This window comes from Zingiber officinale, chromosome 2A, assembly GCF_018446385.1.
Source record: "Zingiber officinale cultivar Zhangliang chromosome 2A, Zo_v1.1, whole genome shotgun sequence".
Taxonomy (NCBI): Eukaryota; Viridiplantae; Streptophyta; class Magnoliopsida; order Zingiberales; family Zingiberaceae; genus Zingiber; species Zingiber officinale.
The window spans coordinates 115,424,303-115,496,391 of NC_055988.1; the positions used below are offsets into that span (position 1 = coordinate 115,424,303).

At 37.0% G+C, this 72,089-nt stretch overlaps 3 protein-coding genes across 4 annotated transcripts in view; all 3 read right to left on the reverse strand.

Moving 5' to 3' along the window:
• LOC122041993 (F-box protein PP2-A15-like) overlaps window positions 1-2,071 on the reverse strand; it is a 10,717-nt gene extending 8,646 nt beyond the window's left edge. Inside the window, exons 1-2 of the mRNA XM_042601899.1 lie at window positions 1,422-2,071; window positions 1,225-1,343 (exon numbers count right to left, since the gene is read on the reverse strand). Coding sequence (XP_042457833.1) covers window positions 1,225-1,343; window positions 1,422-1,733 — 431 coding nt within the window. The 5' untranslated portion in view covers window positions 1,734-2,071. The remainder of the gene's footprint in view (window positions 1-1,224; window positions 1,344-1,421) is intronic.
• A 22,994-nt stretch (window positions 2,072-25,065) lies between these two features.
• Window positions 25,066-39,899, reverse strand: LOC122041995 (mitoferrin-like). Of its 2 annotated transcripts, XR_006129131.1 has the most exons (3): window positions 39,035-39,899; window positions 25,676-25,828; window positions 25,343-25,478 (listed from the first exon to the last, which is right to left on the reverse strand). XR_006129131.1 is itself a non-coding variant. In XM_042601900.1 (2 exons), the coding sequence occupies exons 1-2, from the start codon at window positions 39,788-39,790 to the stop codon at window positions 25,281-25,283; spliced, it is 954 nt and encodes a 317-aa protein (XP_042457834.1). In that variant the 5' UTR covers window positions 39,791-39,898; the 3' UTR covers window positions 25,066-25,280. The 2 variants fall into 2 exon arrangements, 1 of the variants encoding a protein (XP_042457834.1); XM_042601900.1 differs by lacking the exon at window positions 25,676-25,828 and having other exon boundaries at window positions 25,066-25,478; window positions 39,035-39,898.
• Window positions 39,900-66,091: 26,192 nt separating this feature from the next.
• LOC122041996 lies at window positions 66,092-69,545 on the reverse strand. The gene is made up of 2 exons (XM_042601901.1): window positions 69,392-69,545; window positions 66,092-66,847 (listed from the first exon to the last, which is right to left on the reverse strand). Exons 1-2 carry the CDS (start codon window positions 69,434-69,436, stop codon window positions 66,203-66,205), a joined length of 690 nt encoding a protein of 229 aa, XP_042457835.1. The 5' UTR covers window positions 69,437-69,545; the 3' UTR covers window positions 66,092-66,202.
• Between the last annotated feature and the right edge of the window lie 2,544 nt (window positions 69,546-72,089).

A 72,089-nucleotide genomic window follows, 5' to 3' on the forward strand; every position in this document is an offset into this window, starting at 1 on the left:
AAATTGGTTGACTTATTAATCAGGTATATGAAACTTTAGTTGGATGGTGGCTGAGGCAAAGTGGGAATGACATTGGATTACATGGTGCATTATCAAGCTTGCATATATTTCATTTCCATTGGGTTACTAACGAAGTTCATATCATAAGTCCGTGGGCATTGCATGAAAACACATACCATACAACACAAAATATCACCTTCTATTTATATTAGAAAAGATTGCTTCATTTTTGCATATAATGGGTGTTCTATAACATAATTATTAATAAATTTAGCAGGACAACCTGACAAATTACCTTTTGACCAAAAAAAAGAGGAATCAACCAAACCTAGGAAACAGAAACTTCAAGGTTCGAGATATGTAGACCATTCTAAAATTGGAAATATTTTAGCTTCCTTTAAAATTGACAGATAAAGGACCACTAGCTTTTCTGTCCTGCCACCAGTTACGATGTTGCGATTACAAATACATGGAAGCAACAAAACCAATATTCAATTTTAAATCTAAAATGGGTATACCTAGTTCAGTATGGCATTGCTGCAGTTAGCATGAAATGATACTATACTACTGAGAAGTTTAAATAGGAAATTTTCATTTTACTGAGACTAATTAGTCAAAAATGGTTTCACTTGATCACTTTCTAACCAAAGACCATATTTTGATTCAAATCCATGGTTTCTCTTTAGAAGCGAATGTTTCCTTCCTGATTCTAAATCTAATATGTTATTGCTACTGCTTTTCCTAGCTATATAGCAAGCAGAAGAATATTTTTTGATGTTGATGTTAGATTTTTTCTTTCTTCAACAAAAAATAGCAATTTGATAATAACACATTAGTTGAAGAACAAGTAGCATTTACGTAGCTTGGAATAATAATATAATATTGTTAGTTAAAGAAAGACAAATTACATCTTTTATCATTGATACAAGATAAACATTCTCGAGTCTACCTTAAAGTTCCCGCATAACAATAATCTTAAATGAATTCATCTTATCTATTTGAATTAAGAAAGGGAATTATTTCATTTAGGAGCTTTTAGTAATTAATCATGAAGGAGAACTGTAAAGTATACGTTTGTGTAATGCAATTCAAACAGGCTGGTAAATAATAATTCTCTAAAATAATTCAGTTTATAATTCATGAATTCAGAGAGATCAAACTTATAAGCATCAAATAAACTAAAATTTGCCTTCAATTATTGCAAAAATGTAGGTAAAATTGCACCTTGACTCCTGGGTTGGAATCCAACTCCAGTATCGTCGGTCCTCGATCCCAGTAATGGCCATAGCCTTTGCAGAAACAGACAGACACACCCCGCCAGTGACTGTGTCCAGCCAGAGAACCTACGGAGTTAGGGCAGGCCACCGTCACGGCGCAGGATATGCCATCACGAAGGTATGTGGCGGAAAATGACACCGTACCTTGTATAGGTCATCGAAGGGTACGGGACGCGAGAGGAAGGCGAATATGTCCTTCTTCTTCGACAGGAGGGAAGCACCGGGCGGAAGGAGAGACAACAGCTGGGAGTAGGTGGGGGGCAATTTGAGCTCCCACACGGAGTCGGAGGAGGCGGCACCGCGGAACGCACGGTTTAGGCGCGCCAGATTGCAGATCTCGGGCGGGGTGAGGTAAGTGAACACGCAAGCCACACAGCTCTCAGGGATGTCCCCGAGGCCTGGGCCGCCAGATCCATCGCCGACGTCCACCGATAAATTGGAGAGCGAAGCGCCCATATCCGCCACTAGCCTTTCCAGAAATAGCCACAAGGAACCGACCCGTCCTTCGCCGCACCCCTCCGCCCACCGCAAGGTGGGATGGAGTGAAGCGAGGAGACCGAGATAGAAAGAGGGTGCTTGGTTGGCGAGAGAGGATGAGATGGATTGGGTTTGGCCACTGGGAAGGAGGCAGAGGATGGAGAGACCTGTTGCGCAGGCCGAGCGAGTGTTTCTTCTGAAGAAGGGCGGCGACGTCCTCGTCCTCGTCCCCGTCCCTCCTTGCTCCTCTGACGACTGGCGAAGGAGGGAACGGTCGTTGGGATGCCACCGTAAAAAGAAGAATAATGTGGATGTGGATGGAACCGACGTGAACGCACGCAGCCGGTTCGGCCGGCTGGCGCCTAAATCTTACCGTTTGTTATCGAACCGTAGATAAGTTTCTAAACTACTTAACTAATGTATAATCCTCGTTCTCAGATTAATTCGACGGGTAAAAAAAATAATAGAATTGATATTTTTTTATTCAAAAATTCCATCAGCCAATTTTAATCGCAATCAACTAATAGATCTAGAGATCTCGAAATGATATAAAATTAATTTATATATATTCATCTAGTTCTCGCGATTATAAAAATAATATCAAATATTAATTTGATCAAATATATCAAAAGCAGTGATTTTTTAAATATAAATTAATTTTTTAAATATATTTATGTTAAAAAATTACTACTCTCAATATCTTAGATCAAATTTATGGATTTTTTGAATAGAAAGAAATCAATTTTTCGAATAGAAAAAAATCAATTCGATTGGAAAAAAAATAATCGATTGATTTGTTATAGTCGAATCAATTTCTTTCTATTCGAAAAATCCATCAACCGATTTCAATAAAAATCAACTGATAGACCTAGAGACCTCAAAATAACATGAAACTTATTTCTATATGTTCGTTTAGTTCTCATAATTGCAAAAATATTATCCAACATCAATTTTACCAAATATATTAAGAACAGTAATTTTTTAAACATGAATTAGTTTTTCAAACACATTCATATTTAAAAAATTATTGTCATCAATATCTTAGGTCAAATTGATATTTGATAGTAATTTTATAATTAGGAGAACTAGACGAATACATAAGAACTGGGTTCATGTCATTTGGAGGTCTCTAGGTCCATATGCAGTTTTTGTCCAAAACTAGCTGATGGACCTAGAGAACTCAGAATGACATGAAATCAATGTCTATGTATTCATCTAGTTCTCCTGATTATAAAAATACTATCAAACATCAATTTGACGTAATATATTGAGAATAGTAATTTTTTTAAAACTATGACCAAATGAATCTAAATATAATCAATTTAGGTTCATTCGGCCAAAATTAGTTGATAGACCTAAAGAGCTTGGAATGAAGTGAAACCAAATCCTATGAGTTCTTCTAGTTCTTACGATTATATTCATACCCTTAAACATCAATTCAACTCAATATATTGAGAGCAGTGATTTTTTAAACATGAATATATTCAAAAAATTAATTTGTGTTCAAAAAATCACTGCTCTCAATATATTATGTCAAATTAATGTTTGATGACATTTTTTACAATCAGGAGAACTAGACGAAGACATAGGAATTGATTTCATGTCATTTCAAGATCTTTAGGTCCATCAGCCGATTTCAACAAAAATCAACTGATGACCTAGAGACCTCGAAATGACATGAAACTATCTTCTATGTGTTTGTCTAATTCTCCTGCTAGTAAAAATGCTATAAACATCAATTTAATCTAATTTATTGAGTGCGGTGATTTTTTTAACCTTCTCTAACTAACTTTTGAAATATTGATGAAAATAATGATATTGTTATTGAATGAGATTCTAGTTTACGTAATTCGATATAGAGTTATTCACTTGAGAAAAAGAGATGAATTAAGCGTGCTTATTTGATTGTCAGTCATTATCAAGTAATCTCAGATAAGTCTCCTAAATATGTTGACAAAAATTAAAGAAAGTTTTTACCTATTTGATATAAGTTATTTCCTGATTAGTTAGAATATTCTCTGGCAAAAAATGTGGCTTATTGTCTTCCATCTTTTCTTTTTGTTAAGCCAAACACACATTTTAGGTCAAATGCATTTATTGTTGATGAATTTCAATCTAAGAAAAAAAGTAAATGATGGTAAAAATTATATATTCTTTATTCACGAAGGGATTGGTCCTAATGCTTCACACAAAAAGACTGTGAATTTAAAAAGTTCTCATGATTTGATGAACTCATTATAACATATTGATAATATTATGGACAAACAATCTTTGGAGTTAGTTGTAAAAAACCATTTATGACTTAAAGTTTCAATTGATGCTTCAAAGTTATGTGTATTCCAAAGTTTAGGTTTTAGAGCTTATGATGAATCTTAGGACTCACATAATCGTGATAATTTTATAGAAATTATAAACTACAGAGCTTATTATGACGATGATTTGAGATCTATTATTTTGGGAAATATACCTCAAAATGCTTCTTATACTTCTCAAATTCAAAAGGAGATTTTATCACTCTATACAAGTAGAATTCAAAGTTTCAACACAGAAGAAATTGGTAATGTCAAGTATCATCTTAATCTGGATGAATCTTGAAATGAGTCAAAATAGAGCAAATGACTATTGTTTTAAGATTTGTTCATAAAGAGAGCTTTATTATAGAAAGATTGTTTGATATTATCCATGTGAAAGAAACAAAATAATCTACTTTAAAAAGGGAATTTATAATTGTTATGATGTATACTAAAAGCTTAGTTTTTGGTATAAATATTTATCTAGAAATAAGAATCACATTGGTCAAATGTCTACATTTATGATAAATGTAGTTGTTCAATTAATTTATATTGTAGATAACATGGTGTGTGGTGTCACACACAGAGGATCATGTTATCAGTACCTTATAAATTATAAACAGTAGCTCACGGCCAAGATGGAAAGGAACAAACCATTAGAAGGTCGTAGTGTTTAGGTATTAGTTTATCTTAACTATATAATTACACTAGTACACTTAGAGTGTATTGAGTAGGACCATTAGAGGTCGTTTCTTTTTATACTGACTTTATAAAGGAACAAAGACCTCAGTTATTATGGAAGTGTGTGCTCTTAATCCTAATATAATAACAAGCACATATATTTGATATTTATTTCTTTAATTCATCAATGGGTGAGATTTAGTTCGATAAATCAATAAGCCCGATAAGTTGGGAAATGATATCACTTATAGTGTGTGTTGTTGATTATAGAAGGAAATTGTGTCCTAGTGATCTAGGTTGATAATGTCCCCAAGAGGAGCTCATAAGGATTATCATGTTAAACTCTGCAGGTGGACTTAGTCCGACATGAAGACAAGGTTGAGTGGTACTACTCTTGGAACTAGATATTAATTAAGTGAGTTGTCAGTAACTCGTTTAATTAATGGACATTTGATATCTTAAACACAGGGAGACTAACACACTCATAATAAGAAGGAGCCCAAAATGTAATTTGGGATTGGTGCGGTAGTTCAATAATAGTTCTTTAGTGGAATGAATTATTATTGATGAAATTAAGTTATGTGTTCGAGGCGAACACGGGATGCTTAATTCATCGAGAGACCAAAACCAATTCCTCCTCTCGGTCCCTATCGTAGCCTCTTAATTATAGAGTACTATACCCACCTATACCCACCTTCTTACCCATCCTATAGGGGTCGGCCAAGCTAGCTTGGAGTCCAAGCTAGGGTCGGCCAAAGACATGGTTCATGGGTTCATGAGGTGGCCGGCCCTAGCTTGAACCCAAGCTTATGTGGTCGACCCTATTAAAATAAAAGTACTTTTATTTTTAAAATTTTTTTTATGTGGATTCCATGGTTTTAAAAGAGAGTTTAAAATTTAAATCTTTTCTTCTATAGCTTTCTACAAAAGATTAAGAAAAGATTTAAAATCTTTCCTTATTTTTAGATTGAAAGGTAGATTTTAATTTTGAGAAAACTTTCCTTTTTTAACCATGATCATGATTTAAAAGAGAGTTTAAAAATTAAATATTCTCTTTTATTAGTTTCTACAAAAGATTAAGAAAAGATTTGATATCTTTCCTTATTTGTAGATTAAAAGGAGATTTTAATTTTTAGAGATAACTTTCCTTTTTGGAAATCATTCACATGTTTAAAAGAAAGATTTTAATTTATAAAATTTTCTTTTATAATCCACCATGAAGGGAAAAATTATTGGAGAAATTTTTTATAAATTTCCGGAGACAAATTAGGAAGTTTTAATTCTTATAATTAAAACTCTCCTTGTTTATAGCTTATAGATATGGCCGACCATGTAATGTGAGAAGAGGAAATTATTTTTAATTAAATAAATTTTCCTTTTCATGGCAAAAGAATTAAGGAAGTTTTTATTTAAATTTCCTTATTTGCCAAGACCAAGGAATATAAAAGAGGGGATAGAGGTGTCTTCATGGGGGATAACCTCTATTCTATTTTTCTCCTCTCTTTTTCTTCTTGGGTGTGGTCGGCCCCTCCTCTTTCTCTCTTCCCTTTCTTGTGGCCGAAACCTCTTCATTGGTGGAGTTGCTTTGGTGGTCGGATCAAGCAAGGAGAAGAAGGAGAGAAAGGAATTCTAGTCTCTAGCATCCCTTGGAGCATTGGTGGTGGTCGAACCTCTCCATCAAGAAGGACTCTTGGTGGTCAAAACCTAGAAGGAAGAAGGTGTTTGGTGGTTCTCATCTCAGAAGATAGTTGTCCACACAACGTCCGAGGTTAGAAGAGGAATAGTGTAGAAGATCAAGGGGTCATTAAAGTTTACAAAAAAGGTATTACTAGTATTTATTTTCCGCATCATGCTAGTTTATTTTTTTGTAAGAATTCCAAACACAAGAGGCATTAGATCTAGTTTTTCGAATTAGTTTTTCGAGTTTGTGTTTTCTTCTTTTTCGAATTTGTGATTCGATTGTTCTTTTTTGGTTAACCTAGAGTTATTTAAGGAAATTAAATATTAGCTTTCCTTAAAAGGCTTTGTCTAGGTGGTGGTGGTTGCTCCCATATCCAAGAAGGTCATGTGCCTCACCATGCAATCCTGGAAGCCAATTTTGGAAATTAATATTTAATGGAATTAATAACATAGGTAGATTTGAATCAATAGTGTTAAGTTCCACTTGCGATTCAAATCTAAACCATTAAGAACAGATAAGTTAAATTTGGAATCAATGATGTGAAGTTCCGTCTGTGATTCCTAATTTAACTTCTAAAGAACACAATAGGTTATTTAAGGAAAGGTTCAACACTTGTACAAAAATTTTTGTATAGTAGAACCGGTACGTTTTCCTAGGATTAACCAACAATAATATCCTATCTCACAATAATCTTCTCGTACAAAATATTCGAAGATAAGGCTGCGATGGCGCAAGTACTATGCAAGGAGAATGGAATGATTTGCAAGCTCTCTTTTGAATGAATGACCATATGCATATTATGTTTATTGCTTTGCACATCGTCTAACATTGACATTGGTAGGAACAGCCTGAAGTGTTTTTCTTATTAAACATTTCTTTGCACACTTGATTGTTATAGTGAATTTAATGGATTCTTCTTCCAAACGTCATGATCAATTGTGAATTGCTCATGTTACTCAAATTGTAGAATTGATCACTAATGAGCTTGAATCCGGAAGAGGAAAAAAAAAATCAAATATGGGTATTACAATGTTAAGGAGAAACACGATGGAGCTCTCACTTGAGGGCATTTTGTAGTTTACTTATTTTATTTGATCTCATTCTACTTGTTTTAAGTGATATTATCAATGATAAAAAGAGTTTATCTGGTAGAGCAACAATTGATGAAACTTATAATGTAATGTTATCATTTGAATTTATGTTTATATTGCATTTTGTTCTTGAGTTGTTAGAAATGACCAATGATCTTTTTCAAATTCTATAGTGAAAGATGTTGTAAAATCTTATGTCACATGTGTAGGACCGTTGCGGCCGGCTAGGAGAGGGTTGTTGGATAGTCCTGTAGAATAAAACAAAACAACCCTTCCTTGAACTCTTTAAGCTAACACTTGTATATAGAAAGTAAGCCGATAAATTAAAAGCATAAAGAAAAATCGAGGCACAAAGATTTACTTGGTTACAACCGATGTGGTTGTTAATCCAAGGAAGATTAAACTCACTAAAAACTCCTTCAGACGAAGAAGCCTCGTACAACGTTGAAGCGCAGAAAACAGAAGCTCAACTCTAGACTAAAGCTTACAAGCGTTGGAATCACAATTCAGAGTTCGTTATTAAAGCTTCTAGACCAAGGCTATATTTATAGCCTTGGTCGGGGCGCCTGGAAGGGTTCCGGGCGCCCTGGGGGGATAAAATTTATCCCCCAACGTTCAGATCGAGTCAAAACTCGATCTGGTCAATTTTACTGCTCAGGGTGCCCTGGAGGGTTCCAGGCGCCCCGGAGGGCTCCGGGCGCCCCGGACTGCTTTGGGCGCCCCGGAGCCCAAAGTCAACAGTTGTTGACTTTTTCGTCCAGGACTTCTTCTCTGGTTCAGTCCCGCCTCGGTCCGGTTCTTTCGCTCCGGATCTGCTTACTTGGGTGATCTCTGCCATCCGGAATAGGGCTCACCCGAACCCAACTTCCGGTCTTCTCGAGCGTGCTTCCCTCCGGCTTCTCGTCCCTCGGAATTGCCGCGTGCTTCCTTCTCGTTCGCCAGCGTACTCATCCGCAGTCTTCGTCCCTCGGTCATCGACCTTCTCGCTAGCTGCGTCTCTTGCTCCCTAAGCAATCTTCCGCTCTGGCTTTCGTCCCTTGGAACCATCGTGCGCTTCCTTCTCGTCCGCCGGTGTACTCTTCCGCAGCGTCTCGTCCCTCAGACGCACAGCGTGCCGTCCTTCTCGCTAGCTGCGTCTTCCGCTCGACTACCTGTACTCCTAAGCTCCTGCACACTTAGACACAAGGTTAGAAACAACGCAGGACCTAACTTAACTTGTTGATCACACCAAAACAACCTTGGGGTTCCAACAATCTCCCCCTTTTTGGTGTGATCAACCCAAGTTAAGCTAGGGTTACAAATAGACATAGAATAAAAACAATTTATTGCAATAACATGCAACATGATAGAAAAAATTGAATTTCAAATATTTTAAATTTTAATTTTCAATTTTCTACCTCCCCATAGACTTATACTTTCCCTTCTCCCCCTTTGATCACAATAAAAATGGGGTTTCAAGAAAAACAATTTAAGGGTTTGACACTTAGAAAAATTATAGAAATCTATTTCAATGTTTTTTTTTTTGGAGAAAAAAATATTTCCAAGTTAAAGAAAAAAATTTCTAAGTCAAAGAATCACATTTGAAAAATTTCTAACTTTTCACCAAAAAATAAATCTTTCTAAGCCCAAAAATTTATGCAAGAAAATTTAAGAAAATTGATAGCATTAAAAAAAATTTCTATGCATTTATTTATTTATTTTATACTGATACTTATATCAGCAAGTTTTAAATTTCCATTTCAATTTTTCATAACTTCTCAAATTACACTTTTTCAAATTTAAAGCCACAGATATTAAACATGCAATAATTTGTATCATGTTAATTTCTATTATTTTTTGAATTTCAACTTCACAAAAATATTCAAATAGCATAGATTCTAACTTGATAAAATTTTTCGACAATATAAAAAATTCTTTCGGCAATGTGTAAAATTCGTTTGAAAGAATATTTTGTAATTTGCAAGAATTTTTTAACAACAAAAATTCTAATTTATAGGAATCTATTAATAATAGATTTCTTAATCCGAAAAACTTTTTCGATGACTCAATTTTTAATTCGCAAAACTTTTTCGAGAAGGTAATTTGTAATTCGAAAAAATATTCGAAGAAAGTTTTCGACAATTTTTCTGATTTGCAAAATTCTTTTGACAAAATAATTTGTGATTCGTAAGAATCTTTTGTCAAAGCATTTTGCGATTCGAAGAATTCTTTCGATGAGTTAATTACTTGTTCAGAAGGTGGAGACCATACCTGACTTACATTGTCAGTAGTTGATTCTCCCCCTATCGAGTTGTTTTCTTCCGAAGTCTCTCCCCCTTCATCGATGCTCATCTGGGATGAGCTTGTAGCTTCGGGATGTACTTCGACTGTTGGGGTTGTCTCGGTAATTTCTTCTGTCTCGGATTCTTCTGATGATGGCTCGATGTCTATTGAGGGGACGACTTCAACTGGTTCTTCGTAGAGTTTTAAGAACTTTTCCCAAAGTTCTTTTGCACTTTTATATTCGCCAACTCTATCAAAATCTTTATTTGGTATGGCGGTTAGAATGTGAAACTCTGCCCGACCGTTTGCCATAAACTCGTCGCGTTGCTTCTCGTTCCAGAGGCGTATGTCGATCTTTTCTCCGTTTGCTTTCTTTGGTGCTTCATAACCATATTTCATTATTAAAGAAATACCAATATCAGAGTTAAGAAATACCTTCATTTGTTGCTTCCAAGAAGCAAGCTCCCCCTTGAATGTTGGTGGTGGGTATTCGCTAGCTCCAGCCATCGTTTTGTTACTTCAGACGGCGGTTAGTCCTTCTGAGGCGTCTCGGCTCTGAAACCAGTTGTAGGACCATTGCGGCCGGCTAGGAGGGGGTTGTTGGATAGTCCTGTAGAATAAAACAAAACAACCCTTCCTCGAACTCTTTAAGCTAACACTTGTATATAGAAAGTAAGCCGATAAATTAAAAGCATAAAGAAAAAGCGAGGCACAAAGATTTACTTGGTTACAACCGATGTGGTTGTTAATCCAAGGAAGATTAAGCTCACTAAAAACTCCTTCAGGCGGAGAAGTCTCGTACAACGTTGAAGCACAGAAAACAGAAGCTCAACTCTAGACTAAAGCTTACAAGCATTGGAATCACAATTCAGAGTTCGTTATTAAAGCTTCTGGACCAAGGCTATATTTATAGCCTTGGTCGGGGCGCCTGGAAGGGTTCCGGGCGCCTTGGGGGGATAAAATTTATCCCCCAACGTTCAGATCGAGTCAAAACTCGATCTGGTCAATTTTACTGCTCAGGGCGCCCTGGAGGGTTCCAGGCGCCCCGGAGGGCTCCGGGCGCCCCGGACTGCTTCGGGCGCCCCGGAGCCCAAAGTCAACAATTGTTGACTTTTTCGTCCGGGACTTCTTCTCTGGTTCAGTCCCGCCTTGGTCCGGTTCTTTCACTCCGGATCTGCTTACTTGGGTGATCTCTGCCATCCGGAATAGGGCTCACCCGAACCCAACTTCCGGTCTTCTTGAGCATGCTTCCCTCCGGCTTCTTGTCCCTCAGAATTGCCGCGTGTTTCCTTCTCGTTCGCCAGCGTACTCATCCGCAGTCTTCGTCCCTCGGTCGTCGACCTTCTCGCTAGCTGTGTCTCTTGCTCCCTGAGCATTCTTCCGCTCTGGCTTTCGTCCCTCGGAACCATCGTGCGCTTCCTTCTCGTCCGCCGGTGTACTCTTCCGCAGCGCCTCGTCCCTCGGACGCATAGCGTGCCGTCCTTCTCGCTAGCTGCGTCTTCCGCTCGACTACCTGTGCTCCTAAGCTCCTGCACACTTAGACACAAGGTTAGAAACAACGCAGGACCTAACTTAACTTGTTAATCACACCAAAACAACCTTGGGGTTCCAACAACATGGATTCTAAAAGTTGAATAAGAATTCAAAGAGGAAATACAACAACAAAAGCATGGATTTAGTTTCTACGAATCATGGCATAACAAGAATAAAAATTGTAAAACAATAACTTAGAACCTGATTACAACGAAAGTGTCATTGTTGTAGCATTGTCTGGAAGATCCTGAGGAAAATGAAGAAGCGGAAGCAAACGAGGAAAATCTTCCAAGGGGCTTAGAGGTGACGGTGTCGAAAAATTTCTTGTCAATGAGAAGCAAGAAACTAAGTCGAGATTATCCTAAATCCTTAGAGGCCTCCCCTTTATATAAGAATCTAATCAGTTATCAGCTCATACATAATAATGGATTGGACTAAAGGGTTCTACACATTGAACCCACAAATAATAAGTCAAAACTCAATAACCTTAAGTTAGATCACTTAATGGGTTTTGGTATCGCAAGTTTCTTAAATCATATATGAGGTCACCTTAAGGGACATTAAATCAAACAATCTCCCACTTGGGTTATATATGATTACAATCAACGCACGAATATAACTTCAGTTGATATCATACATTATGAGTACAAGATACTTCTTGTAACAATCTGGTACATTAATTTCATTGGTATAGGATTAAAGAGGTCATAATTACTATATATGATAGTAACAAATCTCAAAAGTAATCACAGTACCAATGTCATTAACGACATAGATCAAGATATGAATGTGTAGAAAAAAATTACATAAAAAATGATCAATATATGTCAATTTTCAACTGGTCCTAACATGACCTCAAAAGAGATAAAATCATATTTGTAAATACTTTATGCTAAACTATAAGAATAAGGCGGCGTTTGGTTTAGAGGTTTGGGAATGAGAGAATGGATTCATTCCCAAACCTTGTGTTTGGTTGATGGGAATGGAATCAAGATTTTGGAATGAAACCCAAAAATTTGGATATGGATGAAACTCATCCCCTCCCTTGGGTTTTAATGGAATGGGAATAAGAATTACGTTTGGACGAAAATACCCTAAGTATATTTGTTCAATTTTTCTTTCATTTCACTCTCTCTCCTTGTTTTCTCTCATCATACTTTCTCTCTCCTCATTCTATCATCACATTTTCTCTCTCAACATACTTTCTTTCTCCTCATTCTCTCTCATCACACATTCTCTACCATTTTCTCTCTATATTCTCTCTCATCACACACACTCTCTCATTATTTTCTCTCTCTTCATTCTCTCCTCATTTTTTCATCATACTTTCTATCTCCTCAATCTCTCTTATCATACTCTCTCTCCATATTTCCTCTCATCATACTTTCTCTCTCTTCATTCTCTTCCATCACACTCTCTCTCCTTATTCTCTCTCATCACAATACCATTTTCTCTTTGTATTCTCTCTCTCATCACACACTCTCTCATTATTTTCTCTCTCTTCATTCTCTCCTTATTTTTTTCATTATACTTTCTCTCTCCTCAATCTCTCTTACCATACTCTCTCTCCATATTTTCTCTCATCACACTTTCTCTCTCTTCATTCTCTTCCATCACACTCTCTCTCCTCATTTTCTCTCATCACACTTTCCCTCTCTTTATTTTTTCCCATCATACTTTCTCTCCTCAATCTCTCATTTTCTCTCATCACACTTTCTCTCTTCATTTTTTCCTATCACTTTTTCTCTCTCAGCAGACTTTCTCTCTCATCATATTTTTTCTCTTCTCAATCTCTCCTATCACGCTCTCTCTCCTCATTTTCTTTCATCACACTTTCCCTCTCTTCATTTTTTCCATCAAACTTTCTCTCTCATCATACTTTCTCTCTCATCATTTTCTCTCATCATTCTCTCTCATCATATGTTTCTCTTACATTCAACTTTCTCTTCCATCTAATTTTTTCTCTTATTTTCCTCTAAGGGTAAAAAAGAAAATTTAGGTTCATTCCAATTGAAAATATTTAACTAACCAAATATTATTTTTAAAAATGATACCCAAGCTCATACCTATTTTCATTCCATAATACTGTGATACTCATTCTCATTCCGATTCCTAGGAGACAACCAAATTGCACCTAAATCATGATCTAAACTTTATGATTCGAAAAGGAATTTATATATCATATTTACAAACACCAAATACTAAATAGTTATAGTAAATCATGACATATTTTATTCAGAGTATTAAACAAACAAAATATCCATGAATGTTTTAAACTTTAAGTATATACAATAATCAAAATAAATATTTATCTTTATTAATCATCATAGAACAATAAAATAAACACAGACTCATACTAGATGAGTTCTTCTTCCATAAGAAGGACTCTCAAATCGACAACATACGCATGAAACATCTTAGACATTAAGCCTTTAGTGAGTGGATCGCCAACATGGAATCTGTGCTCATGTTCTCTATCATGACCTAATGACTCTGAACTCTTTATTTAACCACTAGAAACTTGATGTTGATATGTTTAGACTTTGACGAACTACGATTGTTCTTGGCATAAAGTTCTGCGGCTTTATTATCACAGTAGATCCTTAATGGCTTGTCAATGTCATCAATGATCTACAATATTGTGATGGAGTTCCGTAGCCAAATCCTGTGATTGGATACTTCATAGCATGCTACCAACTTTAACTCCATAGTAGAAGTGGCTATACCGTCTGCTTGACGCTCTTCCAATATATATCTCCTCCAACAAGCATGAAAATATAGCCCAAAGTGGACCTCCTGCTATCCAAGCATCCAGTAAAACTAGAGTTTGAATATTCAATCATCTCCAGGTGATCTGATCTCCGTACGTGAGCATATGTCCTTTACTTCTTTGCAAATACCACATTACTCTCTTAACCGCTTTTTAGTGTGACGGTCCTAGGTTACTAACATATCTATCTAACATCCCCACTATAAATATTATATCTAGTCAAGTATAAACTTGTGCATACATGAGGCTTCTCACTGCTGAGACATATGGGAATTGTTTCATCTCCTTTATTTCAAATTTAAGCCATGGACACTATTGGAACAATCCCAATGGTCTATGCGACCATGTGTTTTGGTGTTGGGCAAAGGGTTTAAGTTAGGTTCACCCTTGTATTTGATATGTGTATGTGAGTGTGCAAGTTTGCAGGATACACATATGACTCATCTTGATGGCTTCGGGTCCGGTGAAGGATGGAGCATCCGAGGGATTGTGGACAAGGCAGCAAGGACAAGGGCCGAGGGAAGCGACTTCGAGGCATACGCAAAGGATGACATTGGGGATGAGCCGCAGGCTTGGATGCATCCGAGGAACGAGAGCCAAAGGAAGTAGACTTGAAGGCAAGAGATCAAGCCTACAACGAAGAAGAGTCAAGTGAGTCATAAGGGTGAGGGTCCAAGTGTTGAGAGACTATAATCGGGGTACTAGTCGACTGGTGGAAATAGCAATTACTTCTGTTCACTCGGCTAGTATGGAGCAGTCGACTGGTACTTTCACCAGTCAACTAGTATCGAGCTGTTAGGTTGTAACGGTTGAATCTCCACAGAGGGCAGTCGACTGGCACTTTCACCAATCGATTGGTAAGTGAGCTTTTCCAACCCATGACCTATATAACTAAGGCTTTGGATCTTGGTTAAGGTTGACAAAATTAGTAGTGATTAATCCTATTTAGTAGTCAACAAGTGCTCAAGAGTTCTTTGTAATCCAAGAGGTATTGGTGAGTGTTGTGGTGAGGTTTCTCCACCCATAAGGAGGCTTGAGCTAGTCAAAGTTTACCGGGGACTAATCCATCGACGGATTGAGGGATTGTCCACCTTACGAATAGCCGTGGAGTAAGAGCAACTTATCTCCGAACCACATAAACGAGATTGTTAGCGGTTTGCATTTCTTTCTTAGTCTTTAGCTTGTTTGTTTTGTATTATTCTGCTGCATAAACTAACAAGTGTAGGAAGTTATTAACTTGGGGGCACCGACTATTCAACCTCCCTTCTAGCCGGCCATACAAGATCTCCAATAAGTGGTATCAAAGCGCAGGACACTCACCATTGGACTAATCGCCAAGGAAGCAAAAGATGGCCAACTTGATAGCACCTCCAAAGTTTGAAGGAGGAAGCTTATGGGACATCACGTATTGGATCATGAAGATGGAGGTCTTCTTCGACATGGATTGAGACACCATGATGGTGATCAAGGAGACATTCGAAGTTCCAAAATATAAGAAAGAGAATAAACTCCAACCAAGATATTGGACGGAAGAGTAAACCTCACGATTGGCGGCAAAGTCAAAGATAATATCAATCTTAATAGATATATTGTTGTTTAATGTGATAAGTGGTGTAAGTAAATATGAGAATGCCCATGATTTGTGGAGCAAAGTGAAGATGGTTCTAAGGGAAGAACCTAAACCTACGTAAGAAGAAGAAGAACCCAAGGAGATGGGTTTAATTGCTCAAGTTGAGGAGGAGCAAACGGAAGTTGATCCATGCTCAACATCCAAGGAGGAGAAGGAAGATAAGGTATCATCTACATCCTCAAGGATTGAAGAAGAATCCAAGACAAGTGAAGAAGAAGAAGAAGAGGTCTTGGAAGTCAACTTAGCAAGCATCTCCACCGAAGTCAAGTCAAAGGATCACATTGTGTATTTCGATTGCAATGAGAAGGGACATTACAAGAGTATATGCCCCTTGATCAAGAAGGTAAAACCTAAACCCACTCAAATTATTTTAGATACTAATGTGGGTTGTAGGAATGATGGTGCAAAGAAGAAGAAGTAGAAGAAATGGCATATAGTATGCTTCACGTGTGGGGAGAAGAGACACTACCACACTAAATGCCCTAAGAAGAGGGAGATTAAAAAGCTAGCTCATTTAAAGAAATGGGAGAAGAAAAAGAAAAACTCAAGTCAAGGGGGAGCTTCAAGGGTAAGGGAGGTATACCCTAATTTGAAATGTAATTCAAATATTTATTCTCCCATGCATGCTAGGAATAATTTCCATTATTTATCCATGCAAAATTTTAGATTTAAATATTATGATATGAATAGGGTCAATGTAGATCATAACCCTAGGAAACTTATGCATGATAGACCTAGATAATTTAGATTCTCATTACCCAAGGAGAAGAAGGTAATGGAGAACCTAGGCAAAAATTCTAATAAGAGGAGACATATGCCTAGAAAAATAGGTAGGTCTAGGAATATTCATAGTGGGCATGTTGATTCTAGGTTTAGGAACCTAGAAAGGGAAAATCAAATTTTGAATGCAAAGCTTGATAGTTTAGAGAAAACCCTAGCTAGATTCACAGTTGGATCTAGAGGGTTGAGTATGGTGTTGGGTAATCAAAGACCCAGCAATGATAGATCGAGTTTAGGATACCGATCTAGTGTCTCCAAGGCTAAGGAAAAGTCTTATGCTAGGGTTGCATATGACTATAGCAAGGAGAAGTCAATAAATGGCAAAGGAAAGTCATTTAATGGTAAGAAGAAATTAACCAAAGACAAGGTGTCCAAGGTTAAGTTTGTAGGCTAAGTGTCACCGTAGGTGCACCGATGTAGCCTAGTAATTGTGGATGAGCCACCTAGGGAGGTGGCTAAGGTTAAGAGCTCTAAGAGTCAAGTTGGGACCCATGGTCAATGGATCTCAGGTGGGCATTATTTGGGAATCTAGATTGGGTCATGAAATGTGCCAAAAGATTTGGAAATGGATTTGAGTCTCAACCTTAGGGAATTTGGCACAATTGGGTTGTGTTTCAGGCAAGGAAATATGACATTAGGGTCATATTGCATGATAATTGATTTTGGATGTATAGATGTCATATAAACCAATGCTAGGGATGCATTTTGGTTTAGTTTGAGCAAATACATTAAGAGGAAGTCAAAACTAGGATTTTAGGTCAAGGTTCAATTGAACCATTTAGCTAGTTTTAGGTTTTGAATTTTGTGTCAATATTGGGATTGGTGATAAATATATTTTTTAATATATTTTTTCCAAGTAGACATGGGTAAAAACATACCTCTCCACAAAATTTGAAAATTTTTGGATGTCTGTGAAATTTCTGGCACATTTCTGAAGTTGAGTTTAGAATGCTATTTGGGCTGAAAATAGTGTGTTAGTCGATTGGTAATAGTGTTTATTGAACACAGAATGGTTCTGTGAGTTTATTTCAATAAGGGGAGTCAACTGGTGCTTTTGATAGTTGGCTGATACCAGTCTAAAACTATATTTCAGCATTATTTTTGACCGGGTCAGCTCGTATAGATATATGAGATCCTAGGAGATAAATACACGAGTTTAGGGTCATTCTGGATGATAAGTTTTAACAATTGGGATATTGTTGGAGCTTTTTAATATTAGGCAAAGGGAGAGAAGTAAGGTTTAGTTGGAAAAACCTTAAATGCCTTTGCATGAAATTCCTAGCTCAATAAGGAGCATAGGTGTAGAAGGAGTCTTGTGATAGGTTCTTAAATATCCCTGTGGTAAAATTCCTAGCTCAATAGGGAGCATAGGTGTAGGGAGAGCTTGGGATAGGCTCCAATGCATGTTTACATTTTCTATTTGGCGGTGGAAGTCCAAGTGTGTAACCTTGGCAGCATAAGTCTATTCGACGTTGTAAGTCTAAGTGTGTAGCTTTGGCAGCATAAGTTCATTCGACGGTGTAAGTCCAAGTATGTAGCCTTGGCAACATAAGTTCATTCGGCGATGTAAGTCCAAGTGTGTATCCTTGGCAACGTAAGTTTATTATTTTTAGTATATTGTTTTGTTATTATATTTTTTCTAACTTAAACATATTGTCAAATATCAAAAAAGGGGAGATTGTTGAAACAATCTCAATGCTCCGTGCGACCATGTATTTTGGTGTTTCGGCAAAGGGTTTAAGTTAGGTTTATCTTTGTATTTGATATGTGTATGTGAGTGTGCAAGTTTGCAGAATACATATATGACTCAGCTTGATGGCTTCGGCTCTGGTGAAGGATGGAGCATCCGAGGGACCGTGAACAAGGCAACAAGGACAAGGGCTAAGGGGAGCGACTTCGAGGCATACGTGAAGGATGACATTGGGGATGAGCCACGGGCTTGGATGCATCCGAGGGACGAAAGCCAAAGGAAGTAAGCTTAAAGGCAAGAGGTCAAGGTTGCAACGAAGAAGAGTCAAGTGGGTCATAAGGGTGAGGGTCCAAATGCTGAGAGATTATACTCGGGGTACTAGTGGACTGATAAAAATAGCAGTCGACTGGTACAGTCGACTGGACAGTCGACTAGGAGCGAACATAATACTTTTGTTCACTCAGTCAGTGTGGAGAAGTCGACTGGTACTTTCACCAGTCGACTAGTATCAAGCCGTTGGGTTATAACGGTTGAATTTCCATAGAGGACAGTCGACTGACACTTTCACTAGTTGACTGGTAGGCGGAGTTCTCCAACCTGTGGCCTATATAACCAAGGCTTTAGAGCTTGGTTAAGGTTGACAAAATTAGTGGTGATTAACCCTAATTAGTAATTAATAAATGCTCAAGAGTTTTTTATAACCCAAGAGGTCTTGATGAGTGTTGTGGTGAGGTTTCTCCACCCACACGGAGGCTTGAGCTAGTCGGAGTTTGCCGAGGACTAATCCACCAACGGATTAAGGGATCGTCCACCTTACAGACAACCGTGGAGTAGGAGCAAGTTATCTCCGAACCACGTAAACGAGCTTGTTAGCGGTTTGTATTTCTTTCTTAGTCTTTAGCTTTTTTATTTTGTATTATTTCGCTGTGCAAACTAACAAGTGTAGGAAGCTATTGACTTGGGGGCACCGACTATTCAACCTCCCTTCTAACAGGTCATACAAGATCTCCAATAGACACTTCTATAAACTAAACTTTGTCACCTCTTGAAATAGGTGTGTCTAAGTACCTTTTCAATATAGGTCTATTGTGAAAGTCCAAGAATGTCTCTTGAACAATCATGATAGATTTGTATGCCTAAAACAAAGAATATTTTATTAAGATTTTTCATTTCAAAATTATCAGATAGAAATGACTTGGTTTGATGCAACAGACCCTTATTATTACTCGCAAGCAATATATCGTCCATGTACAATACAAGTATAACAAATTTGCTCCCACTGAACTTGAGATATATGCACCGATCAATGGGGTTCTCCTTAAATCCAAATAAAGTAACCATTTGATCAAATTTTTGATACCACTAACGGATGCCTATTTCAAACCATAAATAGACTTCTTTAATCTACATACTAGGTGCTTTGAGTCCTTAGACTCATAGTTCTCTGGTTGCACCGTATATATATATTCCTCCATGTCTCTATTAAGGAATGCAATCTTTACGGTCATTTGATGTAGCTCCAAATCATAATGAGCTACTAGTGTCATGATTATCCTTAAGGGAGTCTTTCATCGACACTGGTGAGAAAGTCTTATTGTAATCAATGTGTTCTTTCTAAGTGAATCCATTAGCAACAAGATAAGCCTTATACTTTTTGACATTAACCTTTGAATCCCACTTAGTTTTAAATATCCATTTAAACTAACAGACTTCTTACCTTCAGGCAATTCGAAAAGTTTCCAAACATCCTTATTTACCGTAGATTTTAACTTTTCTTACATGACGTTAATCCACCTTTCGGGGTTAAAGCATTATTTGACTTTTTAGAAAGATATAGAATCACTTTCCAACCCTATGTCAAAATCATGCTCTTGGAGATAAACATAATCATGAGAATTTGTAGTTCTCTGTTTCCTTGTGAATCGCCTTAAAGGCACTTGTATTTGAAGTGGTTGACATATTTGCTCATCAATATGAGACAATATCTCAACTTTAGTGGCAGACTCTTTCAATTGCATTGGAGATGTCATGGGAATATCTTGGTTTACTACACTTACTAGATGTGGTTCCTATAAACTATGGATGTTAGGTTCCTTAGTAGATGTATTAAATTCGGGCTTGGTTAGTTACAATTATATTCCTCCTTCCTTATCTTGATAATATTAGGTGTCCATGCTAGGTTCGATTTAAGATGCTAGGACCATAACCATGTTTAGGATTTCTTTTTTTTGTATACGTTAATCTGATTTTGGTTTAGGATGCATGAAATGAAATATGCTTAGATAACTTCATGATCAAAATAGACTTCGGATTACAAGGTTTAAATTGCTATGAAATCAATTATGTATACCACCAATTCTACGAACAAGAATTTTTCATAACTATGCATGTAATGGATTAAAAAAATATAAATAAATAAAGACAAGTATACACATCTCACAAACTCTAGCACACCAATTATATAGAACTCTAGCACACCAATTATAATGGATGGATGTGTTTTATGACCTTACATGTTATGGATTTTTATGGAAAAATTATCTATAGGTATTAGGTTAAATCGGTTCATGAAGTTGGTGTGGACATGGACATTAAGGTTCCAAGCTATTGTTTAGATATTATGGGTTAACGTGTTAATAGAATGGTTAGGGGCGAGATAGGTTTATAAACTCTAGCGCGCACTAATTATATATTTTCGGACAACCATGATTATTCATGCCTTGTATGAGGGGGATTGGTTTACATTACAAAGTGTTATTTGCATGCATGAGGCTTATGAAATATTTAATGAGAAACACAACTTAATGGTAGACAATTTATGCTCATGTATGGTTAAGTTTAGCCTTGCTTAATTGGGTTCTCATGCTAGGAATTTTGTTGTATAATAATGACATGTGTACATAACTGTATGAGTGTAAGTATTGATGTTCAAGTAAGGGATGATGAATATGGATAACCGTGTTTTGGGTTCGTGTTCATGTTTATACTCAAGTGTTAGGATGTATACTAAAAGTCTAATTTTTTGTATAAATATTTATTTTGAAATAAGAATCACATTGGTCAAATGTTTACATTTATGTTAAATATAGTTGTCCATTTAATTTATATTGTAGATAACATGGTGTGTGGTGTCACACAGAAAATCATGTTATCAGTTCCTTATAATTATAAATAGTAGCTCACAACCAAGATGGAATGGGACAAACCATTGGAATGGTTGTAGTGTAATTTGGTATTAGTTTATCTTGACTATAAAATTACACTAATACACTCTCAGTGTATTGAGCAGGACCATTTGAGGTTGTTCTTTTTATACTGACTGTAAAAAAGAACAGGACCTCTGTTATTATAGAAGTGCGTACTCTTAATCATGATATAATAACAAGCACATATACTTAATATTTATTTCTTTAATTTATCAAAGGGTGAGATTTAGTTCGTTAAATTAATAGGTCTGATAAGTTGGGAAATGATATTATTTATATGGTGTGTTGTTGATTATAGAATGAAACTGTGTCCTAGTAATCTAGATTGATGATGTCCCCTTGAGGAGCTCATAAGGATTGTCATGTAAACTCTACAGGTGGACCTAGTCTTGCATGACAATGAAGTTGAGTGGTACTACTCTTGGAACTAGATATTAATTAAGTGAGTTGTCAGTAACTCATTTAATTAATGGGCATTCGATATCTTAAACACAAGGAGATTAATGCACTCATGATAAGAAGGAGTTCATAATGTAATTTGGGATTGGTGTGATAGTTCAATAATAACTCTTTAGTTGTATGAGTTATTATTGATAAACTTGAGTTGGGTGTTCGGGGCGAACACAAGAAGCTCAAGCTAATCGGGAGACCAAAACCAATTTCTCCTCTTGGTCCCTGTTGTAGCCTCTATAAATCTTTGTATCCATAAAGTTCACTTCTTATCCAAGTAATGGGCTGGCCACATCCTTGCTTGGTGCAAGGGGGCCGACCAAGCATGGGTTTGGAAGACAAGAGGTGGCTGGCTAAGCTCGGTGCCCAAGCTAGGGGCCGACCACTAGAAAAGGAAAAGAAAATTTTGTTTTTAAAACAAAAATTTGTTAAAATCTTTCCTTATTTGTAATTATCTACAATGGTTAAAAGAGAGATTTTTATTTTATTAAAATCTTTCCTTTTTATAGTTATCTACAATGGTTAAAAGAAATATTTTAATTTCCTTTTTTAGCTATCCTCATGGTTTTAAAAGAGAGTTTTAAAATTTTAAAATCTTTCCTTTTATAGCTATCTACAAACTATTAAAAAGATATTTTAATTTTGTTAAAATCTTTCCTTATTTGTAGTTATCTATAATGTTTAAAAGAGAGATTTTAATTTTTGATAAAACTTTCCTTTTTGTAACCATGATTTAAAAAGAGAAGTTTTAATTAATCTTTCCTTTTTTTTGTAGTTGTCTACATATTTTAAAAGAGAGAAATTAATTTTAAAACTTTCATTTATTGCCATGTACAATAGGAAATTTAGAAAATAGAGATTTTAATGGTTGTTAAAAAAAAAAATTTAAGGGGAGGTCACAAATAAGGAAGTTTTAATTATATTTAAAACTTTCCTTTTTTGCCATGAGCAAGGATTATAAAAGAAGAGGAGGGGATGTCTTATGGTGTAACACATAATTCTATTCCTCTCTTCTATTATCCTTGTGTGACCGGCTTCTCTCCCTTCTCTCTTCCTAAGACCGGCGACACACAACCTTGCTTTCTCTTTCCCTTTCTTCCCTCTAGGGTCGGCACTCCATATCATCTTGGTGGCCGGAGGTTGGAGAAGAAGAAGAAGAGAAGAAAGAGCATAGAGGTAGGCGGTTGCTTGGAGAGGAAGAAGAAGAGAAGGAGGTTTCCTAATTTGGCATCCCTTGGTGGCTCGAGAGTCTTGGAGGAGAAGAAGTGGTTCGAGTGGATTGCATCTTGGCAGATCGTTGCCCACACAACGTCCAAGAGAAGGAGAGGAATACAACAGAAGATCAAGAGGTCTTTAGCTACAAAGAAAGGTATAACTAATTAATGGTTTCCGCTTTGAATTAATTAGTTAGTTTTCTTTGTATAGATTCTGAAATACCAACACAAGAGGCTAGCGATTTTATGTTTCAATTTCGTGCTATCGATTTAGTGTTTCGATTTTATGTTTCGATCTTGTGCTTCTATTGAGGTCTCTGTAATTAAACCTAGGGTTACTGTAAGAAGTTAAATATCCAATTTCTTTGAAAGACTTTGTCTAGGAAGTGGTGAATGATCCCGTAACCAAGAAGACCTAGTGTCTCGTCATGTTTAACCTGGAAGCCAATCTTTGAAATAGATATTTAATTTACTTCTGTAATATAGTTTAACTTAGGAAGATCACATCGGTTAAACTTGGAGTAAAAATGTTAAGTATCGTTTCCAATCCAAGTTTAACTTTCGAAGAACAACTTGGATTAATAATATTAAATATCATTTACAATCCAAGTTTAACTTCAGTAGAGCACATGGATAGGTAGGTTAAGTTCTGTGCTTGTACAAATTTTTTACAGGGAACAGAACGGAATCTAAGTGTAGCAACCAATAATTAATATCAGAGTTAGGTTTTATGCTTCTGTGTATTTGATTTTCAATTTAATTATATATAAGTCATACATAATTTAGACAAGATCAATTATTTAATAAAGTGAAAAGATTTTGTGATAACATGATATAGATGTACTACACTCCTCGTTGATTAGGTATCATGTGAATAAATATTGATATAGAATATTATTTAGAGTTATTTTATGAAAGGTGATGAATATTTTTTTATATACGACTAATGAGGAAACTTGGACTGAATATTTTTAAACAGAAAGGCACAATCTCAATCCACCATTGTTGGATTTGACAATTGCCCTTCTATTAAATAAGTGATATCAGCATAATAATTTGGATAATTTTACATGCAATCTCTATTGACAAATAAATCTTTGCATGCAGTCTTCATCCATAAAAATTTTTGTTTTCACTCCCCACTCAAACATCTTTACCTAATTGCCCATGATATTTTTAGGTACAGAAAGTCTAAAAATTAGTATAAATCCTCTTAAATTGAGTATATTAACTCAGAATCTAGTATATTTTCTATCAAATTGAGTACAATTCTTTTTTCACCTGAAAATATACTCGATTTTAGTTTAATGTACTAAATTTAATAGGAATTATACTCATTTTTAGACTATTTGTACCGAAAAATATGAGGATTAATTTCGATAGAAAATATACTCGATCCTAGTATAGAGTATTAGATTATAGTGTAAAGTGCTGAATTTAACATGAATTATACTTATTTTTAGACTTTTATACATAAAAAATAAGAGGGACAATTTTGATAAAAAAATATACTCGATTTTTAATATAAAGTACTGATTTTAAGAAGAATTATACTCATTTTTGGACTTTTTGTACTCAATTTTGAAATTTTTGTACCTAAAAAATTTAAGGAGCAATTTAGATATTAATATTTGCATGAAGGAGTTGAAACAAATAATACTTTGCATGCAGAGAGTGAAAACAAAGATTTTTAAACATAAGAATTATATGTAAAATTAACATTGTGATTAAAAATTTTTCTCTAATTTACTATAATAATTTTCTATTACCGTAAATCATATCCTCCGTGGAGGTGCAACTTTATCGTCAAAAGTTGTTGCTAAAAATTTCCGGATGATCTGAAAAGCAAAGACTACGGAGATCCAAGTTGACTTTACGAAATAGATTCTGTTAAAAAGAATTTTTTTTAAAACAACAAAGAATCTTGACTTTAACTCACCAGTTGCATTAGGTAGGATTACAAACCATCAATAAGAACATTAGCGGAAGGTAACACGCGCACAAAAAAGATAAAAAAGTTGCAAAATCCAAGTTGAGGAATAATTTTCATGATATTGCAAAAATTACATTCGCGGCAACTTGTTATCCTGCATCATTATCATTTACGAGAACATAAAGAATAGACTAAGCGCCGCAGATACAGAAAATGGATTAAAGATAGAATTATTTCATCTGGCGCAACCATATTACGTACAGTATTTAACAATATGTAAAAGTAAAAAAAAAAAAAATCAGATTTCCTGATGGTCACTTTTGGTCATTCAACTTGTGGAAAAATGACTTTGCTGCTTCATACGTCGTCCAGCAAATGGCCGCCGCTGGTGCATGGAACAGCATTCTAGGTTTCCAACCCCTCAACAAGCCCGTATAACCATCACGCCTCACTATCGCATGTATAACCTCACTTGTGGAGCTGCTTGAGAATCGATCGCAACCACACACACCCTGATATCAGAGGATTAAGTAAACAAAACAAAATTTTAACATTGCAGCGGTTTATCAAAAAAACAAAAAGTGGGGTAGTTCAAATGCAACATCTGTAAAACAAATCATCAGCAACTTTCCAAAATTAGTCAAAAGAGTATATAATCCTGTAAAAGAAACAAGGATAGAAAATGATGTCAGATTATTTGGCAAGTTACCAGACTGAATAACCTGCAGAGAAGATCGCCAATACTCACATTCCCATATCATCTAATGCAGAAATTAGCAAGTTAACTACAAGTTCTAAACTCTCTCCTGTGCCATTCTCCTACTTGTCAAGATGCAGTAGGTGAATAAAATGAAGGGTGTTGCTGCAAGAAAAGAGCAAAAGTCTATCCTTAGCATCAGCCCCTATAACAAATTTAGCAAAATGTTTCAATTCATTACTAACATGTCAATATTTTATTATTTGACGCACATTAGTTTCCTTTTATTGCAAAACTGAAAAAAAAAAAAAACTTTATTCTTTTAGTAAGGCATTTTGAGCATGCCATCCGTGATAATGTATGGAAACAAGATCTATTGTATCATTCATGAAATATTACCATCATTTAAGGTGGTTTGGAGAGACAACATAATAGTGTTTGAACCACTCTTTTTTATTATAAAAGTTTGGGGGTTGAACCTCATTGGGCTTCAATCCAGTTTGTTCTGGCACCCCCTAAAACAGCCTGAGTATATGTGGCAAAAGGTGACTTGCTCACCCCAAGTGTCTCTCAATACCAGCCCCATAGCGAGATGAAGGGAGTACATCATGATGACCGAACGGCCACTTTAGATGAGAGGAATTTTATTCCCCAAGAGATTGTTCCCCAGCGGATTCAATCCCTACTCTCATGTGTCAATCTACCACCTAAGCACCAACTCGGCTTATGCCAAGTTATTATTTATCCTAACAAACTTCTAAGCTAACGAATGTCATCTACGATTGAGATATCTGCACTTTAATTCATCAATTTAGTTATAATTTAGACTGAATTAGGTCAAGTTGAGGGTTACTCGGGCTTCTATTCAATGATTTATGTATTCGTCCGGTTATGGATCGAATTTGGCTTAAATTTGACCTTAAAAATAGGTGAAATTTGATGCAAATCAATAAACAAAACTTCAACTATGTTTATTTGGACTGAACTAGTGTTGGTAACTGAACAAGTTTAATCATGAGTTCATGGATCTAGTATTGAGGAGTTTTGATATTAGGGCTTTAATCATAGGCAGTCCAAGTAATGGACATGTTTTGATATCTCAGACACGTGCAACTACATGGACATGTTCTGTCCGCTTTAGTTTTGCAGTCAGTATTGCCTTGTAATGAAGAATTTTATTCTTGGTAACTACTCGTGGTTCATATTGATTTTAGTTTAAATAGGATGTTATATGTGATGTATTATTTATAGCTTTACGTGTTACCAATGGCTTAACAGAATATGTTGGTCATTCCAAGTAATGGAATGCGGACTAAAAGGGGCATGTACAGTCACTCATGATCTCATTGTCATCAGGTAGAAGCTCCTCGGTTTATTGTATTCCCTGCACAGTTAAGAGCTGTAGTATTGTCTCATGCTTAGCTTAGAAGTCCTAGCCTCCTAGGTGACATGCCTAATAGAGGAACTCTGTTTGTCAAGTGATTGAGAGAAAACAACTGAGCTTGCTAGAATTTATTAATACCACTTGCAAATTTGGAGATCATAAAATGTGGTGACCTTCAAAGAAGACTTTTATTCACATGCTACAGAAAGGATCATTTGGCTTCTCAGAGAACCAATTATGTAAATTGAAGGTCATCTTGCAAATTCAAATAAGACACTGGAGGATCACCTTACCATAATTCCCATTCCCACCTCATCACTTTCCCTAGGGGTCTCTTCTAAAGATCAACTTAGTGTCACTGACATCATAACTTGCTTATAGTGAATGGATAGAACTGAAGATAGCTTGATTTCCTTTGCCTTCTCCTTTAATCTTGTGTTCTTTTGTCTTTATTCTTGGTCGATGGAACCTTTTGATCACTAAAAATACCAAGCTTTCTTATTTTGATGGTCAGGACTATTCAATGTTATGGATCAAAATCATTTTGTAGGGATTTATCAAGATCAAGAAAACTTTAGTTAGTGTAGATGGCCGCAAGGGATTGACAAGAAGGAAATCCCTTGTCATATGGTGATATCTTTCTTTTGGACTTAGTGCATGATTATCTTGTCCTTTCTTACAAGAAGGACAAGCCCTCATAACCACCCAACCCCCTCCTTGTGAATAAGACAACCTTCACCTCAGGAAGCACATCATGTCTGCATACGAATTTTTCTTAATGGTTCTTCTAGAAGATACAACTACCTTCCTCTTTCTACAATTACCTCAGTGATTCAAGAAAATGATAATAATGAAATTTAAAAGGTTTGATAGTGTTAAGGTCGGGTATTAGTAGATAATTATATCTATAGAGATTTGCATGTCTGGTGTAGGGTCTAACTGGCAGGGAGTTTAAGAGATCATCAAATAATTAAGTTTTAAATGGAAAAAAAATTATCATATTTAAATTTCACATTTAGAAATAAAACTGAACTATTTGATACAAACCAAACCGATAAATTGAATTTGGGTATCAAATTGAAGTCGAATTGGGCATAAAAAAACTAATCAGGAGATGCAACATAACGTATGAATGAAATCACGATCCTCACCCGAAGGAACGACCAATTCTCACCCAGAGAACAAGAAAATGGAATTATATTAAGTCACTACTTTTATTACATAAGATCCTAACCCCTATTTACAGTTTGATAACATGACTTATTTTCATAAAATAAAAGACCTTTTCTAATAAAACCCTAATTATTCTAATAAAAACTTTTAAAAGCACTAACAAATTAAATTAATGAATTAGAAAAAACCCTAATTATCCTAATAAAACTTGGCTGATTTTTCAAAAGAAATAAAATAACTTTTTAGTAGAATTTAATTATTGATTGCATTATTCTCCCCAACTGAAGAAAACTCGACAAAGTCGAGTGGGAAGATAAACCAAGAAATTCAAGACTGTCAACAAGGCATATTAGTGCGAGGAGGTGGCGCCTCTCTAATTAAATCAAGTAGTAGTTGCTCTATTTCTTCCAAAAGTCTAGGGGAGGCTTCAAAGCTCATCTATGGTGATCCATGTGTCATCAATCTCCGAAAGCCCTTTCCAATGAATTAGATATCCATGAGGGCTTTCATTTGGAGAGATCACTATTTGATGGTCTATATTGCTCACAATTTGATGAGAAGGTTGTGTTATGGATGGGAGTGTTGGAACTAGCATTGTAGGTGTATGACCTGTAGGCAAATAAACAAACAAAGAAGGCTCAAATGTTCCCCGAGATGGATATGGTAGTAAGTCCTCAATATTGAAAATTAGACTAATGTTAAAATTAGGAGATAAGTCAATAATTATGCATTAGTCTTAATTTTTCTCACAATTTGAAATGGACCAGAGGAACAAGCATGAAGCTTTTTGAAAGAATTTTTAAAAAAGGATGAATGCAGACACGCAAATAGTCCCCTACATTGTACTCCTTAAACTTACAATGCATCAACTTGAATTTTAAGTATTATTAAATGTGATTTTCCTCTTGACATCGACATGGATCTCTCTCCCATCCAACTAAAAAGAATGAGAAAGGATAGGTCAAAAGCATAGGTCAATAGGTTGCTGAGCTTACAACCCATAAACAATTTCAAATAGACTACTACCTTAACATGTTTCTAAACTACGATTAACAAACTCGGTTTGACCATCAATTTGTGTATGAAAGGTGGAAGAGAATTTAAGTTAGGTCCTCAATAACTTTACAATATAGTCATGGGTAACCGCTGCAAGATAACTTCATAAAGAAAATTTTAGTTATTTGTGATGCATCATTTGTTTTATTGAATGAAATAAAATGTCATTTTAGAAAATCGGCCTACTACTACTAAAATTGAGTCATGGCTCCGGTTGGTATGAGGTAATCCAAAGACAGTTTATGCTAACATCTTTCCAAGGTTTATAGGGAATAGACAATGGTGTGGATAATCCTGTATTTTGCTTTGTTGTCTTTGTCATTTGAGATGTGCGATATTTCTATTTGATTCAGGCAACATCGAGCCATAGTGAAGGTCACTAAAATACAAAAGGCAATGTCTTATCCTTTCAAAATGCCCAGCTAGGCCACCAGCTGTAATTCCCAAATAAGAAAGACGTGTTCCTTTAAATAGGTACCCATATTTTTCACAAAATCTACCAAATTGTCACAATCCTCATTTTGAACATCTCAAAAACATAGACCCTATAAAGAATTGAGTTTTACTAAGCGCAATGAGAGATTCATTCTAATGTCAAAAAAAAAGTTATGCCAAGTAAGGAGGCTTATAAATTTCAAAGTAATACACATCATAGATTTAAGAAATATATTATAGGGGACTATGTGCTTGTCTGCATTCACCCCAGATACTTTTCTATAATTTCCTCCAAAAAGCTTCATGTCCTCTTTAGGTTCTTTTCAAATTATGAGAATGATTAATACTAATACATATGTTATTGATTTATATGCGTATTTAATCATCAATCTCATTTTCAATGGGAATATATTATTTCACTTTGAAGGAGAGCCTTGGCGCAACGATAAAGTTGTTGCTTTGTAACCAAAAGGTTACAGGTTCAAATCCTGAAAACAAGCTCTTGCAAAAAGCAAAGTAAGAATGCGTATAATGGATCCTTCCCCGGGACCCCGCATAACGGGAGCTTCGTGCACCGGACTGCCTTTTCATTGACGATCTTCTTAGCGTGGTAGATAGAGTTACCAAAGCAATTGTTCTCTACACTTGGAAAAGACAATCCAAGAAAAAAAGACGACAACTCACCGAGAATCAATGGGAGTCAGGTTCTCATCCTTGGGGGAGAATTAATGTAAACAAGAAAACACATTAGCATCAAAAATGAAATGATCAAAGAAATAAAGCAACATTTGTTCAACTCAACTAAAAAGGCACCTCCGCTTCACAACTGCTCTACCACCCTACACAATAGAGTCGAATTATTTTTATTGAAGATAATACAATAACAACAACAACAAAGTCTTTTCCCACTAGTTGGGGTCGGCTGTATGAATCATTTTACGCCATTAAACTCTATCTCTTACTATATCATTATCTATATTTAAATACCAAGTCTTTTTTGGTCTTCCTCTTCCTCGTTTGATATGCATGTTTATTCATAGTTTCACATCGCCTAACTGGAGCATTTATTGGTCGTCTAAGTGCATATTCGTACCATCTTAAACGTATCTCTCGGAGTTTTTCCTCAATAGATGCAACTCCGACTTTCTCTAATGCTCTCATTTCTTATTTTATCCATTTTCGTATGTCCACACATCCACCTTAACATCCTTATCTCTGCAACTCTTATCTTTTGCTCATGTGCTCGAGTCATAGCCAATATTCAACTCCATATAACATAGCAGGTCTAACTGCGGTTTTATTGAACTTACCTTTAAGTTTAAGAGGTACTTTACGATCACATAAAACACTCGACGTTCATCTCCATTTCAACCATTCTGCTTGTATTCTATGTAAGACATATCTCTTAATCCCTCCATCGTTTTGCAAAAATGATCCTAAATATTTAAATCTCTCAGTTCCGGACAACTCATCCTCTGTTATCTTAACAATCATCTCATTACTTCTAATATTGTTAAACTTAAATTCCATATATTTTGTCTTTAATCTACTAAGCTTAAAACTTTTCTCTTCTAGTATTTCCCGCCAAGATTCTAATTTAGCATTTACTCTTTCACGTGTTTCATCTACCAAAATAATATCATCTACAAACAACATGTATCATGGTACTGTGTCTTGAATGTGCACTGTGAGTTCAGTCATAATTAATGTAAAAAGATAGGGACTTAGAGCTGATCCTTGATATAACTCTATCTTTATTGGAAATGTTTCAGTTACTCCGCCTGAAATCTTTACTCTGGTCGTTACATCCTCGTACATATCCTTAATTAGTTCAATATATGTTGCACTAACACCTCTCTTTTCTAGAATTCTCCATATAATTTCTCTTGGGACTCTTATCATAAGTTTTTTCTAAGTCAATGAATACTATGTGTAGATCTTGTTTTTGCTCCCAATATTTTTCAATTAATTGTTTAAGAAGATGTATAGCTTCTATTGTCGACCTTCCAGGCATGAACCCAAATTGATTTTCGGTCACTGTGATCTCTTTCCTTAATCTTTTTTCTATTACTTTTTCTCAAAGTTTCATAGTATGACTCATTAGTTTAATACCCCTATAATTTGTACAATTTTGTACATCTCCCTTATTCTTATATAAGGGAACTAGAGTACTTATCCTCTATTAGTCAGACATTTTTTTCGTTTTCAATATCATGTTAAATAATTTTGTAAGTCATTCAATACCTTGTTTCCCTAAGCACTTCCATACCTCTATCGGAATATCATCTGGTCCAACAACTTTTCCATTGTGCATCTCATTTAAATTTTATTTTACTTTTAAAGTTTGAATTCTACGATAAAAATTGAAATTTCTATGCTCATTTGACCTACTTAAATTACCTAAATTAAGTTGGTCACCTAAACTTTCATTAAAAAGTTGATGAAAATACCTCTTCCACCAGTCTTTTATTTCTCCATCATTTACTAATACCCTATTACATTCATCTTTAATATATTTTATTTAACTAAGATCTCTATTTTTCTTTTTCTCACTTTAGCTATTCTATAAATGTCTCTTTCTCCTTTTGTATCCAATTTTTGATATAATCGTTCAAAAATTTTATTTTTTTCTTCACTCACTATTTTCTTAGCTTCTTTCTTGACTATTGTATATTTTTTAAAATTTTCCTCGTTCTTATAAATATATAATTCCTTATAAGCTATTCGTTTTTCTTTCACTTTCTTCTTGTACTTTCTCATTCTACCGCCAAGATTCCTTAGTGGTGAATGTCCCTACTCACCGAGTACACTCTTAGCTACTATTTTCAACTTTGATGTCATCTTATCCCATGTCCTATTAGAGTCATCGTATATTTCACATAATGCTTGCACTTCTACCTTCTCCTTAAATATATTTTGTTTCTCATCCTTTAACTTCCACCACTTAATTCTAGGAATCATATATATTTCCTTTCTATTGATACTACGTTTGAGGCGTATATCCAACACTACTAACCTATACTAGATAGTTAAGCTTTCTCCAGGGATAACTTTGCAATCTTTACAAATCTTTCTATCCTTCTTCCTAACCATAAGAAAGTCAATTTGCGATTTATTATTCTCACTTTTGAATGTGACTAAGTGTTCTTCTCTTTTCTTAAAAACGTATTAGCTAATATAAGATCATATGCTATCGCAAATCTAATATAGTTTTTCATCCTCATTTCTCGTTCCAAACTCATAACTCCCATGTACCCTCTCATATTCCTCATTTTTCACTCTGACATGCCCATTTAGATCAACTTCTATTAAAATCATTTCATTTGGTGGAATATTTTATAATATTTCATCTAAGTCCTCCCAAAACCTTGATTTAGTAGCTTCATCTAATCATACTTGTGGTGTATATACGTTAATTATGTTCATAGTTTCTTTCGCCACTATTATCTTAAGGGCTATAATTCTATCCCCTTTTCTAACTGCTCCTACAACTTCATCCCTTAACAAACTATCTACAATAACACCCACTCCATTTCATGCTTTACTCTTTTCAATATACCATAACTTAAAACTTAAGTTCTCTATCATCTTTGTCTTCTCGCCTACCCATTTTGTCTCTTGTACACACAAACTACTAATTCTCCTCCTAATCATCATATCTACTACCTCCATTGATTTACCAGTGAGAGTTCCTATGTTCCATGTTCCAAATCTTAGATTATTAGTTTTCCTATCATATTTGTTCTTATCCAACCTATGGTATGAGAACTATTACCTATTTAACACTACACTCAAGTTCTTATGGAGATGTAGCGATCCTTGCTAAGACATTATAGTCGGACCCTATAACGCGAACTCTTGCATATTTAGCACTACACCCAAGTTCTGGAGATATAGCGTCCTTGCCAAGACGTTTCAGCCGGACCTGCAACGTGTTCCTTCCGGGGAACCTAGCATTGGCACAATAGAAATTTAATGGATCCATTTATTGAATATTTGTCATAGTTTTAACGTTGACAGGCAACCTAACGTAAACCTCCTCCTTTATCTGGGCATGGGACAGGCCATGACCGGTCGTCATGGGCGGAGTTTTTTATTATTATTATTGAGGAAAATAACACAATAAATTTTTTAAAAAAAAAGATAGCTTGATACATGAAACTTGCGCCAGTGTGGGTCCCGAGGAAGAATACATTTTTTTAATTCTATTTAAAATTCTTCAAAATTATCCGATCATTAACATTTATAATTTGTTGGAACTTCAAAAAATTATTTAACTTTTTTGTAAAAATTTATTATCTTTTTTATTAGGATAGTTAGAGTTTTATATGAAAAGTCTTCTATTATTTTATGAAGAATAACTCATAATGCTAACCTATAAAAAAGGGTTAGAATCCCATGCATTGGACAAATTTTGAGATAATACAATTCCTATTTTCTTTTCTTGGGAAAGAATTGATAGCTTTCCTCTAGATGAGGATAATATCTTTATTGGTCTGCTATACTATGTTAAAGACTTCTTAATGTTTCTCCACCACAAAAAAAAGGAGTAAAATTATGGAATTCACATAGTGAGTTGTCTTACAAGATTATGAAAGTCGCGATGGCCTCCTCAAGATCGTGACGACCTCTGCGGGCATCCGTGACCCCACAAAGTTCGCCGTAGGATTGCTACTCACCAGGCAACAGGCGGAATGGTAAATTTCGTCCATTTCGCTCGACATAGAATAAAATTTTAAACCATGGACTTGACCAACACTAATATTAAACATGACCAACTAAGAAGTACTCTGAAATGCATTAAATAGGTTTCCATGGACACCTCAATAGTGATCCGTGATAGATGCATTCTATATGTCAAGAAACTTTAAACTACCCACTTTAGAGGAGAGGATATATCTTCAACTATGGAATTGTATAAAACACAATACTGAATAATGGAAGAAGAAAAGGCAAGAACAAGAGGAGCTGCTATTATAGCAAACAAGAAGGATAAAAGTAGAAGTCCTACACCTTTGGAATCATAGATGGAATCATCATCTTTAGTGGAGAGCAACGAAGAAGCTTAGATGGTGAGACAAGTAGGTAAAGCATTTAGAAATTTAAACCTTAGCATGAATGATGTGAAATAGATTCTAAGGAGAAAGAAGAACAAAAAGAGAAAGAGAAAGCTTTAATGTTATAATTCATAAAAATAAGACACATGAGACACTAATGTTAAAATTGAAAAAGGGGAAAGAAAACGAAAAACCAAGAACCGAAAAGAAGAAAAATGTCTTAAAGATCACATACGATAACACTTCTTCATCGAATAGTGAAAATGAAATCAACCATAAAAATCACCTAGTGCTCATTGTCAATGACAACAAAGTGTTACAAATATCGTCTAAAGAAGAAGAGAGCTAAGTCAAAAGGGAGCTAATCATACTACTCAAGTGACTAGGTAAGTCAGCTAAACAATTTTTCTATAAAGAATAATTAGATGCAATTTCTACCATGACTAGATCAGGCTAAGAGAAAAAATATTCAATTAAAGAAATTTATTGGCATTTTAGAACAAAAATTAAATGGCTATGCTTGTTTTGATAAGATGCATGAACTACATGTAGAAAATAATGATTTGGAAAATAAAGTGATGATATTAAAAAAGGCATTAGAAAAATTTACTATAGGCTCAAAAATCCTTACACATGATCATTAGAAGTCAATGAGTAAATTTTAACAAAAATGGGTTAGGTTACATGGAAATCAGGAATAAAAAAATCTACCATTGTCTTACTGTTAGAGGATAATCCAAAGCTCTAGAAAATGGGTTCCTAAAGAGTTGTTGGTGACTCCAATTGGGTTAAACATATATGGGTTGCTTAAATCATTCGCTACTAAAATAATTTTGCTAAAGTTAACCAAGTGGAATTTTAATCAATATATTTATATTGTGATTGACTCAATAGTTTACAAAATTAGATTGCATGATCTCGCAACAAAATTAGACATACCTTGTTATATCTCACTGTAAACTTAGATAACCTAATATTTTTATCAAGATACCGATATATCAAGTGATATGTTAGGGTAATACTCTGGTTTAGAATGTTAGTTTAATGCACTATGTTACCCCAATAATACAAAAATATTGATCATATGATCATGTGGAAAATGACTCATTATGTGAATGACAACCAATTATGTGGGAGCTCTATCTATTGATAGTGTACATTTGGATCAAAGATTATAATTCAATAATTTCATTTTAAAAATTCAAATTTCTAATTAAAAATACATGTTTACTATTAAAAATACACTCTCTATTCAAAAAGCTATCAAAACAAATGCTTTATTTTTTCTCTGTTAAAACTATTAAACATAAACTCTGTGAAATTTTATTTTTAAAAAAGTTTGTAATTTTTCATTTAAAAAAACAAATAGTTTAATATTATAGGAATTTGTTGACTAACAATTAGTTTTAGTAAACTAGCAATAAATAGTGAGCAACCGACACTAAATAGTCAGTTGACTAAAATGTGCATAAATGAGTTTTTTATCAAATTTTTTAGCCATGTTTTTTAATTAAGTTTGGATTTATTTAAACATGTGTTGATCTTTATGCTAATGTTTTATCTTGATGATAAAATGAATAGCTTAATCGACATTTTAAATAATTCTGATGTGATTCATTTTGATATGTGCCAAATGTGAAGAATAAAAAAAAAAAGACAGTCTAGTGCACAAAGCTCCCGCTATGCGGGGGTCTCGGGGAAGGATCCATTGTACGCAGCCTTACGCTGCTTTTTGCCAAATGTGGAGAATGAAGAGGTAAAATCCTAACTTAATGGGAGTTAGGTGAAGGGAAGTTTAAGTTAAGGGGGAGCCTAGTTGTTGGTTCAATTATCCTTGTTAATTTTTTGAAATAAATTATCAAACACAAAAATGCAGGACATTGCTAGTATTGTTATGCCTTAAGTGGTCATATTTGGCCAAAGTGTTTTAATGTGTTTAGCAATGAGTTTAAGTTTGTCTTTATTATTGATGTGTGCATGAAGTTGTGCAAGAACTTGGTAGAATACACATGAATCTTGCACGACCAAATTGATGTTGGCTCATGGCTCAAAGGTCTACTAGAGATCAAAGAAGTTCAATATAGGATATTTGAGGGATTGTAAGACGAGCGTTGAATTGGCAGCATTAACAAGAGCTGCAAGAGGTGAACTACATAGGTGACAAGCGAAGAATGACACATAGAACAAGTCAAGGACTTAGTGCACCCAAGGGAGTAAAGACATGACAGAAGATGACCCCCTTGGGCCATAAAGCTACAATAGATAAATCTTAGTAAGCTGTGAGAATCAAGTTTACCTGTACTTTAGAGCTCAAGAAAATGTTGACAGAGGTGATGGGTCGACCATAGTTTAGTGGTAGCCGATGATCCAATCTATTGGTTGACATTAGTCGATTGGTATGTTGGTTATCTAGAAAGTTGACTAAGAATATTTGCACACAAATAGAATATTTTTATGCAGAGTAGAGTTAACTATCGACTTATTAGAGTTGAGTCAACTAGACACTCAATTAAATCCGAAACATAAGTTACAAAAAGATCATTGAAATGATGCAGTTGCACATAACCTATGTGAATCTACAGCTAGTCTAGGGTTTAGGGTTTAGGGAAAAGGCTTAGTCAATCAAAGAAAATACGTTGTTGGGAAGAATACTCGACTGAAATGAAGTTGAATCAAAAGATTCATTGTCAGGTAAAAGCTTATGCGGACACAAAAACAGACAACTGAAAAAGGTTAAGTCAACTAGAGTGTTGCTTTACAATAGATTAAATCTTGTTGAAAGGCAACTTTGAGGCTATAATTAAAGGGGGAAGTTAGTCAAGGTTGGTAAAATTGTGGTCAAGCTCTAATATTCTTGTGATCTCATGTTTAATTTATAGCTTTATTCTTGGAGCTAAAGGTTTTTACCTTAAAGCTCTATTATTTTCTTACAAGCTTAAATTGTTTTTCTTTCATTGTAAAACTTCTTGTAACAAATTTCTAAACCATTAGAAAAGAGAAAAATAGAGGGATTCACAGCAGAAAATACCCATCATATAAATTTGAGGCATAACTTCCTCTCTTATAGTAGGGCAAGAACATTTGTTGATTAAACCCATCAACATACAAGTACGCTTAGAATGCATGACAAAATTAGGTTTATACTTGTTCACAATGTTATTATAACTTATTTCAAGTATCTCATACCTATTGTCTACATCTCTTACAATAGGGTTCAACATACAATGTTAAAAGTTGACAAGTAATGAAATTTATAAAAGAATTGTAACTTTACATACATTAGTTTGACAGCCAAATAAGATAACCAAACTTGGTTTGTGGAAAAGAGAAAAAACAAAGGTTTATTTGAAAAATTAGGTAAATATAAAAATTTGATAACAACCAACTAAAATTCAGATAAGAAATTGAATTTACCTTATTAGAAAATCAACTTCTCATAGTATGATGTTACAGGGTGGTGGTATATGCGGAAGTAAAGCTTTGATGGTGGATTTGGCATTGGTGGAGCCAAATAAGAAAAGAGAGGGAAGAGGGAATCTTGGAGTCTAGGAGGGTGAGAAAAATCCAAAAATATTAATCCTTGAGTCACTATGATGATAGAATTGCTCATTTATAGAAAAGGTGATTAAGAGGGTTGTTTGTCCTTCCCATAGACTTCTCGCTTTTATAAATAGGCTAAAATTGATTATTTAATTGCCTGGAAAATAATCACACTCAGATATATAGGAATCACCAATCTAATTGATGATTCAATTGAGCAGAGAATAATCACCCTAATATATACATGACTACAATATGAACCAACTAAATATCTCATATAGGATTAAAGTTATCCAATGTGCATATGCAACTATTAACTTACATCAACAATGAAGACTACCACGCCATTAAAAGCTAGAGTTGTTACCAAAAGATCCAATAAGTTAGGGGAACAATGACCTTCCTAGTGGTTGTTTCCAAATAAATCTTATACTTGAAAATCTTAACTTCGATCAGCAATTATAATATTTCTAGTCCTCCACATATCTTATACATAGCTGTAACAAATTATTTATACCAGAAGTGGGCACATCTGATGAATGTTATGATCTGACTAATTGGTTAACACTTGCAAACTTTGCAGGAAGGCAACAACTTATAAGGGGAAATATACAGAGATTATGCAAACTTTCCAGAACAAAAGAAACCAAGATGAGAAATTAAGTAATAAGAACAGAGAAGGGGCAAAATATCCTTTATGCAGGAGTATTTGAATGAAAGATCTACCTGACACTGTAACTGGGTCTTGACCACGTCAAGAGGTGTGGTGACGGCTGCTGCCAAGGCACCCGCAGCAGCACCAGCAGTGGCATGCACAACCAGTCGCTCGTCATTTACGCTGTCTGGTGAGATCTCCGTTAGACCCCTCTTTGCCGCTTCATAGGTTGCGAAGTGCACCGCTGTATAGGGAGCATTCATCAACACGGTAGTCTTATACGAAGCAAAGAAAGCCCTAATCCCCTCCTCCCTCAAGACCCTGGCGACGCAATCCACAAACCCTTTATACGGGCTACTCTTCAACTGCAAACGTTGCTTCACAGTGTCCATTGGAGTAAACACCGCATCGCTAGCGATGGTAGCGAGCACTCCAGATGCGGCATGAACGACGGGATTGTTAGGGTTTCCGGTGGAAAGGGACTCCTTTGAGAGCTCATACACGGAAAAGTACACGGCATGGGCGGGGCCAGCGCCGAGGCTCATCGCACCAAGTCCACGGTATAGTCCACGGGTGCCCTCGGCAGCGAGGATGGTGCGAAGGGCCTGACGGAGGCTGAGAAGAGGCTGGCAGGGCGGGGATCCGGTCTGCATCCGGGTTTTAAGGGTATCGACGGGAAACATAGCGGTGTGCTCGACAAGGCCGGCGACAGATCCAGCGACCATGAACTGCCAGAAGTGGATGCCGTCGTGTTGCATGACGCCGAGGTCGCTGGAGGCAGGGAGGAGATCCGGCGGGTGGAACTTGGCCGTGGCGTCGGTGGCCATGGGAAGCAAAGATCGAGGTTAGGAAGGTCGATCACATCTATGACTCGGGAGGGGCGGTGCTGGTTCATAAAATCTATGACTTGGAAAACCGGCAATAAGACTTTCTATTTCTAATTAGCGCAGCCACTCTGGTTCCTAAAATATTACTCTAAAATTGACCCCCGCACAATACAACGCCAGACTACCATATTAGTTAGGAGTTGAATATTTTTAAAATGTAGGTGAAATTTGAACCATTCATATGTTAGGATGTCCTATTGCTACTATATTAGTTAGGAGTTGATAAATTTATATAATGATACATTAATTTTTTTTATTTTTAAGCATACTATAACTTGATTTGAGGATCGATTATAAATTAATCTTATAATTTATTTTTTTATCTTATTTAAGATGAACTATAACAAATGTTTAAAATGAATATAATCATCTTTTATTAAAAAAAATAATGCCATATCATAATTCATTTATACATTTAAATTTTTTTTTAGATGTTTGATCTCTCTTATAAAAGATCATGTTATAAAATACTCTCATGATGAGGTCATTATAATAGCTTTAAGATCATGTTATAAAATACTCTCATGATGAGGTCATTATAATAGCTTTATTGTGTGCCACATTTGATAATGAGAAAGAGATTTTTAATGATAAACTTTATTCCATTTTTATTTGATTTTGGTTCATCAATTTAAAATTTTAGATTTTTTTATTTGGTAAAGGTGATGGAATGAGTTTTTGAATAGTTATTTCTTTTAGAGTTGCTGCTTATCTATTGTTTATACTTGTGCGCATGTATAAATTTTGTGAGAGTTTTTTTTCTTTTGTAAGAGTTTTTTTAGGAACAAGTGAAATTTTTGACCTATATATCAATTAGTTCAGATCCTCTGTCCCCATTTCTCTCTGTCTCCGTGTCCCACTGCCGATCGGACGGATTAGATTAAATCTCAAAGATGATTTGCACATCACGAGGATACTGCACATATTTTAAAGATGCAAATCATCCTTCAGATTTAATCTAATCCGTCCAATCGACAGTGGGACACGGGGACAGAGAGAAATGGGGACAGAGGATCTGACGGTTTGGTTAAGATTAAGCTTTCAACGATTATGTGAGATTTTTTATTTTTACTTTCCTTTTTGTCTAAAAATCTAATGTTACCTTGAATAAGGATGTTTCAATTAGAATAATTTTAACATTTAGAATAGTAAAAGAGTTATTTTGGTCATTTACTATTTTTTTCCCTTTTTTTCTTTAAAACATAAGGGGCTAAGTATCATTTTTTAAATATAAGGGAGAAACTTTTTTCGATGGAAAATAAAATGAGTTTAAAGTATTTAGTCATAATTTTAACATTTAAATAGCAACGTAAGGATTATTTTGGTCATTTATTATTTTTTTTTTCTTTTTTTTGTTTAAAACATAGAAGGCTAAGTGTTATATTTTAAATATAAGGAGGCAAACTACTTTTAGATGGAAAATACAAGGGGGTTTAAAGTTATTTAGCCTATAAAATATTCTCATTATATTTTCATATAGAGTTGACAATATTAGATACTGCTCTAATTTATATTTTTTTGAATTTATATTTTTAAGTTTACTTTCATAATTAATCGGATTGAAAACTTAATTACCTAGATTATAAACAAAAATTCAAATCTCGAATAAAATGTAGAGTCACACTAATGGTGATCTTGTCATGACAAGATTCACATATGCTTTTTAGATTTATTTAATACACATTTGTGAGGTTGAATCATCCACTCAAAGATTAATTGGATCGAATATATCTAGATTATTAAAAAAAATCGTCGAGTTCTAAATTAAATAAGCTTATTTTATATTTATTTAATAATAAAATAGTTTATAAACTAAATAAGATTGAATAATAGTAATCTTGCTTCATTAATATTCATAAAAAATAAAAATTCATTTATTAAATTTCTATTTAAATGTACAAATGTTTTGAATTTTTATAATTTAAAATTATTTATATATGTTAAAAATAAAAAGAATGATATAAGTTTTATAAATTAGACAGACATTTAATAATGTATTTTTTATTTGAGCTTATAATATCGCAAGCTTGATAATATTATTAAAAATAAACTCGATAAACAAATAAATAAATTTGATTATAATTAATCTCGACTTGACTTTACACCCCTATCCACGTTTTGTTTTTCCCAACTTAAAACTCTAAAATCTAATATTTTTTAGTATAATTAGTACCTCTTTTGTCCACCCTTCTTTCTCCTTTACTTTATTTTAACTATTTTCCCTTCGTACCAATGCTTGAAAAACATTTTGGTATGTCTATGGTTTTTTTCTTACTTATATCTTTCTTTTCCTTTAAAAAATGAATCTCTATACATTCAAATGATATTCAGGACCGACTTCATACTCCTCCTCACAGTGTTTCTCTTATTTATTATTTATTGAGATTGGGGAAGGAAAACTACACATAATATTGTCATGCAAATTCGGTTAGTGCTGCTCTACTCTTTACTTGAATAAATTATAATGTTGATGTATTCATCCATATTATGTCCAATTAAAATGAAAAATTTTATTATTTTTGAATAATAACGGGTTATATACCCTTACTATTTCTCTTCTTTATAGACATTAAGTTTAGTTTTTATTTAGATGTATTTATGGTTATAAATTTTTTAATTTCCTCTTTCTCTCCATTTTATCAATTTTAACTGTTATGGTTTAAGTGATAAAGAATATGATTTATTTTTTTTAATTTTTTTACCTAAATAGGCTTATTTAGTTCTTGATAAATGACAATGATTGATTTAGTCTCGTTGTGATCTTCATTTTCTAAAAATTATATTGAATTTTAGTATTTTGTACCTGTGTTCTTTATTTATAAATTTTTCTATTGTTGTCTCGTTTATTATTCTTATTTCCTCCATTTTATTTCTTTTTTTAAGGGTTGTACTCAAGAGAAATTAAATAATTTAGTGATTTTGTAAATTGAAAAAAATAAATATGGAAATTTAATTAATAATTTTACATCAAAAAGTTAGAAAATTAAATTTTATATAAAAATTATTTTTTAATTAATATTTTAATTTATTTATAAAAAAATTAAATCCACCGTTGTGTTAAGACACTCTGGCGAGTAAGAGAGAGGATGATTAACTCCAATCACTTCTTCAATGATGAGTTAGAAAACACTTGAAGCAATGGTAACACCCGGATTTACTTGATATCCATCTCAACGAGATGACTAATCAAAGGTCCACACAAAGTACACTCTTTAGTATGAAAATACTCCTTCTCAAAAACACTCCAGAAGTAGAGAAATCACGTACAAACTCACATACAAGAAATACAAAGCAAACAAGAAGAAAATGTGCAATACAAATGAAAACCTTGCTTGCCTTTTTTATAGCTTGTAAACGCCTCTTGATCGGTTGGAAAATGCAGCAACACTTATCTTCTAAAGCTCAGGGATAAGCGATGAAGAGTGGAGAAGAAGAGTTCTTGATTTGAATCCTTCGAACACCTTATATCCCACGGATTATGGTTCCCAATTGATTGGGCATACTTCCAATCAATTACGATGTCAAATCCAAGTAAATCCAACCGTCCAAACCTGGCAACAACTCTTTTCTTCTTCTCTCAATTGATTAACTAATTGATTATGGGGCTTCAATCGATTACCTGATCGATTAAGAAGCTCACTATTTCTAGCAAGTTCCTCCTCCCAATTGATTACCTAATTGATTGGAAAACTTACTATTCGTCGCGAAGAAACACTCTCAATCAATCACATGATATATTAACAGCTTCAATCGATCACCTAATTGATTCAGAAGCTCACTATTTGCTCACAAACTATCTCAATCGATTATCCAATTGTTTGGGGGAAGATCTTGATCTATTACCCAATCGGTCAAGACATTTCTGCACTGTGCTTCATCAACCAATCAATTACCTGATCGCTTGACCCTCACAATCGATTACCTAATCAATTTGTAAATAGTAAAATGTGTAGAGCTCTAACTGAGCTTTGGTTCGCATCTGAGATCACCTCATTCTGATATCTGAGTCAAAAGTTATGGCCTTCGGAAGTTTGTTACGTTAAAACTTCCTCATTCCATGCTAACTCCTTGTTGGACTTACGACAGCCAAATGTCTGATCAACCTTTGACTAACTCGGACTCTCTCTTTGCAAACTTCTCATTAGACTTCCAATCATAAAGTGTAGTCCTCCTTGACCCATTTGGATTTTTCTATTGCCTAACTGTAGTCAGGACTTTCCTCTTGCTAACGTGCGATCCTTCTAGACCCACTTGGACTTTCCTTTGTCTAATCGTAGTTAGGACTTCACTTTGCCAACATGCGGTCCTCCTTGACCCACTTGGACTTTACTTGTCATGCCAAGTAATTGGTCAACTTTTAACCCACTTGGACTTCTAAATACCAGGTGTTCAGTCAATCATTAATCTATCTGGACTTTTCACTACCTAGCTTCACTCACTAAGACTTTTTCACTGTCCGACTTCACTCACCAAGACTTTCTAATTGCCTGGCTTCACTTACCAAGATTTTCCAACTATCCAGCTTCACTCACTGGGACTTCCCAACTGTCTGGTCTCATTCACTAGGTCTTTCCAACTATTTGACTTTACTCACAAGGACTTTTCACACCAAATGTCCCATCAACATTAGCCCACTTGATTTTTCTTCTTCGTCCAATCATTACGTTGATCTTGCTCTTGCCTAACCTCCAATTAAGACTTTCCCAGTAAAGTATTCGGTCAACATTGACCTACTTGACTACTTTCTTACTTCAAACCGGTCAACTTTTGACCAAATGAGACTTGCACCAACATTCTCCCTAATGTATAATTGCACATACAATCTACATATATTTGTTGGTGCAACCTTAGGTCAAGGTTGACCTGGTTAATCTGACTCGAGTTGACCTGACTCGAATTGTGTTTTGATGTTTGACGATGTTTGACGAGAAGAGAGTTGTATTCTTGATGTTTGACAAGAATAGGTGTTTGGGAGATTGTAGGTGCAACCTTAGGTCAAGGTTGACCTGGTTGACCTGATTCGGGAAAAGTCCAAGCAGGGAGCTTGGCACGCGAAAAGTCCAAGTATGGAGACTTGGCACTGGAAAAGTCCAAGTACGGAAACTTGGCACGGGGAAAAGTCCAAGCAGGGAGCTTGGCACGCGGAAAGTCCAAGTATGGAGACTTGGCACTGGAAAAGTCCAAGTACGGAAACTTGGCACGGGGAAAAGTCCAAGCAGGTAGCTTGGCACGCGGAAAGTCCAAGTATGGAGACTTGGCAGTGGGAAAGTCCTAACTGGGATGTTAGGCAGTTGGAAAGTCCTGGTGAGTGAAGCCAGGCAGTGAGAAAGTCCTAACTGGGATGTTAGGCAGTGTGGAAAGTCCTGGTGAGTGAAGCCAGGCAGTGGGAAAGTCCTAACTGAGATGTTAGGCAGTTGGAAAGTCCTGGTGAGTGAAGTCAGGCAGTGAGAAAGTCCTAACTGGGATGTTAGGCTGTGTGAAAGTCCTGGTGAGTGAAGCCAGGCAGTGAGAAAGTCCTAACTGGGATGTTAGGCAGTGTGGAAGTCCGGGTGAGTGAAGCCAGGCAAGGGAAAATCCAGATGGATCAGGGATGATCGGACATCTGGTGTTGAGGAAAGTCCAAGTAGGTCAAAGGGACTGACCGGACACTTGGTGGGGAGTCTTAGCAGGTCAAGGGAGTGACCGGATGCTAAGCATGATGTACCAACAGGTCAAGATTGACCGGGTATTGGTTTGGACTTGGTTTGGGCAAAAATCGAGCTCTGGATCGATCAGTGGATCGATCCAGTGATACACTGGGTTATCTGATCGGTCTGGTGACCGATCAGTAACCAAACAGTATGCTACTGTATGATATCTGATCGGTCTGCAGACCGATCAGAAAGCGAACAGAAGGCAAAGAAAAAAGGAGGGGATCGGTCTGTGGACCGATCCACATGCACCCTGATCGGTCCACAGACCGATCAGGAGACGATCAGAGAACTTGGGCGAGTTCTCTGTGAAGAGGGCTGATCGGTCTGGGGACCGATCAGCACAGGTCCTGATCGGTCCCCAAGACCGATCAGAGAGGATCTGGACCGATCAGGCTTCAGCCTGATCGGTCCACGCACTAGCCGTTGCGACCCAACGGCTAGATTTGTGTCTTCTTTGTCTTCCTCGCAGGAGCAGGTATAAGACCGCTACAGTAGACGAAAGAGAGGTAATACTCTCTTCCTCACGAGACTGTGATTTGAGCTTTGCTGAGCTCTTTGTTTCTGAAGCTTCGTGTGAGCTTCCCTGGCTGGTCAGCTGCTGCTGTTCTTCCGTGAAGTTGCTGCTTCGTCAACGGAAACCAGTCGAAGGCAAGCAAGGTGTTTTACATTCATATTGTCTGTATTTCTTGCTGTATTTCTGTACTTCATTCTTGCTGTTGCAAGAGATATTGTGGTGAGGTTTCTCCACCCAGAAGGAGTTCTTATTAGCCGGTTTTCCGGGGACTCATCCACCGACGGATTGATAGGCTTCGTCCACCTTACGGACACGCCGAGGAGTAGAAGTTTATCTCCGAAGCTCGTTACATCGACGAGTTTGAGGTTTGATCTTTCCGCTTTCGTTTCTATTCGTTTTATTTCCGCTACGCTAACCCTAGTTTGTAGAAACGCGACAATTTGGGGTCGGCTATTCACACCCCCCCTCTCTAGCCGAGTACGAACGATCCTAACAAATGGTATCAGAGCGAGGCCGCTCTTCGACGGATCAACACCCGGGGGAGCACGGGCTAGAGATGGATCTCTATGGAGAAGATGTCACGATTCAACCCTTCTACGAGTCTCACGACAACTTCACATATTGGAAGGTAAGGATGATGTATTTTCTTAGGACTAATATGTTAAATTGGTTTTGTGTACAAGAAGGGTTTTCCCCTCCGATGGATGAGGAAGGAAAACCTATCAAGAAGAAGGAGTGGACGAAAGAGCAAATCCGACAATCCGAAATCAATGACGAGGTAACGAAAATCATTGAATTTTCTTTACCTAATGATATTTTGTGTAAGATAGGAGGATACAATAATGCCAAGGAGTTGTGGAACAACTTGGCCAAACTCCATGAGGAGAGCCCCACTTCAAGCCTTGAAGAGGAGCCTAGTGAGCCAAGTAGCTTACATCGTGGAGGTGAGGAATTAGAAGTTGAGGGCTACTCAACATCTAAAGAAGAAGAGGAGGTAAGGTCTTCTTCAAGATCGGAGCACGAAGAAGAAGCTTCTACCTCCGGGAGGGATGAAGAAGAGAGCATCCATCCATCCTCAACCCTAGGTAACTCAAACACTTTAAGTTCAAGTAAATTGCATATAATGTGTTTTGAGTGTAGGGAATTTGGACATTACAAGAGTAAATGTCCAAAGAAGACTAAGAAGACTCCACCAGCGCCAAAGATCAAGGAAGTCGGAGTCCCAAAACGCAAGGGCAAGGAGCACGTGATGTGCTTCCAATGCAAGCAACGGGGACACTATAGGAGTCAATGTCCAAGGGGGAGGCAATCTCACAAGGACCAAAGACCAAGCACGTGTAAAGGGGGAGCGAAGGCAAACCCTAAGGTATCCTCTAAGGTTCATTCTTGCACTTCTAATAAGATACATGCTAGTAGTCTTATTGCAATTGTCAAGAATGATAAGCATGAAAATCATAGAAATCAACATGTGTGCTTAGGTGCTAAACATCTTAGCCTAGATAAGAACAATACTAGGAAGGCCAACCCTAGGATTAACTCATCTAAGGCTAAGGAGAACCTAGGTAGAAACCCCAAATCATCTAGACATATGCCTAGGAATACCTCAAAGAAAAATGAAAAATTAAAAATTGAAGTATTAGAGAAGGAGAATCAAGTCTTGAGGTCAAGACTTGATACTTTGGAAAAGGCTCTTAAGAACTTGGAGAAGTCATCTCTAGGGTTTAAGGGTCAAAAACCAATGTCCAAGGACAAGAAAGGTTTGGGTCACAAACCTAAGTCTCAAGTGGTCAAGCCCACTTATCATAATGTTCCATTCGATTATGGAATAAAATCTAGGGCTAAGAAGACCAACACCAAGGTTACAAGGGGAGTCACCCCTAGAGTGGATCTTGATGAGCCCCAAATGGCCAAGGCTTTAAAGTCTAAGAGGGTTATTAGGAGGGTTGCTAGGGAAGTTATCCCTAGTGAATATTTAGTGAACCCAATGAGCTCTAATAGGTATTGGGTTCCTAGGAGCATCTTCTCTACCCCATAGATGGGTTAGAGAGTGTCAACTCCGATTAGAAGGGTAGTTAACCCAACTTTGAGGAAATTGACACTCAAGGAGCATTTTCAAGGTTTTGAGAACTTTTGAAAATGAAATGGAATTATCATTTACTCCTTTGAAGAGTTAAATGTGCCTAAAGATTGGAAATTTCATTTTTAATCTCAATTGGCACAATTTGGGAAAATCTAGAGAACTCTCGGAAAAAAATGAAACATGCCAAGTTTTGAGGATAAATTTGATTTTTAAGTGGCATGAATTAATCTAGAGTTCAAGAAGTGTCAAAATTAGGATTTTGGCATTTTGGGGCAATGTAGGATTAAATTTGAAGTTAGCCAAGTGGTTAAGGATACTTAGATAGGTAATCTAGGTATATTTATGCTAAATCTTGCCATGATTGTTTGCCCTCACATGTCATGACATCATGTTTAGTTTTATTATCATTTGAAATGTCATGATAATGCTTAGGCTAGTTTTTATGTCATGTTTATTTAAGTTTCATACTTTATGCCATGACATCATGACATTGGCACATGTTTTCATTTATGATACCATTTTATGCCATGTCATCATCTCTTGCATTAATAATCAATTGAATTGATTTAAGGATGAAAAACACATTTTGATATTGAGATCAAATTTGTGTTTAGAAAATGCATGAGACCTTAGTCTAAGATACCTAAACTCATATCTCACATCAAAATTGCCATGGATGTGTTTGATACACTTTAGATGTGTGTGAGATATTAGGATCATGAATTAGGATCAAGGTGCATAGTTCTTGTACCTAGATGAGCCTAATTCAAGAAATGGAGGATCATAGGGAAAGCTTGTGTACAAGTCATGTACATTTAGCCCTAAGATTATGGTCCTAAATTAAAAGGTTTAAAATCATTTTGAAATTGATTTGGAAAACCTTGATGAAGTCATCTTAGTGATTGCATTCATCATTGAACATTGTGATACAAAGTTGAGTTAAACTTGAACTATTTCAAAGTTTTTGAACTTTGTATTAAGATTGAAAAATGGAAGTTATTTTCATAGAAAACTATTTTTCCTTGATAGTATATGTTATGAGGAATGTATCCTCAAAATTTCATAATTTTTGGAATTTTCTAGAAATTGTTGTGAGTTTCTGAATTTCAGGAGAAGGAAATCAGAACTCGAGTCTGTCCAAGGCTGGATCGGTCACTGGACCGATCCAGGGAAGGCTGGATCGGTCTGGGGACCGATCCAGAGGGGTTCTGATCGGTCTGGTGACCGATCAGGCGTGCTGAATTTGCTGAATTTCGACTGTGGTCTGAAATTTCAGTTGTGGGAGTTGAATTTCGGGTTTCTAAAGGTTTGAAACTCTCCAAGACATTGTTGGTGCAATAGTCAAGGGGGAGTTGACCTTTAGGGGGAGTTTTACCTATTAGTCAAGGGGGAGTTGATTTTTAGGGGGAGTTTTTACTCCTAAAGACTTAAGTGATGTGGGATTATCACTAATTGATTGTTGAATTTAGTTTCAAGGGGGAAATTAAGGGTTTCAATGAAAGGTATGGGACTTTCATTAGGAAGAAACTCTTGACCTTGATTCCCTCTTTTTGATGTGTGTCAAAAAGGGGGAGAGATGTCCCAAGGGGGAGAGTGTAGGTTTTGGAAGAATGTTCAAGGAAGAACATTGGAAAACCTAAGTTAGGTTATCGGGTTAACCTAACTTGATTTTGGATTTTGTCAAACATCAAAAAGGGGGAGATTGTTGGTGCAACCTTAGGTCAAGGTTGACCTGGTTAATCTGACTCGAGTTGACCTGACTCGAGTTGTGTTTTGATGTTTGACGATGTTTGACGAGAAGAGAGTTGTATTCTTGATGTTTGACAAGAATAGGTGTTTGGGAGATTGTAGGTGTAACCTTAGGTCAAGGTTGACCTGGTTGACCTGATTCGGGAAAAGTCCAAGCAGGGAGCTTGGCACGCGGAAAGTCCAAGTATGGAGACTTGGCACTGGAAAAGTCCAAGTACGGAAACTTGGCACGGGGAAAAGTCCAAGCAGGGAGCTTGGCACGCGGAAAGTCCAAGTATGGAGACTTGGCACTGGAAAAGTCCAAGTACGAAAACTTGGCACGGGGAAAAGTCCAAGCAGGTAGCTTGGCACGCGGAAAGTCCAAGTATGGAGACTTGACAGTGGGAAAGTCCTAACTGGGATGTTAGGCAGTTGGAAAGTCCTGGTGAGTGAAGCCAGGCAGTGAGAAAGTCCTAACTGGGATGTTAGGCAGTGTGGAAAGTCCTAGTGAGTGAAGCCAGGCAGTGGGAAAGTCCTAACTGAGATGTTAGGCAGTTGGAAAGTCCTGGTGAGTGAAGCCAGACAGTGAGAAAGTCCTAACTGGGATGTTAGGCAGTGTGAAAGTCCTGGTGAGTGAAGCCAGACAGTGAGAAAGTCCTAACTGGGATGTTAGGCAGTGTGGAAGTCCGGGTGAGTGAAGCCAGGCAAGGGAAAATCCAGATGGATCAGGGATGATCGGACATCTGGTGTTGAGGAAAGTCCAAGTAGGTCAAAGGGACTGACCGGACACTTGGTGGGGAGTCTTAGCAGGTCAAGGGAGTGACCGGATGCTAAGCATGATGTACCAACAGGTCAAGGTTGACCGGGTATTGGTTTGGACTTGGTTTGGGCAAAAACCGAGCTCTGGATCGATCAGTGGATCGATCCAGTGATACACTGGGTTATCTGATCGGTCTGGTGACCGATCAGTAACCAAACAGTATGCTACTGTATGATATCTGATCGGTCTGCAGACCGATCAGAAAGCGAACAGAAGGCAAAGAAAAAAGGAGGGGATCGGTCTGTGGACCGATCCACATGCACCCTGATCGGTCCACAGACCGATCAGGAGACGATCAGAGAACTTGGGCGAGTTCTCTGTGAAGAGTGCTGATCGGTCCCCAAGACCGATCAGAGAGGATCTGGACCGATCAGGCTTCAGCCTGATCGGTCCACGCACTAGCCGTTGCGACCCAACGGCTAGATTTGTGTCTTCTTTGTCTTCCTCGCAGGAGCAAGAATAAGACCGCTACAGTAGACGGAAGAGAGGAATACTCTCTTCCTCACGAGACTGTGATTTGAGCTTTGCTGAGCTCTTTGTTTCTGAAGCTTCGTGTGAGCTTCCCTGGCTGGTCAGCTGCTGCTGTTCTTCCGTGAAGTTGCTGCTTCGTCAACGGAAACCAGTCGAAGGCAAGCAAGGTGTTTTACATTCATATTGTCTGTATTTCTTGCTGTATTTCTGTACTTCATTCTTGCTGTTGCAAGAGATATTGTGGTGAGGTTTCTCCACCCAGAAGGAGTTCTTATTAGCCGGTTTTCCGGGGACTCATCCACCGACGGATTGATAGGCTTCGTCCACCTTACGGACACGCCGAGGAGTAGGAGTTTATCTCCGAACCTCGTTACATCGACGAGTTTGAGGTTTGATCTTTCCGCTTTCGTTTCTATTCGTTTTATTTCCGCTACGCTAACCCTAGTTTGTAGAAACGCGACAATTTGGGGTCGGCTATTCACACCCCCCTCTCTAGCCGAGTACGAACGATCCTAACAATATTGACAAGTATCAAAACATAATCTTGAGTCAAACAGGTCAATTTTGACTAAGGATAATTGTACTAACACATTGTTGGTCCTAAGTCCGAATGACAAAGGGTAAAAGAAAATTTATTTAAATAATGGCAAAGGTCTAAAAAAAAAATTTGCTTAAGGCCTCAAATAGGGTTTAAGTCGACCCTTATGATATCCAAAGATAAAACTTGAGGAATAAAAACATAAATGAATGCTTAAACACGTCAGTGGTCTGTAATCTAATTGGACGACTCTAACTATATTAAGGTCAAATTTTAGATCACCTTAATAGATCTTCACAAGTTTACATTCATATTAATTAGAGTGCATGGATAATTTTATTTAAGTACCAAGAGTACAATGATCATTTCACACTTGTAATTCAATTTGTGGGATGCCCATGAAGATGAAATAACATTTTTACATCAATAGATCTACAATGCTCAAAATGCAAGGTAAGTGATGACCATGTATCGTTGCGATACAGTTCAATTCAAATATTGCCGAATTCCTCTATATTAATATAGTATAGGGAATGATCCAAATTGTCTCTCAAAGAATGTAATGGTAGATTATAATTTTAAGATCAATTTATTTGAAAATAGGATTTGGGTTTTGATGTTATAAATGGGAGTTTGTTCTTAGATTGCTAAGACTAATAAATGAAATGCATCATAATCTAATCTAAGCTAGATAAAGTTCAGGTGGTTAGACCTCTTAGACTATGGTACAATGGTTAGACCTCCAACTGTTGATCCCAGGAATCTCAAGGTCAAGACTCAGTTATAGTGAATTATAGAGGATTTTTCTTCCAATAGGCAATGAGATTGAGAAAGTGGGTCATCTAGATAGACCACCATGAGCACCTCCCGATTTACTCTGATGACTAGTAGAAAATTTTAATGGGATTGGGTTGATCATCTTTAGGATTAGTCGATTCGAAGTGTTTGATACCTGATGCAAACTAAAAAAATGAAGAACAATTAACACCAACATTCAATTGGGTTATAACATTGCAAGAATTAAATGAACTAAAATGCATTAACTAGAGTAAACAAAAGTGTAAGGAGAATTAAGACAAACCCATTGCAAGCACAAGAACTAAATGGAGTTAAATACTAAAGTAAAAGAAACTCTTCCTTTGATCGGATGAATGGTTGATGCAGAATGAGGCCAGGACCTTATGGCTCGCGCTCTCCCAACTTAGACAAGGGATTATCAGTGATGGATTCCGACAATGAAGATGGGACCACCTCTTTCAATCAGGATAAGAAGAGATGAAAGAGCTCCATACCTACTTCTCAATCGGAGATGGACTTGTTGTAACTAAGAAGGTGGAAGACTTCCACACCTTCTTTTCTTCTCCAAGTTTGTGTTCCCTTGTGAAAACCTTCTCAACCGGGATGAGATGAAAGTGGAGATGATCGCCGGAAATGGAGATGGAGCCTCTCCCAATTGAGAGAGAGTGAGGTGAGATCCTGATGGAGGAGGAGAAGCTTTGGTGATGGAAGAGAAGAGATGTTCGTATGAGATGAGTAAGATGGGGGTTGGGGGTTGCATTCCTTCTCCAAGGATGAATCGGACGAGGTTGCAAGTGAACTGGCCTCCTTTCTCCAAGTGAACCAAGCCAAGAAGAATCAAGCTCCCAATTGAATCATGTTGTGAACCATTGATTACTTGAGGAGGTGAACCGTTGATGGCTGGAGGAGGTGAACCAACCATTATTCCTAGTTGAACCAACCCTCCGATTGAACCAACTCTAATGTGAATAACTCTCGATTGAACCAAACACCTTTCAATCTTGAACCAACTCTCTTTAACTGTAACCTTGGGATAAGATTGGTTCAGATCGACTCAAGTCCATGCCTCATCTTGATTTCCTACAAAACCACATTCGAATTTTAGATATAATGTCATAAATATATAAAAATGCATTGTGTAGGATCGGAAAGAAGGGGGAGGTGAATAGCGATCGTCGAAAAATTCGAATTAAAACAAAGTTATGCAGTGGAAAACGGAAGAAACAAACAACGCTAACACAAGTTGATTTTACTTAGTTCGAAACCTTCGACGGCTCCTACTCCAAGGCCCGCACTCGTCGAGTGCTTTCGTTGGGCAATCTACTGATAGTTCACAAAATGTGTTACAAGATAAGTACAGGAACTAAAAAACAAGGTTACTGACAATAAGAAAAATATGAAAATTTGAGTCGCCAGTTGTCGGAGGGGTTTCACAGCGTTGCAGGAGCTTTCTCGGAGCATCGAGCAAGAAGGAAACTTGTCGCTATTGTTATTCTGAAGCTCTGAGTCAAAGGCCTTTAAATAGGTCTATTCCGGATCAATGCGCTCCACGTCAGCTTGTGGATAATTCTTCAGGTCCGGGCGCCTGGACTGCATGGGTGCTTGCGACCCCGTCTGGGTGAGCTTGGTCCGGGTGCATGGACCCCTTTTATTCAGCCTCTCCTCCTGCAAGAAAAGGTTAGTCCAAACAATCAAAAAATATATTTTACCCTGCAAAACAGAGTTAACACAACATAATAAAATATGAGTATTAATTCAATCCTGTCTTCACGAGACCAAGACCTAGTTAATATCTCAACTTAAGTTTTCCAAATGGACCTACGTTGGATCGGCACCTATAGTTCCCTTAACGGGGAACACACTCTCATTAGATCTCTCCTCTAGTTGCTTACCTTTACTTACCACTTGTAGTCGCTTGACTTACCTCTGACTCATTAGGTCTTCTCACCAGTTGTCAGGTCCACAGATCCAACTGGACTTCGGTCGGTAGTCAGGTCTCGTAGACCCAACTTGACTTTCCGCTATATATCGGGTCCCGTGGACCTATCTAAACTTCGCAGCAGCTATCAGGTCGTGCGGACCTAGTTGGATTTCAGCCCGGTGTCAAGATCCTTTAGATCAATCAACTCCTGCACACTTGGTAAAAGGAGTAGATAATAAAACACTCTAACTTTAGACCTCTTGTATTCATCAAAATATGAGTTAGATCATTAGTGCAAATTGCACTAACACATTGAAACTCGAAATAGATCCAAACTCGTAAAATATAATATGAAGAAGGATTTAAGCATATGAGAGGATTAACATATTGAGTATATGTGCCAGAAAAATTATTATCACACCCCAATATTTTTTTTTGCACGTCTCAAGCAAATAAACAAAACTAGAAAGTAACTAAAAACTCATCTACCTATTAATCTTCTATCAATACTTTGAAGATAGTAAAAGATAATTATAAAGGATCATCAACTTTTCAAGGATCAAGGTATTCATGATTTCAATTCTCACATCAATCAACAAGTATGATGATTTCAATCAATTTAAATAAACTATGAATGATAAAATCTTACAAGTTAAGTAGTTATGCTCTCACTCTTGCTTAAGAAAGCATTCATGAAGGTGGAGTTTACACTCAATACTCCACGTGACATTGTACTATCATATAGTTTATCATATATTTGCTTATTTTTTACTCTCCGCCACTATCAACATACACATGCATAAATCAGAAGGACTTGTTTAAACTTATAATGGGACAACAAGAAACTAAGAGATCAATAAAAAAAAGAAACCAAAAATCATGGGAGTATTCAACTGATAAACATGATGAGTACAATCAAGTAAAATGCACCAAAGCCTCACACGACAACCAAGATGTCTCTCCTTACTCATAAAACATGCTTGAGCGATCTATTCTATCACAATTAACTTTGTACGACTTTGTTCATCCATCACAACACATGCTTGAGAATTTTGTTTCTTCCTTTGTTTTCCTTCTCTTTTCTTATTACTTCATTTTCTTCTTTGATTTCATTGGAAAGGAGTTTTTTTGCTTCTTCTTCCCTTGTTTATGTCACAAAATTTTTTTTTTCCTTCCACACATATCTCTCCCCTTACACTTAAATCTTGTTCATCTTAGACAATGTACTCAATCATGAGATCAACCAATACTATCATCATAGGATAGGAAAAGATTAGACCTATGAAGATATGACAAGGAAAATAAAATGAACAATGAAAGTATGAGGTGAATTATTCAGCTAGTAATTGTTATATAATGAAAATAAATAACTACTTTTATATATATTTGATTTAATTTAATCCTAAAGAATAACATAACTAATAATGACAGGAAATAAAATGGAAAATAAATAAGAATATATATGATTTTATTAGAATTTTATTGGAATGTTAGGAATTCAAAAATGAAAGTTTATATACATTAATGGGATAAATGAAGTATGTTTATAGTTCATATTTAAATTGAGAGGTGATAATATCAATTAACCTAAGTTTAGATTTCTAAATCTAAGTTTTGCCCTTTCCTCTTCAAGTCTCTCCCCCACCCATGTGCACGTGGCGCTAGTCTACCATGAGAACCACTATGTCACCCTTTGCGTGGCAGGACGCTGACGCCACTTCACTATCCTCACAAGTCACAGCAGCTAAAGTCGGTTGTCTTCCCTCTCCTCTTGGTGTTCTTCGTCACCACCTCTGACTCTGTGTGCCCAACCGTTGGTGTTGCTCCTCCGTCTATGCAAGCAAGCCAACATCGAAAGCGTTTTCTACTAAAAAAAATCAAGTTTAGCAACGAAATTAGAGACAGAAATATATTTCCATCTCTATATTAGAGACAAAATTAACATTTCATCACTAATTAGAGATGAATCTAAAGTTTCGTCTCTAAAAAGAGACGAAACTATAAAGTTGTCATTAAAATAGTCGTTATTAATAAAAAAACATAGTTAATATGGAATTATTAGCAGCAAAATTTAAATTCTGTCACTTTTTAGCGATGGATTATAAATTTTGTCGCTAAATAAAGATAGAATATAAATTTCGTCGCTAAATAGAGATGGATTTATATCGCTGATTATCATTCTGGTATTTAAATATTAGCGACGAAATTAAATATTCATCTCTATATTAGAGACGGAATTTAAATTTCATCTATAGGATGGTAACGTAATAAACTTCCATCACTAAATTTAGGATCAAAATTAGGGCTAAACCTTGAACTCGGATACTCTTCTCGCATTTTTCGATCTCTCCAGTGATATCTCCGGCGTCCATGGCCTCTTCAATCTCTGACGTGCTCTCTGATCTCTAGCATCTTCGATGTCCTCCCCTCCTTTATCTCGATATGATCTTCTCCCTTCCCTCTCTTCTCATTTTTAACATAGTGAGAGCTCATGACCTTGAGTTTGGTCAACCTTGAGCTTGTGGCTACTAGCTTAACCGACCGTGAGCTTGCGGTCGTGAACTTGGCCTACTGTGACCTTGGTCGATCAAATCTACCTTGGTGGCGAACCCTCTTTCAGCCGCACCCTAGGCCCTGGCTGCGAGCTTGGTCGGCCAATTCTGCCCTGGCCATGAGCCCTCTGCTGGCTACGACCTAAGCCCTAGTTGCGAGGTATAGTCCGACCACAAGGACTCAGCCGGTCATGACGTTAGGCTTGGCCATAAGGGCTCAGCTTGTGGACTCAGCCGACCGTGATGTCAGTCTTGGCTATGAGGCCTTGGCTTGTGGATTCAGTCTACCACGACGTCAGCCTTGGGCATGAGGTTGATGTGTAGAATCTGTAAGTGCACGACTATCATCAAGTAATAAAAATAACAATCCCATAATGATTGTTGAGTAAGCACTAATTGGCTTCACACGATGAGTTGTCTAAACAATAATGCTTGAAAGAGAAAGAAAAGGGAAGAGAAAGAGGGAGTAGAGAGTGAAAAGAGTGTAGAGAGAGGGAGCATAAGTGAGTGAAGGTGAAGTTGGTTGGGGGAATGATTCTAAGAGTTTAGTTTCATTATGATACTAATTAATGTTCTTATGCATTGTTTATCTCCTTACCTCCATCCTTATGCACTTGTAGGAAGTCTAAGTAAATACTGACACTACCCCAAGACGGTCATGTCGGAGTACTACCCTTAATGGTATCTGATATCACTAACTAGAAGAGATAATCTAGCAGGTCTGGTTAAAGAGATTCCCTTATCACTAGGACCCTCGGTTATACAATTGCTAGATTATACAAGACACTTATTAACATAGGATTAGAGACAACCCATTAAGCTTAATTAGATGCTTCATTATGGAGAATTGCCCTCTCTTTCAAGGCGATACTCTAGATGTCCGGTTAAAGGGATATCCTTGTCACTAAGGCCCCCGGTCATACAATCTAGAGCATCCCCTCTATGGGGTGAATAATTAATACATATCTACATGTTTACATCATTCTCACATTTCATCAAACACATAGAAGGCACAATACACATAGAACATAACATAAACACTTCATTGAATAAGAAAATATTCAAATACATACTTCATACATCACATTACATCATAGTTACTTCCTACATATACTAGATCTAGAGATCTACTCCATTGTAAAAGATTTACAAATAAGAGATGAGAAATTAAGCATCATGCAATCCAAAACACAAGATAGAGAAGAGAGGAATATTTATCTATGCATTATCAGTCTTCTTACTTACAATCCTTGCTCCGGAGGTGGATGAATCGTTGAAGATGGAAGATCTAGGGCTCCCCCAAGGGGGAGAACCCTTCTCCAATGATAGAGGGTGGAGCCCCAAGTAGGGGTGTAATCAAGCCGAGCCGAGCCGAGCTGAGCCGAACTCTTGAATGTTTGAGTTTGGCTTGTTTATAATCGAGCCGAACTCGAGCTTTATTTAACAAATATATTCATGACTTACAAGTTTATTCGAGCTTTTATTGAGTCTAAATGAGCTTAATAAATATAAATTATAAATTTAAATATTTATTAAAAACTAAATTATATATTTAGAAAAAATTATAATATTCTTATTAAAATTTATAATTTTATTCTAATAAATAAATTTAATATATGTGTTTCTATGTTTCATAAGTAGAGTGTAAAATCTATAAATTCAATATCAAAACTATTATTTTTTTATTTAAAAGTTGATTCATGAGCTTAACCAACATATTCACGAGCTAACGAGCCGAATATTGTGAAGTTTGAGCTTGGTTTGTTTATCATAACGAGCCTCATTAAACGAGCTCAAACGAGCTTTTATCGAATCAAGTTTTGAATAGCTCACGAGCGGCTTAGTTCATTTACACCCCTAGCCCCAAGTCAAAGAATGAGTTTCTTGACTCTTTTATACCTCCTCTAAACTGCCCAGATTAACAAGGATTATGGGGTTCGGTAAACCAAAATTTTCACCCCTTACACCTAATTTTCTTGTGTTTCACCCTGAACCAAAGTTTTATCCCTTGAAATTATCTATATTTTGATATTTTGATCGAGCCTTAGATCCAAATGAGCTGAAAGTTATGGTAGTTCAAAGTTTGGTCTGCAGTCTAAGCAGAGGACTCGATAAAGCCACGACTGGAGTCACGATCGTGCCTTTTAGCACGGCTAGACCACAATTTCTCTCTATTGAACCTAAAGCAAAGTTGTAAATCATGAAGTTAGCTACATTTTGATATAATAAATAGCAGTCTGTAACTTCAATCAAACACTAAGTTATAGCTATTTTAAAATAAATCTGTAGTCTAAGCAGAGGACTCGATAAAGCCACGGTTGGGAGTCACGATCGTGCCTTTTAGCACGGCTAGACCATAATTTCTCTCTATTGAACCTAAAGCAAAGTTGTAAATCATGAAGTTAGCTACATTTTGATATAATAAATAGCAATCCGTAACTTCAATCAAACACTAAGTTATAGCTATTTTAAAATAAATCTGTAGTCTGCCCAGATTCAACTCAGCCTTATTTTCACATGACACGGTCTCAACTCCACGCCACATGCCCCCTCTTGTTCTCCACCACATGGATGTACTTGGAGGCATAGCCATGGCATGAATAGCCTTGGGAGGAGAGGCATGATCGTACCATTTGGCACGGGGGAGTACAGCCGTGTGAATCCACACGGTGTACCCTTGAATGACCTCTAGAGGAAGCACACGGTCGTATGATTTCACATAGCCTAAGCTTAATTTATCTCTAGTGAGGGGCACAGTCATGCCTTTGGTACAGTTAAAGCATGATTTTCTTCAGGAGAGAGCACATAGTCATGCTTTTTGACATGGCTAGGTTGTTGATCTTCACAAGTTGCTTAAATGTGTGCTTTTGCTCCATTTTTGCTCTAATTTTTATCCTATCAATCAAAATATGCAAAGGGCATATCTCCGAACAAATAGAATGAAAATATGATAAAATAATGAAATAGGGTATAATAAACATAGATTATATATATAAAACATGCTTAAAAACATATATAATTTACGCACATCACACCCAGACTTAAACATTTGCTTGTCATCAAGCAAAAACTATATCTAAACTCATGTGATTAAATAGTGCATCATAATCTCTTACAAATCAATCTAATCATATCAAATGATTTTATTGGTGAACAAAATACAAAATTTATTTGAGTATAACCTAAATAATAGTGCTCTATGCTCAGTGCAACATGTTGGAACTCCAAGGTTATTTTGGTGTGATCAACAAGTTAAGTTAGGTCATGTGTATTTCTAACCTTGTGTCTAAGTGTGCAGGAGCTTAGAAGCACAGGTAGTCGAGCGGAAGACACATCTAGTGAGAAGGATGGCACGCTGTGCGTCCGAAGGACGAGGCGCTGCGGAAGAGTACACCGGCGGACGAGAAGGAAGCGCGCGGTGGTTCCGAGGGACAAAAGCCGGAGCGGAAGATTGCTCGGGAGCAAGAGACGTAGCTAGCGAGAATGTCGACAATCAAGGGATGGAGACTGCGGATGAGTACACTGGCGGACAAGAAGGAAACACGCGACAATTCCGAGGGACGAGAAGCCGGAGGGAAGCACGCTCGAGAAGACCGGAAGTTGGGTTCGGGTGAGGCCTTTTCCGGATGATAGAGATCACCCAAGCGAGCGGATCCGGAGGAGAAGAACCGGATCGAAGCGGGACTGAACCAGAGAAGAGGTCCCGGACGAAAAATTCAACATCTGTTGACTTTGGGCTCCGGGGCGCTCGGAGCAGTCCAGGGCGCCCGGAGCCCTCCGGGGCGCCTGGAACCCTTCCGGGCGCCCGGACCTTGAGTTTGACCCACCAGGATCGTGATTTACGCGATCTAAACGTTGGAGGATAAAGTTTTATCCCCCCAGGATGCCCGGAACCCTTCCAGGCACCCCGACCAAGGCTATAAATATAGCCTTGGTCCAGAAGCTTTTCATCAATTCAGAACTCAAGCATTTCTTTCAAACACTTGTACACTCTCTGTAGTTAGCTTCTGTTTCCTGAGCTTCAATGTTGTAAGAGGCTTCTCCGCCTAAAGGAGATTAATAGTGCGATCATCTTTCTTGGATTAACAACCACCCCGGTTGTAACCAAGTCAAATCCGGTGCCTCTTCCTTTTCTTGCTTTTTCTTGTTTAAGTTAATTTTATGCAAGTGTTAGTTTAAGAGTTCGAGAAGGGTTGTTTTGTTTTTTATTTTACAGGGCTATTCAACCCCCCCTTCTAGCCGACCCAACGATCCTACAAGTGGTATCTGAGCCAAGACGCTTCAGGAGGACTAACCGTCGAATGAAGCAACGAGATGGCCAGACCAAGCATCCACCCGTCGAAATACGAAGGGGACTTCGCTACCTGGAAAAAACTAATGCAGGTATTTTTTACAACGGATATTGAATTAATTTTAACAATGAAACTTGGCTTTGAAGCTCCAGAGGACAAGGAAATAAATCAATGGAAAAAAGGGAGCAGACCGACTTCGTGGCGAACGACAAAGCAGAATACCATCTGCTGAGCGTTCTTCCGCCTCAAGAAGTCAACAGGATCGGTAAATATAACTCCGCAAAGGAACTTTGGGAGAAGTTCCTCGAGCTGCATGAAGGTACGTCCCAAGCCAAGCTCGCTAGACGAGATCTGCTTCGCAATCAGCTCACCAGCCTGTGACTTGGGGAAGATGAGACAGTCGCACATCTGCACTCCAGAATAAAAGAAATCATCACCGGACTCACGAATCTCGGAGAAAATGTAAGTAACCGAGATTCGCTCAGGTACGCGTTAAATTCATTTCCGAGTAATTCAAAATGGGCATCACTAGTAGATGCTTTTTACATTTCAAAGGACTTAGAAAAAATTTTATTAGAAGAATTTTTTTCAACATTTGAAGTCCATGAGTCAAGATGTGCACGAATGAAGGAGCCTAAGAACAACGTCGCCCTCAAAGCTTCGAGAGACGAACCTGAGTCGGAATCCTCTCTCGACGACGAGGAAATGGTTATGATGGTAAGAAGATTCAAGAAACTTTGTAAATCTAGATCTACTAACCATACGCAGGGGAAGAAGAAAAGGACGATCCGTTGCTACCACTGCGACGAAGAAGGGCACGTCAAGGACAACTGCCACAAGCTGAAAAACAAAGACAAGGAGAAGGGTAAGAAGCCTATCCAGAAACGAAAGGCCCTGAAGGTGACGTGGGACGATACGTCGTTTGAATCGGAAGTCGAAGCATTCTCCGGACTCGCACTGATGGCGAGTCATCAAGACGACAACTGCGATTCAAGCTCTTCCGAAATGAGCATCGAGAGCATCGATGAAGGGGGAGACACGTCGGAAGAAAGCAGCAGCTCAGGGGGAGAAACGGACAACGAGATCGACAAGGTAAGTCAGGTACGATCTCTTCCTCCCGATAAAATGTTTAAGTTCGTTAAACTTTTAACAAAAGACTGCTGCAAATTAGAAAGTGAAATTAAAAATTTAAAAGTAATTCTAGCTAAGTCTTGTCCCTTAGAAGAATTAGATAAATTAAAACTAGCAAATAAAAAATTGAAACTTGAAAATTCAAGTAGCTAACTTGAAAAACTATGCATGCTCATCTAAAACCAATTTTAGAAGATTTAATAATTTAAATTGGTACTTTAAATATCACCCGGGACAAATTAAGAACATTTCAAGAAAATATATCCCTAAATTTTTTGGTTAATCCAGTAAGCTGGAACCTATATTGGGTTCCGAAGTCATGCTTAAATTAATTTTAAACTTAAATTTAGCGCTTTAAGTGAGAAAATTAAACAAAGAATTTCTTTATGAGGCTTTGTCTAAGGAAGTGGTTGTTGCTCCAATAACCAAGAAGGCCTAGTGCCTCGTCACGACCTGGAAGCTAAAATATTGAAATAAATATTTAATTAACTTACTAATGAAGCATTAATACAAGAATTAATTAGTACTTGAAAAAGGTTATTCAAAACATTTTATTTCAAATTAGAAATTTACTTATTTAGAATTTTTTTTGCCTAAGTCATTTTAAAAAAATACTTAAAAATGTAAGTTAGGATTTTTTTAATTTTAATTTTTTTTTACTTAGGATTTTTTTTATACTTAGAAATATTCTCAAAAATTATTTTTTCCTAAGTTAAGAACTTTTTCTTGAAATTAGAAATCTCAACTTAAATTACTTAGAAAAATTTTCTAAAAACTTAGAAATTTTTTTAAAAAATACTTTTTCTAAGTCTTTAACCTTTAGATTGTTTTTCTTGGAACCACATTTTTTGTGATCAAAGGGGGAGAAGGGAAAGTATAAGTTTAGGGGGAGGTAGATAGATTTAATTTTTTCTATCTTTTTGTACTTAAATTGCAAATTAAGTTAATTTACTTAATTTTATTTAATGTCTATTTTAACCCTAGCTTAATTTTGGTTGATCACACCAAAAAGGGGGAGATTGTTGGAACCCCAAGGTTGTTTTGGTGTGATCAACAAGTTAAGTTAGGTCCTGTGTGTTGCTAATCTTGTGTCTAAGTGTGCAAGAGCTTAGAAGCATAAGTAATCAAGCGGAAGACGCAGCTAGCGAGAAGGACGGCACGTTGTGCATCCGAGGGACGAGGCGTTGCAGAAGAGTACACCGGCGGACGAGAAGGAAGCGCGCGGTGGTTCCAAGGGACGAAAGCCGGAGCGGAAGATTGCTCGGGGAGCAAGAGACGCAGCTAGCGAGAAGGTCGACGACCGAGGGACGAAGACTGCGGATGAGTACGTTGGCGGACGAGAAGGAAACACACGGTAATTCCGAGGGACGAGAAGCCGGAGGGAAGCACGCTCGAGAAGACCGGAAGTTGGGTTCGGGTGAACCATTTTCTGGATGGCAGAGATCACCCAAGCGAGCGGATCCGGAGGAGAAGAACCAGACCGAGGCGGGACTGAACCAGAGAAGAGGTCCCAGACGAAAAATTCAACATCTGTTGACTTTGGGCTCCGGGGCGCCCGGACCTTGATTTTGACCCACCAAGATCGTGATTTACGCGATCGGAACGTTGAGGGATAAAGTTCGCCCGGAACCCTTCCAGGCGCCCCGACCAAGGCTATAAATATAGCCTTGGTCCAGAAGCTTTTCATCAATTCAGAACTCAAGCATTTCTTTCAAACACTTGTACGCTCTCTGTAGTTAGCTTCTGTTTCCTGAGCTTCAACGTTGTAAGAGGCTTCTCCACCTGAAGGAGATTAATAGTACGATCATCTTTCTTGGATTAACAACCACTCCGGTTGTAACCAAGTCAAATCCGGTGCCTCTTCCTTTTCTTGCTTTTTCTTGTTTAAGTTAATTTTATGCAAGTGTTAGTTTAAGAGTTCGAGAAGGGTTGTTTTGCTTTTTTATTTTACAGGGCTATTCAACCCCCCTCCTTCTAGCCGACCCAACGATCCTACACAACAGTGACCTAAATTTATCAAGTATTAATCCCTAAGCCTAGTCAAGTCATCATATCACTGTGTTCTTTATGCTCCCAACGATAGACACTTACATGCCACATATTTGGTTCATCCTTCTCAATCTACCCAATGTCTCAAAGGTATGCTCGATATTAAGAAAAATATAGAAGATATTTCCCCAGTAATTTAAATTAATCTCAAAGGGATAACTTGCTAGTTTCCACTCACAACAACTATTGTTTTATATCTTTTTTTTTTTTCATTTTTCTTTTAAGTGATTGTTGGGTGCAATACTTGAATACAAATGCACATGAATGCAAATGCAGGGATATTTTGATTTTTCCAAATGAACTAATATGATTCGAACCTCATCTAGCAACCAAAGTGTAGTTTGGTCTAAATCACCATAGAAACACTAATACTAATCAAGTTCTATGAATCATGATTATTTTTAACGTTATCTACTATTAAAACTAGGCAAAGTGAAAAGAGATCCTAAAATAAGGTCAATACTTAAACTCTTATAATAAAAATATTGTTCACTTCATACTATCATAGATAGAAAAAGATAGATCACTAAACATACTATCACTATAAGTAACCAATTAACCATATGAAATCTAAAACAAGCGTACTAGCATTTTACATTAAGGAACAAATAATCATGATATGATGAATGATGCAATTAGAAAAAATTTTATTATGTAAAAAGAAATATGTAAAAAGTAAATTATAACCCAACATATCCCCCTAGACTTAAACTTTTCATTGTCTAAATGAAAACTAGAAATGTAATTTGAAGGAGGTTTTAAAATTAAAGAAGTTACCAAGTGGTGAGCTCCAAATAATTGAAATACTTCCCTATCCCAAGAAGCGCTTGCTTTAGGTCATAAGCTTGACCCCCTCATTAGGCTCATCGAAATCGTGATCTTGCTAGAGTGAGAAACTTTCAAACTTTTTTTCAATGACCCGTATTATTATGAAGAGAGCTATCAACATAAGAGTAATGTAGTGTATCACTGCTCTCTTCATTTGTCTTCTCAAAAGTCCTTTCTGAAGGTGGGAGATTGTTCCGTGTGAGTTTCCAATTTTTGGTCTCTTGAATACTTGCAGTCTTGCACATCCACAGGAAAAGCATACCTCCTACATACATATAACTACGTAAATTTCATTTTCATTCTCATTCTCATTCCACTTTACTATCAAACTCATACTAATAATCATTCCCATCATTTAATCCAACACCACCTCAGTCCTTTTTAAATCAATCTTTCAAAAGAACTGCAGTGGTACTTACAATAATTTCCAGAAGATGAAATTAAGAACAATACTAATAGAAATGCTGCCCCTGAATTAACGAAAATCTCATTAACAAATCTGAGTACATTTTACAAGCATTCCCAACACAAACCTATCAAAACATAATCCAAGTCCTTTTCATATATCTTTATTTTTTAAAATTATATTTTTTGTAAATAATTAAAAAAAAAATAAATATGAAGATTAAAGATATTTTTCAAACTGTGAATCTGAATCATAGTCGGATCTAACTAGACCACGTGATCAATCTCTAATCAACAAACTCAATTAACTGACCTGGCCATCCTGTATGCCTCACTTCTTTTGAAATTTTTCAAAAGAACTGCATCTCGCTGCACTGACAAAGACCTCAAGAAGATGAATTAAGAACAATGCTAATAGACATGAATTAACGAAAATCTCATTAACAAAATCCATTATATTTTACAAGCATTCCCAACACAAACCTATCAAAACATAATTGCTTTTGAAAGATTTCAAATTCCCAACCCACATCTAGTATTCGTTGAAATGTATTGCTCCAGACTTCCAGACTATAAAAGTTGTAGCAAGCATGACAGAACTTATGAATACAAACGAGAAGACGATAAAGAAAATATCACCCTGAAATGGAAACTCAAATGTCCAGCCTTGTGGAGGCAACCCACGCTTGCTATCATCGAATAGGTTTGTGGGAGCCTCCGGTAGGCCTGGGCGCCTTTTACCACTATCACTAGCTCTTGATGCCTCCAGCACTCTACTCCCAAATTCTTCTTTGGCAGGCTTTGAATCCATATATTTGCTTAGAAATCGTGCTGCCCTCAACTTTTCTCTCATTGTCAAAGAAGGCCTTCTAGGAGCAGGATCCTTCGAGTTTGCAGAATATGGCTCCCTGAAGTTTACATCTTGTGGAACAATAGATGGAGATGAGGGAACCTGATTGACTTCAATTTGAGCATTGCCAGATTCTGAAATGCTTGGCTCTGTCGAAGATTGGCTGTTATCTGTTGCCAGGACAATCTTTCTCCTCTGGACATGCCAGGTGAATGTCTTTGCCTCCAGTGATGAAACTAAATTTTTTTCAAGAAATGTAGTTTTCTGACAAGACCTTCCTTGTAATGGATTGAATATAGTGGGTGTTGAGATGGGTTTTAACTTTGCCTGTTGGAAAATAGCATAGTTAGCAACTATTACCTTAGTATAACATAAAACTTAAGTAAACATTTAGGGTAAATGTGTTTAGAAAAAAACACCAAAGTTTATGCAAAGAATAACATTATTCCAGTTTTGACTTGCACTTGTATAAGCAAATGTTATATATGGATCCATCAATTTATTATATTAATGCTAGGTTGTTTGTGGGAAGAAATGTCTTGCAGGATCCAACTGCAACATCTCGGCAAGAATCACTATCTCCAATGAAATCTTGGGTGTAGTATTAAATATGTAAGAGTTTTGATGCCTAAAGTTGAATAAGAACATACATTATAGGAATACCAATGTATTAGATTTAGAATATAGAATATAAGAACCCTCAATGACCAAACAATGAAGGTAGTAAATATGATGATCAGAAGAAAAATTAATATTTTGTATTTATAATAGATAAAATGGATAGGGATGAAAGCAAAGATGATAGAAAACTAGATTTTAAGTTATGATATATATCAAAGGAAAACGTAAAACGAGAAATGACGTAAAGGAAACGTAAGAAAACCTCATGTTTGTATGTTTCATGTATGCTGCAGAAGACAAAGAAAACAGTGCATCATACCGACTAGTGATCGAGCTCGTAGGTGGTGAAGGAAATGGTAAGATCGATTTTTCTTCATCTCGTAGCAATAGACACTAGTTGGCAATGGGGCCTGCCCTTTTTTTTTTTTTTTTTGCCTATAGAGTACTTGTGGAAAGAGATGCTGAAGATGTTTGGATTTATTGCAGATGGTGCAACGGCACAACAAATGGATTGGTCATTGCTTAGATTCTTAAGATGATCAGGTGTCCCAAGGGTATGAGAGTACGTTGCATGGATCTAGTGTTAAAGGCCGTGGCTAGATAGGAAGCAGTAGGAGGTGCATGGGACTGGAACATTGTGAAGCAGTAGACTATCGACAGAGGAAGGCTACTGTTAGGGAAAACAATTGTAGTCTGATATGATGTTTACATCAGGAGATTCAAGAGAGACAAGTGGTACATCAACAAATGTACTTATTTGTGGATACAACAACGGTTGGAGGATAAAAGAAGGTGAGATAAATGTCGATGGGATGCATATGTAGTTGCAGCAAGTGGGTATGTGGGTGCTTGTTTGAAAGTGAAAAAGGAAAGCGATGTGCAAACTATCACAGAGAGGTGATGATGGGCCAGTAAAGGAAAGAAGGTTGCAACAGTTAGGCTTAGTTGTTTGAGAAAGAGGATAGAGGGAAATGAAGTTCAGAATCAACCAGAGCATCCAATGCTAATCCAGATTTCAAATCTAATACCAAACTGATGTTTCACAAATGCAGGTCAAAGATCACACAAAGAACTTATACAATTTGATGCAACACCGGCGATAAATAATATCACACAAGCAACAAAACACATGAGCAAACAATTCTATTATAGGGAAGCAATAGAAATTACCATAGGGAGAATAGTAGCTTTTAATGACTTCAACCCAAATCAAACTGAAAATAAACTTAAAGTATTCCAGGGAAGAAATAACTTATTATAATACCTCAATCATATTAGGAGATAAACTACATTAAAACAAGGTAAGGAACCACAATAAGATAATTACCAACTCGAAAATTTCCTTTAAAATTTTTTTTTGAGATCAACAAATAACTTTGTAAATACTAAAATAAATTAACAAGAGGGATTGAAATCCCTTAAAGATACCGTAACGACCTAACTTGGAAATTAATAATCAACAAACTTGATAAAAGTAATAATTTACTTTGCTAAAAACTTGGCAAGTAAATTACTTACTCCCTAAGATAACGTAGTCCCCTAAATAACATTTAAATTTACCTAGTTTTCTATGACTAACCAAAATAAAATCTTAAAAGTTTTTAAAAAATATATAAAAACTTAAGTTTAAATAATTCCTAATTAGTCTTGCATCTTTCTCTCCCATCAAGGAGTCATAATCTTCTCTTTGGTCATCTCTTCCAAACATGCAGAACAATTGAAATGCTTTGTTTGGTGACCTTCCAAGAACATTATTTCTTCTTTATCTTTTCTTGGTTGTTCATACCAATAAGTGAGGAACTATTGTACTTTCATCTTGGCCATAGTTCCTGGAGGATCAAGTTTTTCATCATCTTCTGGTTTGTACAACTTTCAAGGAAAAGTTGCATCTTTTTTTCTCCTTCTTGATTCTTGAGGAACGAAAACACCCAAGGAGTATTATAATTCGCGAGTTGAGTGGATTCACGATTCTACAAGCTCACTCTACCATTAGTTCCCCGCCGAACCGGATGAATTAAGCATCTGAAGGTATACTTTGGCACCAGGAAAATATAATTTCCACTCAGAGACAACCAAGACTTAACCAACATCTTATGCTCAATCATAGTTCCAACTTGAACTGTTTTCTGAGTGATGAAAATCACTGTACCAGCGGTGCTTCGCACCGATTAAAACCTCATAACATTGCGAAGGAATTAAGCAGAGAGACAAACAAGTAACGATAGAAAGAGAGTTGGGAAAAGAAATTACAGCGGTTGAGAGGTTCCAAGGAGAGATCACTCCGGCAGAGTTCATCTGCTGCTGGCGAAAGAGAAGGGAATCGTCTTGGGCCTTCGGAGTCGTGAAAGATAGATAGAGCAGGGTGCGAAGATGGGTTTCTTGAGGCCACCCTCGCCCCCCAAGGACCGGAGCACATTGGTCATCTGAACCGTTTAGATTGAGCCGAAGAAGGTCGAGGGCGGTCTGTCATATGAACCGATTAGATTGAGCCGGAAGAGACTTCTACGTTATAAAAAAAATTAAAATAATACTTTATCTCATTTTTCATCTTAAAATTACTCAGATCAATATTATATATTTTTTTATTTATCAAAATTATTAATATGGAACACTATTATATTAAATCTTAATTTTTAACTTGATTTAAGATTTCTCTTTAATGTGATCAAATTCACTCTAATATTATTATACCGGTTTGATCAAAATTGTTATAATTTGTAGGACTTTTAAATATAAATATTATACTATTATTGAAATAAGAGTATTTTTGAAATAAAAATAGAATAAAACATCCTCTTCATATTTATTTTAAATGCAATTTCTCTTGACAAATGACAATGACAAAAATATTGGGCCTTTTATTTATTTACCAAATGCACTGCATAAACCTTTGCGCTTTTATTTATCAATCAAAAAATATAAATTATTAATCGTCAAACTAACCTAAACACACACCTAAAATTCTGTCACAAAGTGATATAAACTTTATAATAAATTTTTTAAACACCAATTTATAAATTTTAAAAAATATTCAAAATATAAAATTTATGAAAAAAAGTAAATGTAAATGATCCTGTCCGAGCGCTGAGTCGACGGACGCTGGGGACGTGGCACGCTCCGCTGTCTCCAACTGATGGTGTAGCTCTCCGGCGAACCTGCAAAGAAACCGAGCCGGGAGAGATTTCCCGGCGATAGCCCTCCGATGCTCAAGTCAGGCAACGAGAGAGGCAGCGTAATGTGGCTACAGTAAAGAGTTGATCATACCTTCGTCGATGTTTGGGGGTCCTTATATAGGACCCCGGGGAAATACGGACACGCTTCCCGATACGTGCACGCTTTCCCAAACATACCTTAACGAGTCTGTGTCAGAAAAGTACCTCTGGCGCCATTCCGCAATCGTCCGAGCATATCCCGGATGTGACGGTGGAAGCTTCCACCGTATGATCCTGTGTACGGCTCGGCCGCCAACTCTGCTGCTTGTCGGCGGCAGGTGTCTCGAGGATGATGTTATCCCCTGTCTCCTTTGTCCTCTTGCGTTCCCTGTCTGTTCCAGGGCCGAGCGGGTAGGCCTCTCGGTAGACATATCACTTCTGCATCGGTCATATACTCGGATGAGACTGCTCCTGCCTATGTTGCCTTGTGCACTGACCAAACGGACAACCCGCTCGGCCCTTGAAACCTTTTTACCTTGAGCATCGGAAACCCGACCCCTAGTCGGGTTGTCTTTCATTCGGCCCGGGGGGATTCACAGCCGGTCGGTCCGCTTCATCTAGTCGGTCGGCCTACTTCGCCCGGTCGGCCGGGTCTCAGGGTTGAATCTCTTGACTTTTGACCTCCACGTGTCGTTGACTTTCTGTCAACGAGGGTCCCCCGTCCTTATCACCGGATCACATGCCTCCCCTTCAAGTCTAGTCGAAGAGGCACTAAGTCCGACTGATTGGACTGCCGGTCGGCCTGAATGACATCGCCCCCTGCCACTCCGGAATGTTCCTCCTCACGACCGCTCAGCCTCTTCCGAGCGCTGGCTCTGCTGCCGTGTCGACGGCCAACGCTGACGCCCTTCGGATCTCCTCGGGATTCGTGCAAATCCTCCCCATTAAGACCAAGCACACGCTCTGTGCATCGTAATGGCGCTCATTAAATGCGAGCCTATGACATGGTGCCACATGGTGCCTGTTGGTGCAGCGGAGTGCTGGCAAGAGGGGGGTGAATTGCTGAAAACACAAAATAAAAATACTCTCCTCGGATTTCAACTCAGAAAAGCAATAGTAAAATAATAACAATTAAATTAACAGAAGTAAAAAGAAACTCAGCAATTAACCTGGTTACAACCAAGGAGGTTGTTAATCCAGGGCGATGAAAAAGCGCACTAGAAGAATCTCCTTTGCTGAAGGCAGAGAAGCCTTTTATACACTAATGGCTCAGAACTATTGCTAGGAATTAAGTACAGAGTTGATTGTCAAAGTTGTTCTTGAATTCCTAGCTCCAGGGGCCTTTTTATAGCTCCTGGAAAGTCTATCCCGAGGGTTCAAGACGCCTCCAACAAGGTTTAAGGCGCCTCCAGCTCGGTCAGCGGATAAAACTTTATCCGCAGCGCAAACGGTCAAAACAAACTGTTGAAGGCGCCTTCATCAAGCCTGAAGGCGCCCTCGGAGGCGCCTTCAAGCTGGAGGCGCCTCCAGTCAGGTTGGAGGCGCCTCCAAGCTGGCAGCTCAGCTCCTTTGACTTCGTTTCCATCTTGTTGCGACTTCCGATGCTCCGATCTTTTAGGTGATTGTGGCCAACCAAAATAGGGCTCACTCGAACCCAATTTCCGGCCTTCCTCGAGCAGCCTTCCGTCCCGGCTTAACGTCCCTCGAACGTCGCGCACGCTCTTCACGCCCACCGGAGTACTCTTCCGCAGCTCTCTCGTCCTTCGGACGCACCGAGCCCATCGGCTCCCTTCCCG

What these genes read in the sequence shown, in the direction of transcription:
- LOC122041995 (XM_042601900.1), bottom strand. Translation starts at nt 39,790, where the DNA reads ATGGCCACCGACGCCACGGCCAAGTTCCACCCGCCGGATCTCCTCCCT. An exon ending in AGACCCAGTTACAGTGTCAG is followed by an intron (nt 25,479 to 39,034) that starts GTAGATCTTTCA and finishes CTCTGATATCAG; the next exon opens with GGTGTGTGTGGTTGCGATCG.
- LOC122041996 (XM_042601901.1), bottom strand. Translation starts at nt 69,436, where the DNA reads ATGAACTCTGCCGGAGTGATCTCTCCTTGGAACCTCTCAACCGCT. An exon ending in CTTGGAACCTCTCAACCGCT is followed by an intron (nt 66,848 to 69,391) that starts GTAATTTCTTTT and finishes ATTTTCCAACAG; the next exon opens with GCAAAGTTAAAACCCATCTC.